Here is a 69082-nt window from a genome sequence, read left to right on the forward strand (position 1 = left end):
CCATCCTAAATACATATTCACTCATTCAGTCACTCACATACTCACACACAGCCAGTCACACACAAACACTCACATAATCACTCACTCACTCATATACTAATACTCACTCAATTACATAAACACACTCACATTCACTCACTCACTCATACCTACTCACATACACACTCAAACATTCATACATAATCACTTGCTCATTCACATACTCACTCACTCACACACACTCATATTCACTCATTCACTCATATACATACACACACACTCCTACATACATATTCTCTATTCAGACACTCACATTCTCACTGACTCCCTTACTCATACATATACATACTCACATTAAGACATACTCCACAAGGGGGTGCTATTACGTCCAAATTTACACTGTTGCTGTGCTGCGACGGGAGGAAAGTTGTAAAGGTTTCAGTTCAGAAATCAACACAAACTTAAATGTAGAAGTTAATGATGTTACCGTACAACATTAAATTCACACTCTCCAAACACACACTGCCCAGATCTGTCACATCAGCATCAGCCTACAGACTCCCGCTCACTAGCGCATCCCACAACTCAGAGAGAGCGAGGCTGTGTTCTCCCGGATCCCTCGTGCAGAGTGCACTACCCACACTAACACTATCCAGACTATACTTGGTACTAATTTTAATAGTGTGAGTTCGGTGGCTAGTTCACACATTATTAACATTAACACTAACACTACACAATCGCTTACTGACAGCACGTGATGAACTGTTGCTATGACAACACACCACACGTTTTTTTAAAAACCATGAAACTCAAATATCTCGCCCCACACTGCGTAGCGCACAGAGTAGGTCACGAATAATAAAGTTTCTTCACTAAAATAATGAAGTACGTCTGATAACAGTTTCCCGTCCTAACATTTAGTGCACAGTCTGAGTGTAGTGGTGTTAGTTTTATAATCCGTGAAGTGCACTTTGTAGGGAGTAGGGCACTATTTGTGACAGAGTCGAATTTTACAGACGTAAGAAGCTCCTGCCTTTCCATTTTTATCTGGGTTGTGGGACAGTGTCCATCGTTATCTTCCTCAGAACTAACTAAACTACACACACACACACACACACACACACACACACACACACACTGGTGTTGCTGATGATGAAGTTAATCCTAAATCCTGATTCAGTTAAAGGCCTTACAAAGAAAATGTTTGGATTTAAGGAAATGTACAACAATAACACAACCCTTACACAGGTTTATAAATGGTTTAAAATCTTTATTAATGTTATTAAATAGGATGTAAACACTTTAAAAGACTTTAACAATCAGTTATAACACACCACTGAAAGGGCGACTGAGAAGTTTTTAGCCAAATAATGATTCCACATCCATCTACTGTTAAACCTCATGTCTCGCAAAATACTGACCACAACCTGTGTCCTCCATCAGTCGACGTTAAATCAGCCGTCTCTCAGATCAGTTCATGTTTAACCATTTAACCAATTAGTCACCAACAGTGTTTTTACACATCACTGACAACGTGGTGTACTTTAAATCAACATTACGTCACATATTCACCTTATAATTACAGCCTTAAAATCACTGCGATGCTCCACTGGGAGAACAGGGCTTCTCCGGGCTCAGTGCTGCAGAAACTACACTATGGAACATCTCTCCCTATCCCACTTGATTTCAGCACAGTGCTGTAAAACTGAATTACACTCTGCAACCCTAGGGGTGCCTGGAGCAAAAATACCAAATCTTCCCCGGTGTTGCTTTAACATATGAAATGACATACTTCACGTTCTGTCCAGAAGGTCATGACACTTTCATTGTATTAGTGTCCATTGTTTTACACAGTGTACATTCATTCATTCATTGTCTGTAACCCGGAATCACTGGGCGCAAGGTGGGATCACACCCTGGAGGTCACCTGGAGGAAACCCACGCAGAGTGAAACATGATTTAATAAACTAACATTTGTTGGACTGAGTGACAGGCTGAATGTATCAGTGTTTTCATGGTGTCAGTGTTAACCAGTGGAGTGTGAGCTGATGGCATTAATAAAGTTCAGTTTAAAACTCAATATCAGACAAACATCAATTCGCTGTCTCCCTTTCTGTCTGAGTGAGTGACGAGTGAATGAATGTAATGATTTAGAACACTGCACAGCAGTCATCACACACTTTAAATCATGGCGCTGTGGTCCTCTTCACAAAGCACAGACAGAACGGACAACGTATCACACACAATAAAATATAAACAAGACGACAAACAATAGTAGATTTCCAGACAATTTCCTCTGTATATTACTCTCAACAAGTCCTAGATATCAGTGTTCCACTCGTGTACACGTCACTGGATAACCTTCTTTTAAAAACCCGTTTAAACACTCTGTTAATGTTCTGATGAGCTTCGTTCCAGATCAGAGCCTCAGAACGAGGAAAGGATTTATTCCCCGACTGTGTCCCAAACGTCAATGGAATGTTCCTCGTGGACGGTGAGTGTCTCTAACCACGGAAAAGTCATTTATTAAATACTCAGTGAGCAGCACCTTAAATAAGTGAGTGTGTGGTGCTCTCTGAGCCAGGTCACCTGACTGAAATGAGTAGACTCTAAATGTGGACATGGAGGTCATTTTAAAACAACCCTAAGCAATTTATTTGGAGCTTTCTGTAATGTTTCTGAGCTAAGCCAGTGTACCGTGAATTAAAAGCGCAGTCAGGATGAAGCTGAACATCAGCTCCCACAAATATCCACAAGAAATATCAAGAAGTGCAGCTTTTCTAGTTATAAATTAGATTTAAATTTTTGATTAAATTTAGCCTCTTGGCTCTTGGTTTGTAACCGATTATTATCCATGAATTTTAAGGTATTTACAACTTAGTTTAAAGCAACACTAGGTAATATTTTTACCTCAAAATTCCAGATTCAAAATCACTGTGAAGCTCCATTGAGCTCTAACAGAGGGAACTGAGCCTCTGTTGTTGTTAACCTGGGCTCAGCACTGCAGAAATCGCACTATGTAACTTTCGGAGGAGGGTAGGAAGCCATCCCCCTCCCTCTGTCTCCCCATGATTTCAGGACAGTAAAACTGTAGGGGGAGCCCAGGAGTAAAATACCAGACCTCAACTGGAGTTGCTTTAACGTATGAAATGATTAAAGTCACGTTCTGAAGTCCGAGCGTATCGACATTTTCAGAAACGTATGGCACTGTCACTATTAGACAAACATCAGGTCAGTGTTGCTCTTCCTGCCTGTGATTATTAATGACTTTTAAGGCATTTACAAACTAATAGTTATTTAATGATGATTTTAAACCATTTATAAACCTTTATAAGGGTTGTTTTATTTTAAAACTGTACCGAAATGTTGGGCCTAATCTTACAAAACTAAACCTACATCCCCTGACCTCGCTCGCTGGACACCATCAGACGCTGTGTCACTGTCAATAAATAATTCTTCATTAAGAGCTGAGCCATATTTTTACTCAAAGTAAGGCTCAAATCCGAAGTGTAACGGAACCCCGGAGTCTGTCGTTCACGCCGGAGGCTGTCAGTCTTTAAAAAAAACGCTTTTAGAAGACCGCTACCCCTTCTTAGTGGAACGTCTGGACTTAGAGGGCAGCCAGGCGAACTGGTAGCGCTCCTTCGCTGAGGTCAGGTCCGAGTCTAGCTGCCTCTGTTCTGCTTCGCTTTCCACCGGACGGTAGCCCAGCAGGGACATGGCCGCTTTACACACGTTCTGTATTTGTTTGACTTTTTCATACGGTAGAGAAGTCCTCCAGGCCAGGGAGACGTCCTCCGCGTTACGGGACGTGATTTTAAAGGCATCCTTCCTGGTTCCTTTGCCCGTGCCGTGCGTGATGCGATAAATCCACTCCTGTAACGTCTCCGTCATCTCCAGCCCCACGAACTCGTACATGCTCTCGATCTCCGACAGAGGGTCCCTCACCAGGTCCTCGTACCGAACCAGCTTGTACCTTCCTCGCAGGAACTCGGGGGGCTTCAACACGCCGGTCTCATGGATCCTCACATGGCTGCGGCACACCTCCTGCATCACCTTGTGCTGGGCATCGGAAGGCAAGGTACCCTCTTGCTCCAGAACCAGAGCGCTGTCCCTCATCAGCGCCTTCTCGGCTTGTTCTCGCGAACGCAGGACCGCGCGGGGGTCCCGCACCAGGTGGATGATCCGCAGGTCCAGCGTGGGGTCCCTCAGCAGCGGGAAGAGCGACTCCAGCTCGAAGAACCGAACCTCCTTCAGCACCACGTGGCTGTAGGAGTGACAGGCCTCCTCCACTCGCCGCAGACCCACGGCGTCACACTTCAGTTTACATTCGGGCTCAACGCTGATCTGGTCCCGCGGAGTCAGGAGACACGCCGGGGGGGAGCACAGAGCCCTGCTGTGACTCCACATAAACACCTGAGAGAGAGAGAGAGAGAGAGAGAGAGAGATAAGCATTTAAGCAAATAAGCATTTTCATCATAGGATCTTATGTAAAACTGTTAGCATCAGACTCTAATGCGTGTCTCTGCTCTCTGTCTGAATGTGAGTGAGTTATTCACACACAGATCACACACCAGCTTCAGTCATCGTCTTATTTCACTGATGTGTTGTTGTAGTGTGTAAGAGACGACAGACACAAGCCCCGTACTCCTCTGTCTCAGTGTTTTCCCCCTGTTTACAGGTAAATAATCTGACCCCGCTGTCCCTGCGCTCTGAGAGTGAACAGACTCTTGGAGGATAATGTTTTATCGCGACTGTCACCTAAACTATTCCTCTGGTTGGGGCTAAAGTTTAATAAAGTATTTCTCCTCATCTGAAAGTGGGAGTGATCACTGAGAGGTTTCTACACCACAGCGAAGCCGAGGCAGAATCCCAAATGTCTCCCTACACCCTCCATAGTGCACAGTGTGGGTCATAAATAGCCGTTTCTGTAGTGCACTGTACTCATTTAGTGTGCTGTGTGTCAACATTATTTTTAGTGAGTAGTAAGATTAACATTGCCCTGTTGAATTAGTGTCTGGGTGCAGTATTATTAGTGGATTATCTGTGATGTGCACTATGTATGGTCTTCTCCTCTACTCAGTCAAATCAAATTTTATTTATATAGTGCTTTTCACAACAAAAAGTCGTCATAAAGCAGCTTTACAGAGATCCGGGTTCAAGCCTCCTATGAACCCATCCTCCTCGGGTCGACACCGGAGACACAACAGACCTAGTATCAGACAGCGTGTTGGTGGTTTCCAGAAAGGGTTAATACAGAACAGTGATAATATGAAAACCAGCTCGAACACCAATAGAGAAGGAGTGACCTGAAAGTGAATGATTAACCACAAGCTTGTTTGAAAAGGTAGGTTTTAATCTAGATTTAAAGATTGAGAGTGTGTCTGAGCCCCGAACAGTAACCGGAGGCTATTCCAGAGTTGAGGAGCTTTGTGAAAAAAGGCTCTTCCTCCTGCTGTGTTTTTCTTAAAGCGAGGAACAAAGAGTAGATGGGCATCCTGTGAACGAAGTGTACGTGACGGGCGATAAGGTATGAGAAGTTCAGTAATTTCAGTTCAGATTTATAAGCTAAGAGGAGTGTTTTATAGTCAATGCGAAATTTTACAGGTAGCCAGTGTAGGGACGAGAGAACTGGGGTGATATGTTCGAATGTTCTAGCTCTAGTGAGCACCCTGGCTGCTGCATTGTGAACTAAAGCTTGTGTAACGCTTTGCACGAGCTCCCTGCGAGGAGACGTGAAGTTATAAAAGCATGCACTAGTTTCTCTGAATCTTTTAAGGATAAGATGTGCTGAATTTTGACAACATTGCGTAGGTGGAAGAAGGCGGTTTTGTCTGTGTTGGATATGTATCAGTATCAAATGTATTTAATGATGGTACTGTGTTTACTGTTGAATTATTAAGATTAATAGCAGCATTTCTGAGTGAATGTTTCTGAGTGTCTGTACCTAGTAACAAGACCTCGGTTTTATCAGAATTTAACATCATCCAGTCTTTAATTTCAGTTAGACATTCTGTTATTTTACGTAGACAAGCAACATCATTGGGTTTGGCTGATATATACAGTTGTGTGTCATCAGCATAACAGTGGAATTGAATCCCATGTTTACGGATTAGTCTACCCAGTGGCAGCATGTAGAGTGTGAACAATACAGGGCCAAGCACTGATCCTTGTGGAACACCATATTTAACTAAAGCATGATTAGAGGATTTATTATTCAGATAAACAAATTGATAACGATCAGATAAATAGGATCTGAACCAAGAGAGGGCAGCTCCTGATAATTCCTACCAGATTTTCCAGTCTATCAAGAAGCATCACATGATCTATGGTGTCAAACGCTGCACTGGGGTCAAGCAGCACCAGAACAGAGATTCAGCCCTTATCATGTGAAATGAGTAAGTGATTAGTTACTGATTGACTAATGTGATTAGTCATTGAGCACTGATCCTTGTGGAACACCATATTTAACTAAAGTATGATTAGAGTATTTATTATTATTCAGATAAACAACTTGATAACAGTCAGATAAACAGGATCTGAACCAAGAGAGGGCACATCCTTTTATTCCTACCAGATTTTCCAGCCTATCAAGAAGCATCACATGATTTATGGTGTCCAACGCTGCACTGGGGTCAAGCAGCACCAGAACAGAGATTCAGCCCTTATCATGTGAAATGAGTAAGTGATTAGTTACTGATTGACACAGAACAGAGCTTCGTTTACAAATGTGACTCGGATAAATGAGTCAGGGATACATCTTCATACTCCCAGCACTGACCTGAGAGACGTTGTAGTTGGGCGGCAGATACGCGTCCATCACTGAGAGGTCACAGTGGAAGACGCTGCGGACGAGGTCCCGCACCGCCATGCGCATGCCTCTGGCCCCGGGACGCCGCAGACTCGTCCACACGTGCCACGCCGGCTCCATCAGGTAAAACACAGAGGGATGTTGACTGAACACCTGGCCCAGAAATGAGGAGCCGGATCGCCATGATGACAGCAACAGCACCTGCACCTTTCCCTGTGACAGAGGCGTGTCCTGAGACACCATGCAGCGATACAGACCCAGGAACACCACAATGGCAACCACCTGCAGCAGCAGCATCAGCACCATCAGCGGCACGGGCACTCGGCAACGCAGCATCCTACCTGCACACACACACACACACACATACATTAAAATATATACACAATGTATCATGACTTGAATTAAACCTGCACAAATCTGTTTTTAATGGAGATTTATTTATTTATTCCTCCGTGTATCTGGTTTAATCTTTATTTATTGTTTTATTGTGATCTGTATTTATTTGTCAGTTAAATAGACACTGAATTCCTAATCAACATTTCCATCAATATCTACAGTTCATTTCAGACAGAGTCGCAGTGCGAGCAGCAGGGGGCGCCAATCACAGCGAAGTTAAGGAGAGACCGTGTGTACTTTGTTGCACCATTATATTTACATGAGTGAGTTAGTGACTGAGTGAGTGAGTGAGTGAATGACTGTGTGACTGAGTGACTGTGTGAGTGTGTGAATAACTGAGTGTGTGCCTGTGAGTGACTGAATGACTGTGTGAGTGTGTGACTGAGTGAGTAAATAACTGTGAGTGAGTGAGTGAGTGAATGACTGTGTGACTGAGTGACTGTGTGAGTGTGTGAATAACTGTGTGAGTGTGCATGTGAGTGACTGAGTGAGTGACTGTGTGAGTGTGTGACTGAGTGAGTGTATGACTGTTAGTGAGTGTGTGACTGAGAGAGTGTATGACTGTGAGTGTGTGACTGACTGTGTGAGTGTGTGAATAACTGTGTGAGTGTATGACTGTTAGTGAGTGTGTGAGTGTGTGACTGAGAGAGTGTATGACTGTTAGTGAGTGTGTGACTGAGAGAGTGTGTGACTGACTGTGTGAGTGTGTGACTGAGTGAGTGTATGACTGTTAGTGAGTGTGTGACTGAGAGAGTGTGTGACTGACTGTGAGTGTGTGACTGAGTGAGTGTATGACTGTTAGTGAGTGTGTGAGTGTGTGACTGAGAGAGTGTGTGACTGACTGTGTGAGTGTGTGAATAACTGTGAGTGTATGACTGATAGTGAGTGTGTGAGTGTGTGACTGAGAGAGTGTATGACTGTTAGTGAGTGTGTGACTGAGAGAGTGTGTGACTGACTGTGTGAGTGTGTGAATAACTGTGTGAGTGTATGACTGTTAGTGAGTGTGTGAGTGAGTGACTGAGTGAGTGAATAACTGTGAGTGAGTGAGTGAGTGAGTAAATAACTGTGAGTGAGTGAATGACTGTGTGACTGAGTGACTGTGTGAGTGTGTGACTGAGTGAGTGTATGACTGTTAGTGAGTGTGTGAGTGTGTGATTGAGAGAGTGTGTGACTGACTGTGTGAGTGTGTGACTGAGTGAGTGTATGACTGTTAGTGAGTGTGTGAGTGTGTGACTGAGTGAGTGTGTTCCTGTCTCGTGTCCAGGGATTCCGAGTCAGCTCTGGACCTGCTGCAGCCCTGATCAGAATGAAGTGCTTACAGGAGATGAATGAATGAATGAATGAATGAATGAATGAATGAATGAATGAATGGTTTAATCATTCAGGTGTAAACCCTGCAGTGTTGTGTGTTTGTGTCTGATCTTATTGACTCAGTGCAGAGGAGTGTGTGACGGCCTGGACGCTCAGTAAATATGATTTAATCTCTAAACATTGCTCCATCTTTCAGAGCAGAAGCCAAATATGTCTGTGACACTCATCACGTCTGGGCGTGTCCTTCTGAGTCCTGGGCCGCTCGGGGATTTACAGAACGCTTAATAATCAACTGGAATGAAAGAGTTTACGAGACGAGTGGCAGGTGGAATAAGTCCCAGCACACGGCTCAGATCGAGGGGACGGTCTCACAGACTCAGAAACGGCGATGTTATAAAAGGTTTATGGGTTTATGAGCAGCTCCTCAGTTCCTGCCCACATCACAGATCTGAATCTGAAGCGTAAAGGTGACAGGAATGAACCTGACTCTCCACCTTCCCCCATAAACCTCGTCCACATCATCACTAAACAAACAGGAGACGGTCAGAGACAGGGACGACTTCCCCCTCCTCCTCAGATCTCAGATCATCAGGGTTTAACTCTCCCTCTGTTTACAGTCCTCCTCAGCCCCCGCCTCAGAGTCACACCGCTGATAATTCACCTTCCAGAACTTTAAAAGTGTCCAGAACTTCAAAAGTGCCCCGCTTTAAAACATTAAAAACACAACGGAGCGCCATCAAAAACCTTGCAAAGAAAAAGCACATATCAGCTATTTCTATTTTTAGTGGCACTGCTCGCTCGTCTGTCTGAGTCTGAGTCACGGTGATACGGAGATTTACAGCACGTTTCTGAATAAAAGACAGAAGAAATGCTTTGGTGACTGATTTATTTTAAACTGAGAGCAGCAGACGATGTCACTTCTGGATTAAGAGGTGTTTATAAATAATGTCAGATATCTGTGCTTCTTTCTTGAATGGGCTCTTTTTTTGTTGATTTTTTTAGCTGCTCCCACAAGGGGTCGCCACTGAAGATCAGCTGCAGCATGGGCTTTTCAAATGAAGAAATAATAATAATGAAATAACTGAAATTCACAGGCACATAAAACAAAATGGAGCCGTACAGGAACAACTCCCTTTACGTTACGCTTCAACACACACTGAAGAGGCCCCCGCCGCCGCTGTCATAACTTTAAGGGTGAATCCCATTTCTAATTTCCACTCCCCCTTTTTTCTGAGTGTCCTCTTCCTCCTTGAGCTGAGTTACAGAGCGCAGTGGTTAAAACCTCCACTGCAAAACAGTACGACCTTCAACACCCTGATACTTCATCAGAACACAAATAAAACAGAGCAGCGCTTCATTCCCAGACGACTAGCGCCGCTCTGTAGCAGCTCTGCACCAGTCTGCAGTGATATCAGAGGAGCTGCTGCACTTTAGTTACATTTAGAGCCTCATTCTCCTTCAGAAGAGTTCCACAATCAGAGATTACCCCCCTCCTCAGCTCAGATTCTCATTCTGCAGAGTTCTGTTCACACTACAGTTCCACCTTAAATGCTGCAGTAGCCTCAGGCGACAGAATGTAATTGATTCAATATTTAATGTGGGAATGGATATTAACTGCTGAGTAACTACTGAGACATCAGTGACATTGTGAAATAAATCAATGGACAAAAGAAATGTTTGAACAAGGTCTCAAGAAGCATTTCTCCACACACAGGATCGCTTTAGTGGTTTTGGACCACTGTCTTTAACCAGAATCCCTGAGGAAACAAATATTACACAATTCATGTTAAACTTCTAGAATCCGAGTTAAAGCTGATCTCATTCTCCTCCTGATCCTCCACCGTCTGAGAGGCCGGAGACCAGTGAGGGTTCGGAACTGAAGTGTAATCAGCTCTGACTCAGACGGCGCACTGGTAACTGGTTAACGCTGCGAACACCTGCGCAGGTAAGACATTAGAATAAACAAACCGCAGAGGTGCGCAGAACATGCCCAGAGGCTGAGGGGCACGGCGGGCCTGAGCCGCACAGTGAACACAGACTAAAGCAAAGTGGGAGGAGGTCAGAGACAGAGAGAAGAATATTTCTGAAGGGTTTCTTCAGCTCTAAAGCTCTTTCTCTCTGGTTTATTTATAACTGCAATAAAATAAAAACATTCTGATAAACCTTTGCTTTCTAAACACGAGAACATAATAAAACACTGCGTCATGTGACATCACAAACCGGACGAGACCAGCGTGGGCCATCTTTCCATTTACAACAGTGAGATATGTTTAAATATCCTCTGTGGCCGATTAAACCCAACAGCACCGTTACAGCAGGAAAACCCTGTCAGAGTCATTTTGGAGCGTTTCTATTGGTCCGTTCATTATTAAACGTTCACACGGTGTGAAGGACAGCTGCTGTCTTCAAATGATGCAGAGACTAAACTTCCACAAACACAGAGACACTGGGTTTTCACTGGACAGAGACGAGATGATAAAAGAGAAATAACTTTCGGTTTGTGGTGTTTAAGAATGACATAAAGGTTCTAGATTTAACAGAGAATTAAACTAAAACGATGATTGGCTGTGGACCGTGGGGACTTCGCTTTGATGAATCTCCAGAATAAAAGAATTAAAGGTTTATAAACTTCAGACATCTCTCAAATTAGAAGGAGATTTTCTTTACTGTTCTGGTAGGTGATGATTATAATAATGATTATTATTATCTTTATTCATTTATTACTGTTCTACTACGCTTCTTTCTTCTGGAACGCTGAAGTGCACAGAGCTGTAAACCTGCCGCTGTCTTTGAAATCAACATAACCTTCTTTTGAAATAAAAAATAATGTTCCTGTGCAGGAATCTAAACCACTAACAAGATTTATACCTTTTATAAATGTTTCATTATCAGTAACAGTCAGGAACACAGCTCCTGTCGGTGAATAAATTAATATAAAACTAAACAGCTAACACATTTTTAATATCAGTTCCTGGAGTCAGAGGTCGAGGATTCTAAAGAAGAGTGAATTAAAAATAAAAACTGATAAACCCCAAAAAACTACAAAGACTCAGACAAAGCTTCACTGAAAATTACACATTTACACACCAGGAGTCACACACACACACACACACAAACAAACAGCCCAGCAAAATAACACACACCATCCCGAGACTTCACAGTACAAACACAAACACAGAGTAAAGGGAAATGCAGTGACCATATGGAAGGTCACTAAAGGCCACCTGGACACAAAGGGGCTTCAGAGGTTCTGAAAACTGAGAATGGATCCCAAAAAAAAAAAAACACAGCAGCAGCAGGTTCAGTTTCACCTGCTTCAGGATCCTGAACACACTCCGGTCAACAAGAGCCCCAACAGTTATAAAAACAAGCACTGTGTGTGTGTGTGGCTCACCTCTGAAAATACTGGGGAACAGGCATTTACTCAGTTTTTGTTTAAAGTCATTTAGGGTGACATTAAACTTATTTGCATTTTATAGCCTTCGTTAACATTTATAAATACACACACACACACACACACACACACACACACGCAGTACAGTCCCTGTGTGATCTGATGGTTTAACCCACAGTCTGGAGAAACTCGAAAACACAAAACAGCCACAAAATACTGGAACTCTCCGCTCCACCTTAAACAGCACTGAAAGTATTAAAGTCCCCGGTTTTAGAGGCGATGAAAAACCCCGAGCAGCGCAGAGGGTCCCCCGGAGGAGCGAGGACTGCGGAGCGGGGTCGGGTCACTACTCACCGCGGCGCTGGAGCTGTGTGTTCGCGGGGAGACGCTGTTCCTGCAGCGGTCAGACGAGCTCCGAGTGTCCGGTGGCTCTCGGCTCCGTCACTGAGACTCGGTCTGAGACGTGGACATTAAAACAGAGGAGTAACAGAAGGAGGAGGAGGGGCCGGGGGGCGGAGGGGGTGGGGGTGGGGGGGTGTGGAGGTATATTTGGTGCAAAACCCTGTACGGTGTACATTTTAGGACATCGTCAGACCTCAGCGTCAGGACTCAGGCATTAAACAGAACGGCATCATTCCTCGTACGAAACGACTTCAAGTCTCAAAAAAACCACTGTCATGTCTCAGAACTCGTGTAAATAAACATCAGACTTCAGACCAAACTCCCTCAGAAAAAAACTTCAGACCAAACTCCCTCAGAAAAAAGCTTCAGACCAAACTCCCTCAGAAAAAAACTTCAGACCAAACTCCCTCAGAAAAAAACTTCAGACCAAACTCCCTCAGAAAAAAACTTCAGACCAAACTCCCTCAGAAAAAAGCTTCAGACCAAACTCCCTCAGAAAAAAACTTCAGACCAAACTCCCTCAGAAAAAAACTTCAGACCAAACACCCTCAGAAAAAAACTTCAGACCAAACTCCCTCAGAAAAAAACTTTAGACCAAACTCCCTCAGAAAAAAAGCTTCAGACCAAACTCCCTCAGAAAAAAACTTCAGACCAAACTCCCTCAGAAAAAAGCTTCAGACCAAACTCCCTCAGAAAAAAAGAGGCTTCAGACCAAACTCCCTCAGAATAACAGAGGCTTCAGACCAAACTCCCTCAGAATAAAAGAGGCTTCAGACCAAACTCCCTCAGAAAAAAACTTCAGACCAAACTCCCTCAGAATAAAAGAGGCTTCAGACCAAACTCCCTCAGAAAAAAACTTCAGACCAAACTCCCTCAGAAAAAAAGAGGCTTCAGACCAAACTCCCTCAGAATAAAAGAGGCTTCAGACCAAACTCCCTCAGAAAAAAACTTCAGACCAAACTCCCTCAGAAAAAAGCCTCAGACCAAACTCCCTCAGAAAAAAACTTCAGACCAAACTCCCTCAGAAAAAAAGCTTCAGACCAAACTCCCTCAGAAAAAAGCCTCAGACCAAACTCCCTCAGAAAAAAACTTCAGACCAAACTCCCTCAGAAAAAAGCCTCAGACCAAACTCCCTCAGAAAAAAGCTTCAGACCAAACTCCCTCAGAAAAAAACTTCAGACCAAACTCCCTCAGATAAAAGCTTCAGACCAAACTCCCCCAGAAGAAAACTTCAGATCAAACTCCCTCAGATAAAAGCTTCAGACCAAACTCCCTCAGAAAAAAACTTCAGACCAAACTCCCTCAGATAAAAGCTTCAGACCAAACTCCCTCAGATAAAAGCTTCAGACCAAACTCCCCCAGAAGAAAAAGCTTCAGACCAAACTCCCTCAGAAAAAAGCTTCAGACCAAACTCCCTCAGAAAAAAGCTTCAGACCAAACTCCCTCAGATAAAAGCTTCAGACCAAACTCCCTCAGATAAAAGCTTCAGACCAAACTCCCTCAGATAAAAACTTCAGACCAAACTCCCTCAGATAAAAGCTTCAGACCAAACTCCCCCAGAAGAAAACTTCAGATCAAACTCCCTCAGATAAAAGCTTCAGACCAAACTCCCTCAGATAAAAGCTTCAGACCAAACTCCCTCAGATAAAAGCTTCAGACCAAACTCCCTCAGATAAAAGCTTCAGGCCAAACTCCCCCAGAAGAAAAAGCTTCAGACCAAACTCCCTCAGAAAAAAGCTTCAGACCAAACTCCCTCAGAAAAAAGCTTCAGACCAAACTCCCTCAGATAAAAGCTTCAGACCAAACTCCCTCAGAAAAAAACTTCAGACCAAACTCCCTCAGAAAAAAGCTTCAGACCAAACTCCCTCAGAAAAAAGCTTCAGACCAAACTCCCTCAGAAAAAAGCTTCAGACCAAACTCCCTCAGAAAAAAGCTTCAGACCAAACTCCCTCAGATAAAAGCTTCAGACCAAACTCCCTCAGAAAAAAGCTTCAGACCAAACTCCCTCAGAAAAAAGCTTCAGACCAAACTCCCTCAGAAAAAAGCTTCAGACCAAACTCCCTCAGAAAAAAGCTTTAGACCAAACTCCCTCAGAAAAAAAGCTTCAGACCAAACTCCCTCAGAAAAAAGCTTCAGACCAAACTCCCTCAGAAAAAAACTTCAGACCAAACTCCATCAGAAAAAAACTTCAGACCAAACTCCCTCAGAAAAAAGCTTCAGACCAAACTCCCTCAGAAAAAAAGCTTAAGACCAAACTCCCTTAGAAAAAAGCTTCAGACCAAACTCCCTCAGAAAAAAACTTCAGACCAAACTCCCTCAGAAAAAAACTTCAGACCAAACTCCCTCAGAAAAAAACTTCAGACCAAACTCCCTCAGAAAAAAACTTTAGACCAAACTCCCTCAGAAAAAAAGCTTCAGACCAAACTCCCTCAGAAAAAAACTTCAGACCAAACTCCCTCAGAAAAAAACTTCAGACCAAACTCCCTCAGAAAAAAAGAGGCTTCAGACCAAACTCCCTCAGAATAAAAGAGGCTTCAGACCAAACTCCCTCAGAATAAGAGGCTTCAGACCAAACTCCCTCAGAAAAAAACTTCAGACCAAACTCCCTCAGAATAAAAGAGGCTTCAGACCAAACTCCCTCAGAAAAAAACTTCAGACCAAACTCCCTCAGAATAAAAGAGGCTTCAGACCAAACTCCCTCAGAATAAAAGAGGCTTCAGACCAAACTCCCTCAGAAAAAAACTTCAGACCAAACTCCCAGAATAAAAGAGGCTTCAGACCAAACTCCCTCAGAAAAAAACTTCAGACAAAACTCCCTCAGAAAAAAAGAGGCTTCAGACCAAACTCCCTCAGAAAAAAACTTCAGACCAAACTCCCTCAGAAAAAAACTTCAGACCAAACTCCCTCAGAAAAAAAGAGGCTTCAGACCAAACTCCCTCAGAAAAAAGCTTCAGACCAAACTCCCTCAGAAAAAAACTTCAGACCAAACTCCCTCAGAATAAAAGAGGCTTCAGACCAAACTCCCTCAGAAAAAAACTTCAGACCAAACTCCCTCAGAAAAAAAGAGGCTTCAGACCAAACTCCCTCAGAATAAAAGAGGCTTCAGACCAAACTCCCTCAGAAAAAAACTTCAGACCAAACTCCCTCAGAAAAAAGCCTCAGACCAAACTCCCTCAGAAAAAAACTTCAGACCAAACTCCCTCAGAAAAAAAGCTTCAGACCAAACTCCCTCAGAAAAAAGCCTCAGACCAAACTCCCTCAGAAAAAAACTTCAGACCAAACTCCCTCAGAAAAAAGCCTCAGACCAAACTCCCTCAGAAAAAAGCTTCAGACCAAACTCCCTCAGAAAAAAACTTCAGACCAAACTCCCTCAGATAAAAGCTTCAGACCAAACTCCCCCAGAAGAAAACTTCAGATCAAACTCCCTCAGATAAAAGCTTCAGACCAAACTCCCTCAGAAAAAAACTTCAGACCAAACTCCCTCAGATAAAAGCTTCAGACCAAACTCCCTCAGATAAAAGCTTCAGACCAAACTCCCCCAGAAGAAAAAGCTTCAGACCAAACTCCCTCAGAAAAAAGCTTCAGACCAAACTCCCTCAGAAAAAAGCTTCAGACCAAACTCCCTCAGATAAAAGCTTCAGACCAAACTCCCTCAGATAAAAGCTTCAGACCAAACTCCCTCAGATAAAAACTTCAGACCAAACTCCCTCAGATAAAAGCTTCAGACCAAACTCCCCCAGAAGAAAACTTCAGATCAAACTCCCTCAGATAAAAGCTTCAGACCAAACTCCCTCAGATAAAAGCTTCAGACCAAACTCCCTCAGATAAAAGCTTCAGACCAAACTCCCTCAGATAAAAGCTTCAGGCCAAACTCCCCCAGAAGAAAAAGCTTCAGACCAAACTCCCTCAGAAAAAAGCTTCAGACCAAACTCCCTCAGAAAAAAGCTTCAGACCAAACTCCCTCAGATAAAAGCTTCAGACCAAACTCCCTCAGAAAAAAACTTCAGACCAAACTCCCTCAGAAAAAAGCTTCAGACCAAACTCCCTCAGAAAAAAGCTTCAGACCAAACTCCCTCAGAAAAAAGCTTCAGACCAAACTCCCTCAGAAAAAAGCTTCAGACCAAACTCCCTCAGATAAAAGCTTCAGACCAAACTCCCTCAGAAAAAAGCTTCAGACCAAACTCCCTCAGAAAAAAGCTTCAGACCAAACTCCCTCAGAAAAAAGCTTCAGACCAAACTCCCTCAGAAAAAAGCTTTAGACCAAACTCCCTCAGAAAAAAAGCTTCAGACCAAACTCCCTCAGAAAAAAGCTTCAGACCAAACTCCCTCAGAAAAAAACTTCAGACCAAACTCCATCAGAAAAAAACTTCAGACCAAACTCCCTCAGAAAAAAGCTTCAGACCAAACTCCCTCAGAAAAAAAGCTTAAGACCAAACTCCCTTAGAAAAAAGCTTCAGACCAAACTCCCTCAGAAAAAAACTTCAGACCAAACTCCCTCAGAAAAAAAGAGGCTTCAGACCAAACTCCCTCAGAAAAAAGCTTCAGACCAAACTCCCTCAGAAAAAAACTTCAGACCAAACTCCCTCAGAATAAAAGAGGCTTCAGACCAAACTCCCTCAGAAAAAAACTTCAGACCAAACTCCCTCAGAAAAAAAGAGGCTTCAGACCAAACTCCCTCAGAATAAAAGAGGCTTCAGACCAAACTCCCTCAGAAAAAAACTTCAGACCAAACTCCCTCAGAAAAAAGCCTCAGACCAAACTCCCTCAGAAAAAAACTTCAGACCAAACTCCCTCAGAAAAAAAGCTTCAGACCAAACTCCCTCAGAAAAAAGCCTCAGACCAAACTCCCTCAGAAAAAAACTTCAGACCAAACTCCCTCAGAAAAAAGCTTCAGACCAAACTCCCTCAGAAAAAAAGAGGCTTCAGACCAAACTCCCTCAGAATAACAGAGGCTTCAGACCAAACTCCCTCAGAATAAAAGAGGCTTCAGACCAAACTCCCTCAGAAAAAAACTTCAGACCAAACTCCCTCAGAATAAAAGAGGCTTCAGACCAAACTCCCTCAGAAAAAAACTTCAGACCAAACTCCCTCAGAAAAAAAGAGGCTTCAGACCAAACTCCCTCAGAATAAAAGAGGCTTCAGACCAAACTCCCTCAGAAAAAAACTTCAGACCAAACTCCCTCAGAAAAAAGCCTCAGACCAAACTCCCTCAGAAAAAAACTTCAGACCAAACTCCCTCAGAAAAAAAGCTTCAGACCAAACTCCCTCAGAAAAAAGCCTCAGACCAAACTCCCTCAGAAAAAAACTTCAGACCAAACTCCCTCAGAAAAAAGCCTCAGACCAAACTCCCTCAGAAAAAAGCTTCAGACCAAACTCCCTCAGAAAAAAACTTCAGACCAAACTCCCTCAGATAAAAGCTTCAGACCAAACTCCCCCAGAAGAAAACTTCAGATCAAACTCCCTCAGATAAAAGCTTCAGACCAAACTCCCTCAGAAAAAAACTTCAGACCAAACTCCCTCAGATAAAAGCTTCAGACCAAACTCCCTCAGATAAAAGCTTCAGACCAAACTCCCCCAGAAGAAAAAGCTTCAGACCAAACTCCCTCAGAAAAAAGCTTCAGACCAAACTCCCTCAGAAAAAAGCTTCAGACCAAACTCCCTCAGATAAAAGCTTCAGACCAAACTCCCTCAGATAAAAGCTTCAGACCAAACTCCCTCAGATAAAAACTTCAGACCAAACTCCCTCAGATAAAAGCTTCAGACCAAACTCCCCCAGAAGAAAACTTCAGATCAAACTCCCTCAGATAAAAGCTTCAGACCAAACTCCCTCAGATAAAAGCTTCAGACCAAACTCCCTCAGATAAAAGCTTCAGACCAAACTCCCTCAGATAAAAGCTTCAGGCCAAACTCCCCCAGAAGAAAAAGCTTCAGACCAAACTCCCTCAGAAAAAAGCTTCAGACCAAACTCCCTCAGAAAAAAGCTTCAGACCAAACTCCCTCAGATAAAAGCTTCAGACCAAACTCCCTCAGAAAAAAACTTCAGACCAAACTCCCTCAGAAAAAAGCTTCAGACCAAACTCCCTCAGAAAAAAGCTTCAGACCAAACTCCCTCAGAAAAAAGCTTCAGACCAAACTCCCTCAGAAAAAAGCTTCAGACCAAACTCCCTCAGATAAAAGCTTCAGACCAAACTCCCTCAGAAAAAAGCTTCAGACCAAACTCCCTCAGAAAAAAGCTTCAGACCAAACTCCCTCAGAAAAAAGCTTCAGACCAAACTCCCTCAGAAAAAAGCTTTAGACCAAACTCCCTCAGAAAAAAAGCTTCAGACCAAACTCCCTCAGAAAAAAGCTTCAGACCAAACTCCCTCAGAAAAAAACTTCAGACCAAACTCCATCAGAAAAAAACTTCAGACCAAACTCCCTCAGAAAAAAGCTTCAGACCAAACTCCCTCAGAAAAAAAGCTTAAGACCAAACTCCCTTAGAAAAAAGCTTCAGACCAAACTCCCTCAGAAAAAAACTTCAGACCAAACTCCCTCAGAAAAAAACTTCAGACCAAACTCCCTCAGAAAAAAACTTCAGACCAAACTCCCTCAGAAAAAAACTTTAGACCAAACTCCCTCAGAAAAAAAGCTTCAGACCAAACTCCCTCAGAAAAAAACTTCAGACCAAACTCCCTCAGAAAAAAAGAGGCTTCAGACCAAACTCCCTCAGAATAAAAGAGGCTTCAGACCAAACTCCCTCAGAATAAGAGGCTTCAGACCAAACTCCCTCAGAAAAAAACTTCAGACCAAACTCCCTCAGAATAAAAGAGGCTTCAGACCAAACTCCCTCAGAAAAAAACTTCAGACCAAACTCCCTCAGAATAAAAGAGGCTTCAGACCAAACTCCCTCAGAATAAAAGAGGCTTCAGACCAAACTCCCTCAGAAAAAAACTTCAGACCAAACTCCCAGAATAAAAGAGGCTTCAGACCAAACTCCCTCAGAAAAAAACTTCAGACAAAACTCCCTCAGAAAAAAAGAGGCTTCAGACCAAACTCCCTCAGAAAAAAACTTCAGACCAAACTCCCTCAGAAAAAAACTTCAGACCAAACTCCCTCAGAAAAAAAGAGGCTTCAGACCAAACTCCCTCAGAAAAAAGCTTCAGACCAAACTCCCTCAGAAAAAAACTTCAGACCAAACTCCCTCAGAATAAAAGAGGCTTCAGACCAAACTCCCTCAGAAAAAAACTTCAGACCAAACTCCCTCAGAAAAAAAGAGGCTTCAGACCAAACTCCCTCAGAATAAAAGAGGCTTCAGACCAAACTCCCTCAGAAAAAAACTTCAGACCAAACTCCCTCAGAAAAAAGCCTCAGACCAAACTCCCTCAGAAAAAAACTTCAGACCAAACTCCCTCAGAAAAAAAGCTTCAGACCAAACTCCCTCAGAAAAAAGCCTCAGACCAAACTCCCTCAGAAAAAAACTTCAGACCAAACTCCCTCAGAAAAAAGCCTCAGACCAAACTCCCTCAGAAAAAAGCTTCAGACCAAACTCCCTCAGAAAAAAACTTCAGACCAAACTCCCTCAGATAAAAGCTTCAGACCAAACTCCCCCAGAAGAAAACTTCAGATCAAACTCCCTCAGATAAAAGCTTCAGACCAAACTCCCTCAGAAAAAAACTTCAGACCAAACTCCCTCAGATAAAAGCTTCAGACCAAACTCCCTCAGATAAAAGCTTCAGACCAAACTCCCCCAGAAGAAAAAGCTTCAGACCAAACTCCCTCAGAAAAAAGCTTCAGACCAAACTCCCTCAGAAAAAAGCTTCAGACCAAACTCCCTCAGATAAAAGCTTCAGACCAAACTCCCTCAGATAAAAGCTTCAGACCAAACTCCCTCAGATAAAAACTTCAGACCAAACTCCCTCAGATAAAAGCTTCAGACCAAACTCCCCCAGAAGAAAACTTCAGATCAAACTCCCTCAGATAAAAGCTTCAGACCAAACTCCCTCAGATAAAAGCTTCAGACCAAACTCCCTCAGATAAAAGCTTCAGACCAAACTCCCTCAGATAAAAGCTTCAGGCCAAACTCCCCCAGAAGAAAAAGCTTCAGACCAAACTCCCTCAGAAAAAAGCTTCAGACCAAACTCCCTCAGAAAAAAGCTTCAGACCAAACTCCCTCAGATAAAAGCTTCAGACCAAACTCCCTCAGAAAAAAACTTCAGACCAAACTCCCTCAGAAAAAAGCTTCAGACCAAACTCCCTCAGAAAAAAGCTTCAGACCAAACTCCCTCAGAAAAAAGCTTCAGACCAAACTCCCTCAGAAAAAAGCTTCAGACCAAACTCCCTCAGATAAAAGCTTCAGACCAAACTCCCTCAGAAAAAAGCTTCAGACCAAACTCCCTCAGAAAAAAGCTTCAGACCAAACTCCCTCAGAAAAAAGCTTCAGACCAAACTCCCTCAGAAAAAAGCTTTAGACCAAACTCCCTCAGAAAAAAAGCTTCAGACCAAACTCCCTCAGAAAAAAGCTTCAGACCAAACTCCCTCAGAAAAAAACTTCAGACCAAACTCCATCAGAAAAAAACTTCAGACCAAACTCCCTCAGAAAAAAGCTTCAGACCAAACTCCCTCAGAAAAAAAGCTTAAGACCAAACTCCCTTAGAAAAAAGCTTCAGACCAAACTCCCTCAGAAAAAAACTTCAGACCAAACTCCCTCAGAAAAAAACTTCAGACCAAACTCCCTCAGAAAAAAACTTCAGACCAAACTCCCTCAGAAAAAAACTTTAGACCAAACTCCCTCAGAAAAAAAGCTTCAGACCAAACTCCCTCAGAAAAAAACTTCAGACCAAACTCCCTCAGAAAAAAAGAGGCTTCAGACCAAACTCCCTCAGAATAAAAGAGGCTTCAGACCAAACTCCCTCAGAATAAAAGAGGCTTCAGACCAAACTCCCTCAGAAAAAAACTTCAGACCAAACTCCCTCAGAATAAAAGAGGCTTCAGACCAAACTCCCTCAGAAAAAAACTTCAGACCAAACTCCCTCAGAATAAAAGAGGCTTCAGACCAAACTCCCTCAGAATAAAAGAGGCTTCAGACCAAACTCCCTCAGAAAAAAACTTCAGACCAAACTCCCAGAATAAAAGAGGCTTCAGACCAAACTCCCTCAGAAAAAAACTTCAGACAAAACTCCCTCAGAAAAAAAGAGGCTTCAGACCAAACTCCCTCAGAAAAAAACTTCAGACCAAACTCCCTCAGAAAAAAACTTCAGACCAAACTCCCTCAGAAAAAAAGAGGCTTCAGACCAAACTCCCTCAGAAAAAAGCTTCAGACCAAACTCCCTCAGAAAAAAACTTCAGACCAAACTCCCTCAGAAAAAAGCCTCAGACCAAACTCCCTCAGAAAAAAACTTCAGACCAAACTCCCTCAGAAAAAAACTTCAGACCAAACTCCCTCAGAAAAGAGCCTCAGACCAAACTCCCTCAGAAAAAAACTTCAGACCAAACTCCCTCAGAAAAAAACTTCAGACCAAACTCCCTCAGAAAAAAACTTCAGACCAAACTCCCTCAGATAAAAGCTTCAGACCAAACTCCCCCAGAAGAAAACTTCAGATCAAACTCCCTCAGATAAAAGCTTCAGACCAAACTCCCTCAGAAAAAAGCTTCAGACCAAACTCCCTCAGATAAAAGCTTCAGACCAAACTCCCTCAGATAAAAGCTTCAGACCAAACTCCCCCAGAAGAAAAAGCTTCAGACCAAACTCCCTCAGAAAAAAGCTTCAGACCAAACTCCCTCAGAAAAAAACTTTAGACCAAACTCCCTCAGAAAAAAAGCTTCAGACCAAACTCCCTCAGAAAAAAGCTTCAGACCAAACTCCCTCAGAAAAAAACTTCAGACCAAACTCCATCAGAAAAAAACTTCAGACCAAACTCCCTCAGAAAAAAGCTTCAGACCAAACTCCCTCAGAAAAAAAGCTTCAGACCAAACTCCCTCAGAAAAAAGCTTCAGACCAAACTCCCTCAGAAAAAAACTTCAGACCAAACTCCCTCAGAAAAAAACTTCAGACCAAACTCCCTCAGAAAAAAACTTTAGACCAAACTCCCTCAGAAAAAAAGCTTCAGACCAAACTCCCTCAGAAAAAAACTTCAGACCAAACTCCCTCAGAAAAAAGCTTCAGACCAAACTCCCTCAGAAAAAAAGAGGCTTCAGACCAAACTCCCTCAGAATAAAAGAGGCTTCAGACCAAACTCCCTCAGAATAAAAGAGGCTTCAGACCAAACTCCCTCAGAAAAAAACTTCAGACCAAACTCCCTCAGAATAAAAGAGGCTTCAGACCAAACTCCCTCAGAAAAAAACTTCAGACCAAACTCCCTCAGAATAAAAGAGGCTTCAGACCAAACTCCCTCAGAATAAAAGAGGCTTCAGACCAAACTCCCTCAGAAAAAAACTTCAGACCAAACTCCCTCAGAATAAAAGAGGCTTCAGACCAAACTCCCTCAGAAAAAAACTTCAGACAAAACTCCCTCAGAAAAAAAGAGGCTTCAGACCAAACTCCCTCAGAAAAAAACTTCAGACCAAACTCCCTCAGAAAAAAACTTCAGACCAAACTCCCTCAGAAAAAAAGAGGCTTCAGACCAAACTCCCTCAGAAAAAAGCTTCAGACCAAACTCCCTCAGAAAAAAACTTCAGACCAAACTCCCTCAGATAAAAGCTTCAGACCAAACTCCCTCAGAAAAAAGCTTCAGACCAAACTCCCTCAGAAAAAAGCTTCAGACCAAACTCCCTCAGATAAGAGCTTCAGACCAAACTCCCTCAGAAAAAAGCTTCAGAAACAAACTCCCTCAGAAAAAAGCTTCAGACCAAACTCCCTCAGATAAAAGCTTCAGACCAAACTCCCTCAGAAAAAAGCTTCAGACCAAACTCCCTCAGATAAAAGCTTCAGACCAAACTCCCCCAGAAGAAAAAGCTTCAGACCAAACTCCCTCAGAAAAAAGCTTCAGACCAAACTCCCTCAGAAAAGAGCTTCAGACCAAACTCCCTCAGAAAAAAGCTTCAGACCAAACTCCCTCAGATAAAAGCTTCAGACCAAACTCCCCCAGAAGAAAAAGCTTCAGACCAAACTCCCTCAGAAAAAAGCTTCAGACCAAACTCCCTCAGAAAAAAACTTCAGACCAAACTCCCTCAGAAAAAAACTTCAGACCAAACTCCCTCAGAAAAAAACTTCAGACCAAACTCCCTCAGAAAAAAACTTTAGACCAAACTCCCTCAGAAAAAAAGCTTCAGACCAAACTCCCTCAGAAAAAAACTTCAGACCAAACTCCCTCAGAAAAAAGCTTCAGACCAAACTCCCTCAGAAAAAAAGAGGCTTCAGACCAAACTCCCTCAGAATAAAAGAGGCTTCAGACCAAACTCCCTCAGAATAAAAGAGGCTTCAGACCAAACTCCCTCAGAAAAAAACTTCAGACCAAACTCCCTCAGAATAAAAGAGGCTTCAGACCAAACTCCCTCAGAAAAAAACTTCAGACCAAACTCCCTCAGAATAAAAGAGGCTTCAGACCAAACTCCCTCAGAATAAAAGAGGCTTCAGACCAAACTCCCTCAGAAAAAAACTTCAGACCAAACTCCCTCAGAATAAAAGAGGCTTCAGACCAAACTCCCTCAGAAAAAAACTTCAGACAAAACTCCCTCAGAAAAAAAGAGGCTTCAGACCAAACTCCCTCAGAAAAAAACTTCAGACCAAACTCCCTCAGAAAAAAAGAGGCTTCAGACCAAACTCCCTCAGAAAAAAGCTTCAGACCAAACTCCCTCAGAAAAAAACTTCAGACCAAACTCCCTCAGATAAAAGCTTCAGACCAAACTCCCTCAGAAAAAAGCTTCAGACCAAACTCCCTCAGAAAAAAGCTTCAGACCAAACTCCCTCAGATAAAAGCTTCAGACCAAACTCCCTCAGAAAAAAGCTTCAGACCAAACTCCCTCAGAAAAAAGCTTCAGACCAAACTCCCTCAGATAAAAGCTTCAGACCAAACTCCCTCAGAAAAAAGCTTCAGACCAAACTCCCTCAGATAAAAGCTTCAGACCAAACTCCCCCAGAAGAAAAAGCTTCAGACCAAACTCCCTCAGAAAAAAGCTTCAGACCAAACTCCCTCAGAAAAAAGCTTCAGACCAAACTCCCTCAGAAAAAAGCTTCAGACCAAACTCCCTCAGATAAAAGCTTCAGACCAAACTCCCCCAGAAGAAAAAGCTTCAGACCAAACTCCCTCAGAAAAAAGCTTCAGACCAAACTCCCTCAGAAAAAAGCTTCAGACCAAACTCCCTCAGAAAAAAGCTTCAGACCAAACTCCCTCAGAAAAAAGCTTCAGACCAAACTCCCTCAGATAAAAGCTTCAGACCAAACTCCCTCAGATAAAAGCTTCAGACCAAACTCCCTCAGAAAAAAGCTTCAGACCAAACTCCCTCAGAAAAAAGCTTCAGACCAAACTCCCTCAGAAAAAAGCTTCAGACCAAACTCCCTCAGATAAAAGCTTCTGACCAAACTCCCTCAGATAAAAGCTTCAGACCAAACTCCCTCAGATAAAAGCTTCAGACCAAACTCCCTCAGATAAAAGCTTCTGACCAAACTCCCTCAGATAAAAGCTTCAGACCAAACTCCCTCAGATAAAAGCTTCAGACCAAACTCCCTCAGATAAAAGCTTCAGAATATCGAACACCAGCAGCGTGTCCATGCCCCTGACGACACCGCCTCTCGTTTTTATAGTCAATATCAGACACACATTAGCATTTCCGATGTTAATGTTGTTAAAATGGAGCTCATGACAAGTTTTACACTTTTATTCGTTCTGCAGGGAACACAGGCTCAAGAAAAACACGTTCGTTTTATTCTTATTGTTCGTTTAAAGAAAGTCAGAACAGTTTTCCGAAGTGAATGGTGAACTAAGCGGGTCTTTAGGCGCCAATGTAAGGGACCGTCGTCAAAGTGCTGACAGCTACGACAGAGTTTTAGGGCCACGGCATTGAAAAAAAATAAGATTCCGAGAATAAAGTCAGAATTCTCAGAATATTCTCGCAATTATTGAGTAAAAAATGTCTGTATCATTCCGAGAATATAGTCAAAATAATTAGAGAAACACAGTTTTGGGTTATTATTATTTATAACACATAGACAGACCCACAGTCTGCGCCGTAGAGCGAGTTGTGACAGAAGCACTCAGTGAAGTGTACAGAATTATTTATTAAATGCTTTAAAGGCTCTGTATTAAAGGCTTTAGTTTATTGTACGAGTCTGAGCCGTGACACGACGTGGACCCGCCGGAGTTCCTCTCGCTCTGGATCCATCATTTTCGTGATCATTAACTGTATCCTGTGACACTACATTCCCTCTTCTGAATGAACGGGTTCGTGCACCGATTCAGGGTTAAATACTAATCACAGTCTGGTTCTGATGTGGAGAGAACTGAGTGTTGCGGGGTGTTTCCCTTTAATCATCCCTTTAATGGGTTTGTGCCAAAAGTGGTTTTTACTGTATCACACTTTAGTTCCTCCATTTCTTATCAAACGTCTGCTTTCTGCACTTCTGGCCCCTGTTTGCACGTTGTGCTGTGGGGCTTCTAAGGACCGTTCACACTTTCTTTGCCCCGTGGTCATTTGGTTTCTAGTTTCCATTTCCTTTTTAGATGGAGTTGCCTCTGCACTTTCTTCACTCCACATCTTTTTACCTTATTAATGCTGGTAAACACAGACTCTTAATCTACTATCATTTGCAAGCTTTTGAATCTAATTTTTATTACTGCCGCAGTGCTACTAATCATTAATGCAAGCTATGAATACATCCTTAATTACTGCTGGCGTGATGCTGATTATTAATACGAACTTTTCTAACAGTGTTTATTCCTGAAATCTATACCATAGTATGACATCAGCAACACACTGCATTCCTCAGTTACACTGTGTGCACTACGTTTCTCGGAATTCTGACTTTATTCTCAGAATCTTATTGTTTGTTCTACTATTCACCCGCTCACAGTCTACACACTATTCACCGGCTCACATTCAACACACTATTCACCCGCTCACAGTCTACACACTATTCACCCGCTCACATTCAACACACTATTCACCCGCTCACAGTCTACACACTATTCACCCGATCACATTCAACACACTATTCACCCGCTCACAGTCTACACACTATTCAGCCGCTCACATTCAACACACTATTCACCCGCTCACATTCAACACACTATTCACCCGCTCACATTCAACACACTATTCACCCGCTCACAGTCTACACACTATTCACCGGCTCACATTCAACACACTATTCACCCGCTCACAGTCTACACACTATTCACCCGCTCACATTCAACACACTATTCACCCGCTCACAGTCTACACACTATTCACCCGATCACATTCAACACACTATTCACCCGCTCACAGTCTACACACTATTCAGCCGCTCACATTCAACACACTATTCACCCGCTCACATTCAACACACTATTCACCCGCTCACATTCAACACACTATTCACCCGCTCACAGTCTACACACTATTCACCGGCTCACATTCAACACACTATTCACCCGCTCACAGTCTACACACTATTCACCCGCTCACATTCAACACACTATTCACCCGCTCACAGTCTACACACTATTCACCCGATCACATTCAACACACTATTCACCCGCTCACAGTCTACACACTATTCAGCCGCTCACATTCAACACACTATTCACCCGCTCACATTCAACACACTATTCACCCGCTCACATTCAACACACTATTCACCCGCTCACAGTCTACACACTATTCACCGGCTCACATTCAACACACTATTCACCCGCTCACAGTCTACACACTATTCACCCGCTCACATTCAACACACTATTCACCCGCTCACAGTCTACACACTATTCACCCGATCACATTCAACACACTATTCACCCGCTCACAGTCTACACACTATTCAGCCGCTCACATTCAACACACTATTCACCCGCTCACATTCAACACACTATTCACCCGCTCACATTCAACACACTATTCACCTGCTCACATTCAACACACTATTCACCTGCTCACATTCAACACACTATTCACCCGCTCACATTCAACACACTATTCACCCGCTCACAGTCTACACACTATTCACCCGCTCACAGTCTACACACTATTCACCCGCTCACAGTCTACACACTATTCACCCGCTCACATTCAACACACTATTCACCCGCTCACATTCAACACACTATTCACCCGCTCACATTCAACACACTATTCACCCGCTCACATTCAACACACTATTCACCCGCTCACAGTCTACACACTATTCACCCGCTCACAGTCTACACACTATTCACCCGCTCACAGTCTACACACTATTCACCCGCTCACATTCAACACACTATTCACCCGCTCACATTCAACACACTATTCACCCGCTCACATTCAACACATTATTCACCGCTCACATTCAACACACTATTCACCCGCTCACATTCAACACACTATTCACCCGCTCACATTCAACACATTATTCACCGCTCACATTCAACACACTATTCACCGCTCACATTCAACACACTATTCACCCGCTCACATTCAACACACTATTCACCCGCTCACAGTCTACACACTATTCACCCGCTCACTTTCAACACACTATTCACCCGCTCACATTCAACACACTATTCACCTGCTCACATTCAACACACTATTCACCTGCTCACATTCAACACACTATTCACCCGCTCACATTCAACACATTATTCACCCGCTCACATTCAACACACTATTCACCCGCTCACATTCAACACACTATTCACCCGCTCACATTCAACACACTATTCACCCGCTCACATTCAACACATTATTCACCGCTCACATTCAACACACTATTCACCCGCTCACATTCAACACACTATTCACCCGCTCACATTCAACACACTATTCACCCGCTCACAGTCTACACACTATTCACCCGCTCACAGTCTACACACTATTCACCCGCTCACATTCAACACACTATTCACCCGCTCACATTCAACACACTATTCACCGCTCACATTCTATACACTATTCTCCCTCTCACATTCTACACACTCTTCACTCACTCACAGTCTACACACTATTCACCCGCTCACATTCAACACTCTCTACTCACTCTACAATATTCATACACTCACTTAATGCATTTTACACTGTGTTTGTCCACTCAATCTTCTCACTTTACTCATCCTGCAATTTACTGCAATGATGTGGAGACGGCAAATGTCAATATTTTATTCGTAATAGAACATAGATGACAGATCAAAAGTTTAATCTGAGTAAATGTAACATTTTAAAGAAAAAATATGTTGATTCAAAATTTCACAGTGTCAACAAATCCCAAAAAAGTTGGGACAAGTAGCAATAAGGGTCAAGGCCGTAAAACTCTACTGGATGCTCGTGATCTATAGGGCCTTAAACGTCACTGCACCTCAAACAGGAACGCCACTGTCAAGGAAATAACAGAATGGGCTCAGGAATACTTCCAGAAAGCATTGTCAGTGAACACAATCCACTGTGCCGTCCGCCGTCGCCAGCTGAAACTCTACAGTGCAAAGAGGAAGCCATTTCTAAGCAAGCTCCACAAGCTCAGACGTTTGCACTGGGCCAGGGGTCTTTTAAAATGGAGTGTGGCAAAATGGAAGACTGTTCTGTGGTCAGATGAGTCACTATTTGAAGTTCTTTATGGAACACTGGGACGCCATGTCATCCGGACCAGAGAGGACAAGGATAACCCGAGTTGTTATCGACGCTCCGTTCAGAAGCCTGCATCACTGATGGTATGGGGTTGCATGAGTGCTTGTGGCATGGGCAGCTTGCATGTCTGGAAAGGCACCATTAATGCAGAGAACTATGTTCAGGTTCTAGAACAACATATGCTCCCATCTAGACGTCATCTCTTTCAGGGAAGACCCTGCATTTTTCAACAAGATAATGCCAGACCACGTTCTGCAGCAATCACAACATCATGGCTCCGTAGGAGAAGGATCCGGGGACTGAAATGGCAGCCTGCAGTCCAGATCTTTCACCTGTAGAGAACATTTGGTGCATCATAAAGAGGAAGGTGCGACAAAGAAGGCCCAAGACGATTGAACAGTTAGAGGCCTGTATTAGACATGAATGGGAGAGCATTCCTATTTCTAAACTTGAGAAACTGGTCTCCTCTGTCCCCAGATGTCTGTTGAGTGTTGTAAGAAGAAGGGGGGAAGCCACACAGTGGTAAAAAATGGCCTTGTCCCAACTTTTTTGGGATTTGTTGACGCCATGAAATGATAACCATTTGTGTTCTATTCTGAATAAAATATTAGATGTTGGCACCTCCACATCATTGCAATCTGTTTTTATTCATTATTTGTTTAGTGTCCCAACTTTTTTGGAATCTGGTTTGTACTCACTCTACACTATTCACTCACTCTAATCTTACTCTGTGCAGAGAGCAACATCAATAAGCCCTTACCCCCAGGACATTGCCTTTTTCAGTTAATCCTCACAGGACGTCACTATAGCCACATTAGAGTTAAACTATATCAAATATCAATGGCTTGAGAGACAAAGCCAAGTTAAAAATACAAAACAAACAATAAGAACAATATACAAAGAAAATATTTAACATTGGAGACAAAGCCAATCTGTGATTCATTTTCTATAAATATCCTTTAGTGTTTTTGAGGAACTTTTAGAGACACATTTACTTGGCAGGTTAGTGATAGTGAAGTGAGGCGTTAGTGATAGTGTAGTGAGGCATTAGTTATAGTGTAGTGAGACATTAGTGATAGTGTAGTAAGTTGTAGTGATTTTTTAGTGATAGTGTAATAAGTTGTTAGTGGTAGTGTAGTGAGGAGTTAGTGATAGTGTAGTGAGGCATTAGTGATAGTGTAATAAGATGTTAGTGGTAGTGTAGTGAGGAGTTAGTGATAGTGTAGTGAGGCATTAGTGATAGTGTAATAAGATGTTAGTGGTAGTGTAGTGAGGAGTTAGTGGTAGTGTAGTGAGGCATTAGTGATAGTGTAATAAGTTGTTAGTGGTAGTGTAGTGAGGAGTTAGTGATAGTGTAGTGAGGCGTTAGTGGTAGTGTAGTGAGACATTAGTGATAGTGTAGTAAGTTGGAGTGATTTTTTAGTGATAGTGTAATAAGTTGTTAGTGGTAGTGTAGTGAGGAGTTAGTGATAGTGTAGTGAGGCGTTAGTGGTAGTGTAGTGAGACATTAGTGATAGTGTAGTAAGTTGGAGTGATTTTTTAGTGATAGTGTAATAAGTTGTTAGTGGTAGTGTACTGAGGCGTTAGTGATAGTGTAGTGAGGTGTTAGTGATAGTGTAGTGAGGCATTAGTGATAGTGTAGTGAGGTTTTAGTGATAGTGTAGTGAGGCATTAGTGATAGTGTAGTGAGGCGTTAGTGATAGTGTAGTGAGGTTTTAGTGATAGTGTAGTGAGGCATAAGTGATAGTGTAGTGAGGCGTTAGTGATAGTGTAGTGAGGCATTAGTGATAGTGTAGTGAGACGTTAATGATAGTGTAGTGAGACGTTAGTGATAGTGTAGTGAGGTGTTAGTGATAGTGTAGTGAGGCATTAGTGTAGTGAGACGTTAATGATAGTGTAGTGAAGTGTTAGTGATAGTGTAGTGAGGCGTTAGTGATAATGTAGTGAGGTGTTAGTGATAGTGTAGTGAGGTGTTAGTGATAGTGTAGTGAGGCATTAGTGATAATGTAGTGAGGCGTTAGTGATAGAGTAGTGAGGTGTTAGTGTAATGAGGTGTTAGTGACAGAGTAGTGAGCTGTTAGTGATAGTGTAGTGAGTTGTAGTTATGTGCTGGTGATTGTGTAATGAGTTGTTAGTGATAGTGTAGTGAGCAGGAAGATGGTGGTTGAACAGCTCATGTTGTTCATAGTGGAACACAAAGCATAAAGAACAACAACAAACTGAGAAGAGAACTAAACTGCTGCGGTTAAAGGAAATATATCCATTATTTATCCTACCTCCAAATCAGGTTATTGTCTTCAGTCAGTGTCCCATTGTCTCATGTATCAGTGAGCTGCTGGTATCGTATGTCCTGCACTTGTCTTCTGTTGTCCTGCACTTGTCTTCTGTTTGTTCGCTTTCATATAATTATATACTTAGCTTAGTTGGATTTAGTCTATTTTTGTTGAATGTTACTGCAGCTTGGAGAGGAGAGTAACGTAATTTCAATCCTTTGTACGTCCTGTACATGTGCAGAATTGACAATAAAACTCTCTTGACTCTTGACTTGAAATATAACACTTTCACTGAGAGGAGCAACACGCAGAAGCAGAGCCTCACACTCCCCCAGTGAGCCTCAGAGACACTGCTGAACACCCGCGTTGTTCTGGACACTGGGGCGGGTTCAGACTGTGTTTAGCTGCAGTTCCTACTCATTAAATCCATTTATTCTTCCTCTTCCAGCATCTTCCCCCTGATTTCAGAGCAGAGACAGAAAACTCGCCGGATGCTGTGAGAAAGTTCCACTACGTTAAAAATCTGTGCGGAAAAAAATTGTACTCAGTGTGAAAAAGCCTTAATTCTAATAATGTTTCATTTCCTTCAGCGTCGTTAAGCATCTCTGAAGGGGCATGTCCTGTGGGGTGTTCTCTGTGTGCTGAGGTTAGAACCTACCAAAGTGAAGACAGCGGTGTCCTCTCTCAGCAGAACCCAGACACCACAAACTCTGCTCAGGAAGAGGACGAAGCTCCAGGTGTCGACTCGGCTCCGGATTCCTCAGGTCTCAGTCCGGTCCGGAGTCTGTGGGACGTCCCGCTGACAGCTTGGGCTCGGTTTGATGGTTTTGTGGTTGGTCAGAGCCAGTCACTTTAGAATGTCCATGTCTTAAAGGCACAGTGAACCAAACCCCTCTCTCTGAACCAATGGGAAAAAACTACTTTCATAAAACCACACGAGCAAATGTAAATGAACCAAACAGAGAAGGAGCTGGAGCAGAGCTGGGGTAAGGCCCGGTCGAAGGGTTGGGGATAAACAGGGGGAGGTGGATGTTAGTGATTGTCCTGCACTAAACCGGACACAAAACACTGGTCAGAATGAGTGAGACATCTGCTTCCTTTCCACTGACACACACTCTTTCCTGTTAGAGTGAACAGCGTCTACACAACACACACTGAGAGAGAGAGAGAGAGAGAGAGAGAGAGAGAGGGAAAGAGAGAGGGGGGAAGAGAGGGGGGAGAGAGAGAGAGAGAGAGAGGGGGAAGAGAGGGGACAGAGAGAGAGAGAAAGAGAGAGAGATAGTGGAGAGAGAGAGAGAGAGTGAGAGATAGTGGAGAGAGAGAGGGGGGAGAGAGAGAGGGGGGGGAGATATTAAATATTAGTGTGTGTTTGTGATTGTGTTTTGATTAAATTAAGAGAATTTATTAAAGGATTTAAGTGCCTACAGTCCATCCTGAGGCTCACTGGCCACCCCCCCCCCCTCCCATGTGAGCTCATGTCTGGTGTGTGTGTGTGTATGTGTGTGTGTGAGAGAGAGAGAGGAGTGTGTAATGGAAAGATGCAGTAACTCCCACAAATTTACACCAAAAATTAATGTTATTACTCTGTTCCAGCATAAGCTCACATTCACACACACACACACACACAATCCCCACCACCTAATACTTTTAGAAAAATTTAGGTCCCCTTTCGGTAAAAGCCCTGAGTGTCATCTAAACTCCCCTGCTGCACAGCACCCCCTTGTGGCACAGGTCTTTTGAAGAATGTTTTGCGTCGTTGTTTATATTTTCACAGTGATGCAGCGCAGCTGTCGGGCTGCAGTCGTCCGGAGTCAGAGCCTGATATATCTGTGTATCATCTGCGTAACTTTGGGGATGAATATTGTCCTGTAGAGTTTGGGCCAAAGAGAGCGTATAGAGAGTGAACAGAAGTGGTCCGAGGACTGAGCTCTGAGGGACACCACCAATTCATTTAGATTCTCACCTGCCCACGGTGACAGAGTGACTCAGACGTTCCAGATACGACCTGAACCTGTTAAGGACAGTTCTGAAAACTGAAATTTGTTGGTAGGGAGTTGGGTTTAAACGGAAGATTTGACACCGCTCTGTAGTTGGTTGATACACAGAGCTCTGTTCTGAGTGATTTTGGGGAAACGCTCGAGGCCAGTGAACCATTAATTATTTCATGGAAATACTGATAATAAATTCCTACAGCAGTTTGTCAGGAGTGTGTTGTTGATTTAAGGCGTCCAACCTGTTCTTAGAGTGTTCTTTGTCACGGTACAGTATTAAATAGTGAATTCATATTTATTTATTATTATTAGCCTTTCCACTAAAGAAGCAAATTCACTCTATTTCCTTGTGGACTAGGAGTTCTAGAAGGGTGTGTGTGTGTGTTTATCTGGCCATGACAAATTGTGTGTATTGTTTACATTTCTGTCAGTCGTGTTAGAGATGTGTAACTCTGGCCTTGAGAATTTATTTTTGTTGTTTGTAGAAGTCAGAGGTTTGAAGGTTTTCTTCTTTTCGCTTCAGGGTTTTTACTTTCGTGGTGTTTACTGTTTGTTCACAGTTTTCTTTTTTTTTCCTGGTGCTGCAGCATTGATGACATTACACATGTTAATAATAATAATAATAATAATAATAATAATAATTTGTATTTATATAGCGCTTATCAGGAGCCCTAAGACACTTACAGTTACAGTAAGACTTGATGAAAAGGGGGTGACTCTTTTTCAAAAAGCGACTAGCGACAAATCTAGCAATTTTTCCTGGTTTTATTGGAAACTTTTGGAAACTCAGACAAGAAAAAAAACACATCGCTCTGTGTTTACTGTCCTCAGTGCCGCCGTGAGCCCCTCCTTGTCCCAAAGCACTCACGGGCGGTCAGTCTCAGCAGCTGTGGTCAGAGCAGTGAGGAGAACCACAACTTCTCCACGTCCAAACTGCAGATGAACCTACTCTAGACCTACTCTCCACATACTCTCTCGACCTACTCTCCGCCTACTCTCCACCTACTCTTGACCTACTCTCCACCTATTCTTCACCTACTCTCGACTGACTCTCGATCTTCTCTCCACCTATTCTCAACCTACTCTCCACCTATTCTCCACCTACTCTCCACCTATTCTCAACCTACTCTCCACCTATTCTCCACCTACTCTCCACCTATTCTCAACCTACTCTCCACCTATTCTCAACCTACTCTCCACCTATTCTCAACATACTCTCCACATATTCTCGACCTACTCTCCACCTATTCTCGACCTACTCTCCACATATTCTCCACCTACTCTCCACCTATTCTCCACCTACTCTTGACCTACTCTCTGCCTACTCTCGGCCTACTCTCGGCCTACTCTTGACCTACTCTCCACCTATTCTCAACATACTCTCCACATATTCTCGACCTACTCTCCACCTATTCTCGACCTACTCTCCACATATTCTCCACCTACTCTCCACCTATTCTCCACCTACTCTCCATCTATTCTCCACCTACTCTCCACCTACTCTTGACCTACTCTCAACCTGCTCTTGGCCTACTCTCCGCCTACTCTCGAACTTCTCTCCACCTACTCTTGACCTACTCTCCACCTACTCTCAACCTACTCTCTGCCTGCTCTTGGCCGACTCTCCGCCTACTCTCGAACTTCTCTCCACCTACTCTTGACCTACTCTCGACCTACTCTGCACCTATTCTTGATCTACTCTCCACCTACTCTTGACATTCTCTGCACCTACTCTCGACCTACTCTCCGCTACTCTCTGCCTACTCTCGGCCTACTCTCGACCTACTCTCAACATTCTCTCCACCTACTCTCGACATTCTCTCCACCTACTCTCGGCCTACTCTCCACCTACTCTCGACCTACTCTCCACATACTCTCGGCCTACTCTCCACCTACTCTCGACCTACTCTCCACATACTCTCGACCTACTCTCCGCCTACTCTTGACCCACTCTCCACCTACTCTTCACCTACTCTCCACCTATTCTCAACCTACTCTCCACCTACTCTTAACCTACATTCCACCTACTCTCCACCTATTCTCAACCTACTCTCCACCTATTCTCCACCTACTCTCCACCTATTCTCAACATACTCTCCACCTATTCTCGACCTACTCTCCACATATTCTCCACCTACTCTCGACCTACTCTTCACCTAGTCTCGACCTACATTCCACCTACTCTCGACCTATTCTGAACCTACTCTCCACCTATTCTCAACCTACTCTCCACCTACTTTCCACCAACTCTCCACCTATTATCGACCTACTCTCCACATATTCTCCACCTACTCTTGACCTACTCTCCACATATTCTCCACATACTCTCCACCTACTCTCCACATATTCTCCACCTATTCTCCACCTACTCTCGCCATATTCTCAACATACTCTCCACATATTCTCGACCTACTCTCCACCTACTCTCGTCTTACTCTCACCCTACTCTCCACCTACATTCTGTGAGCGAGCACCATATGTACATTAGGTTTGAAACTAGACCAAATTTAAGAATAATTAACAAACAAATAAACATTAATTGAATAAAGAATTTTTAAAGCCTTAGGTCACTCTTCCAGAGTGTCCCTTTTAATGTCACTGTGCTGGTCCCAAGCCCAGATAAAGTAGGAGAGTTGGACGAAGATTTAGCAATTCCACCCAAGCCTTTGCTTAAAAGTATTGTGAGTCTAACATTAAACAACACAGAGCACAGCCGATGACTGTAATGTGGGTCTAGACCAAGCGTTAAAGTCATGGAAAGTGTGGCCTATTTCAACAGAATCAACAGAAGAAAGTTCTAAACATATTTAGGCTGTTTTTTACTCACTTTTTGTCTCCCCCATGACATTATTCCTGTCTTCTACAGCATCAATCATAAACAGACAATTATGCAAATTAGGCAATGACATTATTTAGTGACTTTTACCACAATAGCCACAAGCTACTTTCCTCACTGAGGAGTTGGTGACGCTGGGGGTGGGGTGCAGCCAGAGGAGCAGTAAACACAGTGAGCTTATGATCAGAAAGTGGGAACAGTGGAGCATGTGGATGAAGAACCAAGCTTTGTCGTGAGGGTGGGGGGGGGGGGGGGGGGGGTTACGGTCACTGACTAGCAGCCAGCGTGAGGATCATTCAGAAAGGAATGACATACTGGGGTTTGGTGAACAATAGACAGAGCCTGGTCATTTCAGAGAAAGATATACCTCTGTAATGTTGACACTGCTGTTAAAGATTACTGCCGAACCACCTCCTCCTCCAGAAGATGTTCTGAAAGATGGGAGGAGCCTGGTTTAAAGCATTAGTCCAGTTGTCCTGTACGTACCCGTGCAGCACTTTGTTAGTAAGAGAGCGGACATTCAGCATTAACAGGGGAGGCAAGAAGAAGAGGGCGTAGGTTACACAGGTCAGCAGCACGACACACACGAGCATTTATTAATACCATCAGAGCAGTGGACATCTCTGCTGCAATGCTGTGTCAAACCCCGATATCCACAGTGGAATAATATATGACCTCTGCTGGCTTTTCAGGCAGTGGCTTTGTGGGTAGGGAAGTGAAATCCGCTTGTTACGTGCATCACTGTCTGATCAATGTGTCAGAGGGTGCAGAAAGGTCTTTGTCATTGTCAAGTGTAACCTCTGTGCGCCGTAGTTCCCCCTGCATTTTCACATGTTCCACACACATCGCTGGAGACGGTAGGAGACGCTGGGGCGGTCTGAGGTTGCAGTGACACAGAAAAGACATTACATTGGTTTATCTCATGTACAGAGAGCCCTGGTTCTTTTTCTAATCAGAAAGTGTAGAAGGACAGTCTTATCCAGAACAGAAAACACTTACTAAAGCACACTCAGCGCGTCTGGCCTCGCCGACTGATTCAATGCCATTATTCCCATTACCCAGGGGTTCAGGGACAGAGGGGAGACACTGGTGCTGTCGTCCCACTGCTCACACACCATCACTCGGGTTTGCTGACAGTGGAGCGAGGGGATGGGGGGTGGAGAGGTGTGTGTTACCTGCTGGTTCTCTCCTTCTCTCCTTTTAGTTCGTCTGTTGTGGTTAGATCTGCTAGAGTCACTCGCCACACTCTGATCCCCCAGGTTTCCACCAGTTTTAAAGGGAACAGAGATATGTCACCAGTGGGGGGCACTGATGGATGGAGATGGAGCACTTTCCTGGGTTTATTTCCCTTCATAAGGAGAAGCTTCACAGCTGCGTCTGGTTCTCTGGTCTTTATCTAGAACCCCACTGAGGATCACTCTGTAAAAGACCCTCCAGCTTCACTGCGCCATGACCATTTATTTCAGTTCTGTCTCTAGAGGAGACTCACTGAACACATCACACAGAGTTATCAGTGTTGTGAACCCTGCCGTTCTTATCGCTGACTGAACACTCTGTGCTCTGTGGCACAGGAGAGGATAAGGGACAGAGCTGGTACTGACAGCAGTGGCCTAAGAGATTGGAGGGAGGCCCTCAGACCCAGAGGGGTAATAAAAGAATTCCAAGAATAAATCAGAACCGAGGTATGGGTTTAGAGTTTTTGAAAGTGGGTCTGTATTGTTATGAAACACATTGCACCAGTACAATACCCAGAGAGGCTCCATCACAGGGCGGGGAGTAGCTGTAGGTGAGGGGAATATTTACTGAAAAACACCGGCGTAAACAAAGCAAGAATCTCACAACTTGTCCCAGTCATTTTCCTCAGGGAGCGTCCACTCCGTCAGACACAGCCTGTGGAGTCACTAAACAGGTAATAAACAATTATAAAACATAATCCATAAATAAATCATAAACACTGAGAAATTATTTACTTATTTATCTAACTTAGCTAAATGCTGCTTCTCCCAGTTTATTCTCCACCTGAGTCAGGACTAACTCTAGTTCCTAAAGATCTGAGAGCTCTGCTCGGCTCTGATCTGACACTGGTCCCACACCATAGCAGTAACAGCACTCTGTTTGACTCTGTTCTGTATCTGTCTCCAGACCGATGTGAATTCACAAAATGAATGAACATGTGTAATTCATTATAACAAATGTGGCTTTATCATATTTACCCTCACAAACATAACATGGAGTTTTTAAAACACAGGACACTGGGTAATTAATTCATAGTCTGTAACCCTTATCCAGTTCAGGGCGGCGGTGGGTCAGGAGTCTACCCGGAATCAGTGGGCACAAGGCGGGAACACACTCTGGAGGGGGCGCCAGTCCTTCACAGGGTGACAAACACTCACATATTCACTCACACACTCACACCTACAGACACTTTTGAGTCTCCAATCCACCTACCAACGAGTGTTTTTGTAGCGTGGGAGGAAACCGGAGCACCCGGAGGAAACCCACGCAGACACAGAGAGAACACACCACACTCCTCACAGACAGTCACCCGGAGGAAACCCACGCAGACACAGGGAGAACACACCACACTCCTCACAGACAGTCACCCGGAGGAAACCCACACAGACACAGGGAGAACACACCACACTCCTCACAGACGGTCACCCGGAGGAAACCCACACAGACACAGGGAGAACACACCACACTCCTCACAGACAGTCACCCGGAGGAAACCCACACAGACACAGAGAGAACACACCACACTCCTCACAGACAGTCACCCGGAGGAAACCCACACAGACACAGAGAGAACACACCACACTCCTCACAGACAGTCACCCGGAGGAAACCCACGCAGACACAGGGAGAACACACCACACTCCTCACAGACAGTCACCCGGAGGAAACCCACACAGACACAGGGAGAACACACCACACTCCTCACAGACAGTCACCCGGAGGAAACCCACACAGACACAGAGAGAACACACCACACTCCTCACAGACGGTCACCCGGAGGAAACCCACACAGACACAGAGAGAACACACCACACTCCTCACAGACAGTCACCCGGAGGAAACCCACACAGACACAGAGAGAACACACCACACTCCTCACAGACAGTCACCCGGAGGAAACCTACACAGACACAGAGAGAACACACCACACTCCTCACAGACAGTCACCCGGAGGAAACCCACGCAGACACAGGGAGAACACACCACACTCCTCACAGACAGTCACCCGGAGGAAACCCACACAGACACAGAGAGAACACACCACACTCCTCACAGACGGTCACCCGGAGGAAACCCACACAGACACAGAGAGAACACACCACACTCCTCACAGACAGTCACCCGGAGGAAACCCACACAGACACAGAGAGAACACACCACACTCCTCACAGACAGTCACCCGGAGGAAACCCACACAGACACAGAGAGAACACACCACACTCCTCACAGACAGTCACCCGGAGGAAACCCACGCAGACACAGGGAGAACACACCACACTCCTCACAGACAGTCACCCGGAGGAAACCCACACAGACACAGGGAGAACACACCACACTCCTCACAGACAGTCACCCGGAGGAAACCCACACAGACACAGAGAGAACACACCACACTCCTCACAGACGGTCACCCGGAGGAAACCCACGCAGACACAGAGAGAACACACCACACTCCTCACAGACAGTCACCCGGAGGAAACCCACACAGACACAGAGAGAACACACCACACTCCTCACAGACAGTCACCCGGAGGAAACCCACACAGACACAGAGAGAACACACCACACTCCTCACAGACAGTCACCCGGAGGAAACCCACACAGACACAGAGAGAACACACCACACTCCTCACAGACAGTCACCCGGAGGAAACCTACACAGACACAGAGAGAACACACCACACTCCTCACAGACAGTCACCCGGAGGAAACCTACACAGACACAGAGAGAACACACCACACTCCTCACAGACAGTCACCCGGAGGAAACCCACACAGACACAGGGAGAACACACCACACTCCTCACAGACAGTCACCCGGAGGAAACCCACACAGACACAGGGAGAACACACCACACTCCTCACAGACAGTCACCCGTAGGAAACCCACACAGACACAGGGAGAACACACCACACTCCTCACAGACAGTCACCTGGAGCAGGACTCGAACCCACAACCTCCAGGACTCTGGAGCTGTGAGAGAGACCATGGTGTAAATTTGGTATTAGAAAAGACTCAAAGCTAATGAAAAACAGTCCAGGGCTATAGCCCTATAGTCAGGGCCTAGACACACCCCTAAGCTAATGTAGCCTCACCGGACATTTCAACACACCAGGGGAGAGCAAAGAGGAGCGACCAGATCCATCACATCAGCCAAGGACAAGGGATAGTGTGCTCTCTGTGACTGTCTTCAGATAAACAGTAACAGAAGATGAATGAATGAATGAATGAATATGACCAGTTTAATCCAAAGGTGGATGAGAAGAGTGTTTCTGAGTGAGGACTAGCAGTAAAATGGGTCAGAAGTAGAGGCCAGTAAGATGATCTGCATCAGTCACCATCACTCACTCATTCTGCCCCGCCCCCACATACAGACAGACACACACACACACACACACACACACCACCATGAGTTCCGCACTGATATTTACACTGAACACAACAGCACACTCACGACACTCAGGTCATGCTCCGCCTCAAAGAACAATCATAATTATAATACAATATTTGCAGAACTTCTTTCAATAACGCAAAGACATTTCCAACTGCTTGGAACAACAGAAGAGGACATGAAGGACTGCGTGATTAACAGAAAATAAACAGCCAGAGTGACAGAGTAAACTTGTCAGCGCTGGAGTGACTCCAGAGCTGTTCTGCTGAAGGGCTCTCAGTCTGGGAGTGTAAATAAAGGCCCATATGGAGGCGTGGATGGACTGTAAATAAGAGCCTCGGCCTCAAACCACACAACACCTCACACACAGTAAAGAGGTCTTTAATATCCCTCTGATCCACAGCGGACCCCAGTTCCTGACCCACATTAACCCCTCGTCAGATCACATCACTTCTGGGAAAAGGTGAATTTGAAGCTATTTTGGAGCCCCATTTGTACTAAATCACTGCTAATGTGTAATTTACATTAGAACCAGTTACACCTGAGTTCTTTAGTCAAAGATTCATTTCACTGTTCTTCTACAAATAAAGCAGAGCTGGACGATACGCTCAGAATTTATATCGCAATATATTTCTTAATTCCAGTCGATACGATGCGCTGTGGCCGTGAGCCAAACTTACGCTGATAAAGAAACCACAGAGAGGTGGCCTTCCTGTGAACAAAGGCAGTGGTCTGTTTAAGTGCCGTCACTCGGTGGTAAATGGACCATGAAAAACCTCGTGTTTAATGGAGTAAAATAAACTTAGCACAAAACGTAAGGAGGTGTGTGTTTGTGGATTTTTTTCTCTGTTGTGTCAAAGCTTCTTGGCAGTAAATCTTTCACCTGTTAATTTCTCTTTAAAATGGTGCCACGTTTGTAAGGAACATGTGTTTGTGGGAGGAGCAGTGGAGCTGAATGTGTGGGTTGTGCCCATGAAAAATGAGCCAAATCCTCTCTGACAATTGCTCTACAGCCACAAAAAAAACCTTCCTGTCCTGGGGCCAGTGAAAACAGCCCAATGGACCGTGGAGTAAAACCAGGAACTTTAAAAATAAGGGAATGATTACAGGTTAAAATTCTCACGACGCTGAACACGGATCTGTTTACGGATAAAGTCCCGCCCTCCAGCAGTAACAGCCAATCAGAAGTCATTAGGGACTTTATTTAAACACGTGATTCTTTTTCAAAATCATTGTTTTATTTGTAAATTTTAATTGAAATGAGAAAAGTTAAAAGTACATTTTATTTACAGCGTGTGTTATTTATAATTATTTCTAAATCGTAGTGAAATATTTTGAAATGTAATTGAAAGCATATTTTACATGAATTTGTTAAATCCACAGCACACTTTATTTAAAATCATTATTTATTCACCACTAAAACCAGGCACTGGATGATCACCTCAAACAGTACAGTGCTGTATATATTTTTGACACCTCCCCAGCAGCCCTTAGTTCTATGTATTACATACACTCTATATTTACACTGGTTACACGCTGACTGCCTTTTATTGGCTTTACACCTGCGCTCTGATCAATGACAATGTTAATCTGATCCGATCTAATTATTCATAGAAGCGTGTGTTCTTTCCTGACAAAGAGAATTGTTTTATTTAGACTTTATTATCACCATAAACAAGGAAAATAACTCGTTATCACAATGAAAGACGAGCCCTTCGAGGCCCTGTGAAGCGCTGCACTACTGTGGTGTGGAGCTGAAGGTGCAGAGGGACAGATATCAGAGCTCTGGGTGCCCACCGTTGAGGGAGGGGTGATAGAGGGGCAGGGGGTGGGTCGTGTTATAGTTGAGTGGTCACTGATAAGAGGAGTCAGTGGCTTCAGAAATAACAGCAAACCTACAACGTGTCAGAAATCAGTCTGAAAAACAAGGCGCGGTGTATGGGGCTAGGCCAGTACACTAAGGGTTAAGGTAACGGTGGTTGTGGTCGGGGTTGGGTTTAGTCAGTGGTTATGTTTTAAGTTAAAGGACTTGTTTGAGGTAAATCTCCACAAAATTAATGTGTTATTGTTATGTACTCACACTGTGTGTGTGTGTGTGTTTGTGTGTGTCTTGTCTCTTTGATGTATGCTGTTTTTTTCCAGGTTGGGGGTATTTCTACATCCAGATTGTTTGGGACCCCCCAAGGTGAAAATTCCTTACATTGCGGCTGCAGGAGGAGGAAAATGTGTCTTTACTGGACTCTTAAAGAGACCGTCTACTCTCTGGTTGTTTACATTCCGAGGATAGGCCCCATTTAATGTAGAAAGGTGTGTTTGAGGAAATAACAACTGTATCTTGTTGGTGTCTGAAGTGTAACTCATCTGTAAGTGTTTATTCACTGTTTGAATTCCCACAGAAACTCATGTGTAACTCGAGCTGTTTAGTTTTGTAGCACTTTCCCTCTGCGTTTACTTTCATGCAGTTAGCGCTCTCCTGAATTTAGAGTCAGTTCCACCTTAAGTAATGTAACTGTAACAGCAGAAATAAGTCAGTGTGACCCCCCTATGGAGCAGGAATAGAGCAACATCCTCATCTCGGTTGGTGCTTTTCAGCGTTTGGAGTCTCTCCGTTGTCTAAAAACCTCCAGATGGTGTTTCTCTGTCGTGAGCAGAGAGAGAGAAAGCCTAGCTCCGGACCCAGACACTTCAGAGCAGCAAATATGGAGGAAACATCTGAATTTTATAAAAAATTGTTTTTATTACATTTGTGAACTACGCCTTTAAAGCCAGCCCTTATTTAGGTTTAAAAAGAGGTAACTTTCTTTAAAAAAGAGGTAACACTGTGCTACACTGTGTTAAAAACCACATAATCAAGTCCAGAGATTACTGACCAACATTAAATGCTAAAAAACTGGACATTAGCGTAGCTGGTGCTTTGCTAAGTTAAGAACTGTATCACGTTCATATTCATATAGAATCACAACTCACATGGCTAGCATATAAAAACAAGATAGCATTAGCGTAATGCTATTGCTTAAAAGAAAAACAGATGCTGCCAGCTGTATTTATTATTAAGTAGAATGTAGCATAATTAGCTTCTTGCTAAAAGAAAAAATCAGCGTAATCTGTTATTGGCTGTTCATCACATAAACTACTACTACTAATAATAATAATAGTTCGGGACACTCAAAGTTGTTTTACGTGCATAAAAACAGAGAAGCAAAAGTGCAGAGGAAGACTAAATGCAATAAAATGCTATTTTAATGTAACATTTGTTTAATAATTATAATGTACTGCTGTTCTGTTTTCATCCCAGCGTTGTACTCACATCACAGACGACGAATGCTCTCAGCTCATTACGAGTTTAATTCCTTAAACCCCAGTCCATCCGACACAGCCGTGTGGGTCCATACAAGCCGCCCAGCTGGGGCCCGGCCAGTTCTGTTCACGGGTTAAACACGGGCCCCACGTGCAGAGGCCCTCCAGGGTCAGTGAAGGAACGAGGAAAGGACAAACTCTCTCTCAGTTCAGACAGTAACCCCCTGTGGACTCCACACACAGAAAGGTACCAGGCTGCTGATGTTTACCTGAGACAGGCAGCCCACCCGGGTCACACCAACAGCCCGTGTCCATCTCGTGTGCGCCTCTGTAAGGTGTGCTGTGAGTGACTACATCTCCAGCTGTGGTGACTGTGTTGTACATAAAGGGTTAAACATGTAACGCTCTGTAAGCGCTGTCCCACGGTCACTCGGGGTCAGTGTATGTCACATCAGTGCGCTCAGCTCTGCAGGACACAGACCACACGGCCTCAGCACGAACAGGACATCAGCACTGAGCTGAAGCCTCGGCTTTATCCGTGAGAACGTCCAGGACACCCCCCCTCACTCGGTCCATGTTTGTTAATATTATTACTGAGACACAGGGCTGTCCAGAGGTAAGGAGACACACAGATGAAGCCGTGGAAGCAGGGGAACCAGGGACTAACAGGTTTGGCTCTCCTCTGGCGTCTAAAAGTAGATCACCAGATTTATATAAAGGAGTGTGTCCTTATTTTAGAGAAAAGTAAACTAAACTAAATCTGTGGACAGTTTCACACCCTCACTTCATCTAACAACATGTGTGTGCTTGGACTGTGGGAGGAAACCTACACAGACACAGAGAGAACACCGAGGACCCGAGACCCTGCAGCGCCCCCTGTGTCTCAACGGATCAACAGCAATTAAATTAAATAAAAATGAAGAAGTGTTTAAAGCAAATTACAACCCACAGACGCTTCTGATCAACAGAGGATTTATTTCTGTTCAAAACAGAACAACAGCCCAGTGTCAAAAAACCTCACACACACACACACACTCCCTCACACACACACTCCCTCACACACACACACACTCCCTCACTCACTAAATCACACTCTCACTCACTCACACTCCCTCACACACACACACTCTCTCTCTCACACTCTAAATTACACTCTCACTCACACACACACACACACTCCCTCACACACACACACACTCTCTCTCACACTCTAAATTACACTCTCACTCACACACACACACACACTCCCTCACACACACACACTCCCTCACACACACACACACTCTCTCTCACACTCTAAATTACACTCTCACTCACACACACACACACACACTCCCTCACACACTAAATCACACTCTCACTCACTCACACACACACACTCCCTCACACACTAAATCACACTCTCACTCACACACACACACACTCCCTCACACACACACACACTCCCTCACACACACACACACTCCCTCACACACTAAATCACACTCTCACTCACACACACACACACACTCCCTCACACACACACACACTCCCTCACTCACACACACACTCCCTCACTCACACACACACTCCCTCACTCACACACACACTCTCACTCACACACACACGCTCCCTCCCTCACACACTAAATCACACTCTCACTCACACACACACTCCCTCACACACACACACACACACACTCCCTCACACACACACACACTCCCTCACACACTAAATCACACACACACTCTCTCTCACACTCTAAATTACACTCTCACTCACACACACACACACTCCCTCACACACTAAATCACACTCTCACTCACTCACACACACACACTCCCTCACACACACACACTCTCTCTCACACTCTAAATTACACTCTCACTCACACACACACACACTCCCTCACACACACACTCTCTCTCACACTCTAAATTACACTCTCACTCACACACACACACTCTCTCACACACTAAATCACACTCTCACTCACACACACTCCCTCACACACACACACACACTCCCTCACACACTAAATTACACTCTCACTCACATTCTCTCACACACTCTCACACACAGCAGTGTGTGTCAGGATGAGTGTGGTTTGTGGAGGGAGACTGGTACCGTGGGCAGAACTTGGTTCTGAAAGACGAACAGCTGAATGCGGTTAAAGATCCACAGGAACACCAGCAGAACGCTGACGTACTGGATCCAGGCAAATTTAATCACCTCCCAGAACCCCGGCCGATAGGTACTGCAGGTCAAGGAGAGACAACAGAACACACGCACACACATGCGCGCACACACACAGACACATACACACACACACACACCCATATTCATTCATTGTCTGTGGCCCTTATCCAGTTGGTGCTTTTCCACTGCATGGTGCCACCAATGGACTCTACTCTCTGATTGGTCCCTGGTTGGTTTCCCACAGCTCCCCCCTGAAATGTATCTGGTGTCGTCTCTAACCCCGTCTCTAAGGAGAACAGTGGGCTTTGGAGACCACAACAACGGCGGTGGTAACGTTAAGCGGTGTTTACTCATGGTGTATCGGCGTGTTGTTGTTGTTTGGGACTGAACACAGCTCCGTCATCAGTTCAGACAGATCAGTAGAGTTTGTTCCTTCCTTGTTGCAGCGTCCAGCTCTCGCTGGATTCTTTCGTCGGCCACCGATCCGAGGAGCGTTTGAACCTCTTCAAAAGACCACGGCGTCATTTTACGAGCTGCCGTCGTGAGTCGGATAAAAACAAACGTGATCTCTGCTGCAGCTGGAGATTTTACAGATGGAGAGTTGGTGCTGGTCGTCTGCGTTGCGTGGCGTAGAGTGACGACTCTCTCTGGACGATCAGCGCTCTGCAAGGTTTACACGCCACGGTTTAGTCCCTACTCGACTCGCTCTGAACCACGAGAGAACAGCCACTAAACAAGAACCCGCTTCCAGAACCAGGACCTGATTCACCTGGAGGAGGAGGAGGAGAAGAGTACAGTCCAGGAGGGACCCTGCAGAGGAAAAACAATGTTTGTGAATCTGCTGTTAAAAACCTACTCAGGAACCGCTGGGTGTTGGTCTTAAATTTATGTGTCAGTTGTTTTCTTAGGAATGCTCCTGTGAATCTGGCCCCAGAGTCTGACACACACCGCCCCGTACACACCCACACACACCCACACACTATCAGCACCCCACACACAGCACTCAGCACAAAGGATATCTGATGGTCTCCACTGGGTAACGGATTTCTGCATTAATCTGGAAGGGAGCGTCCACAGCTCGACCAATGATCCACACAGGAGCCGGGCAAGAGAGGTGCGTAGTCACTGAGAGAGAGAGAGAAAGAGACAGAGAGAGAGAGAGAGAGAGAGAGAGACAGAGACAGAGACAGAGAGAGACAGAGACAGAGAGAGAGACAGAGACAGAGAGAGACAGAGACAGAGACAGAGAGAGAGAGTCAGAGACAGAGAGAGAGTCAGAGTCAGAGACAGAGAGAGACAGAGACAGAGACAGAGAGAGAGTCAGAGACAGAGAGAGAGTCAGAGAGTATATCTGAGATAGTCTGAGACACTAAATCATCCTGAAGATAGGTTCCTCTTACAGTTTCTCTCCTGGTAGCTCCTGATGATGTTAGTGAGGTCATAGGTGGAAACAAACGGACTCGCTCCATCCACCACCGACACCTGCAGAGGAGACACAGCAGGTACATTACACACCAAAGCTCCAGGCTCCTGACAAAATCACATTAAAAACCTATTTATTTCATCAGTTACAGTTTATACAAAGAATACAAAGAAACAAATATCCCAACCCCATTATTCCAGTGTGTGTGTAATAGTGTTTGTGAGTGTTTGATAGTGTGTGTGTGTGTGATAGTGTGTGTGTGTGTGGTTTAACCCTTTCCACATCTCTCCTGGTGACAGTCCAGTGTTATTTGAGGTGATCGTCCAGTGCCTAGTGTCAGAGGTTAATAAATACTCCATTGTGTTAAATGAAGTGTGCTGTAGATTTAACAAATCCATACGATCAGGAGAAACATCTGGAAACACACCGTTCTTCACTCGCTCACAACACAGCGTCTACTTTTAGAAAAAAAATAAATCCTTGTACTTGTGTTTCTGTGTTTATTGTGATTATAAATAGGCAGCACGTTGGAGCAGCAGTCTCTCAGTCTCTGTCACAGCTCCAGGGTCCTGGAGGTTGTGGGTTTGAGTCCTGCTCCGGCTGACTGTCTGTCAGGAGTGTGGTGTTTTCTCCCTGTGTCTGCGTGGGTTTCCTCCGGGTGACTGTCTGTCAGGAGTGTGGTGTTTTCTCCCTGTGTCTGCGTGGGTTTCCTCCGGGTGACTGTCTGTGAGGAGTGTGGTGTGTTCTCTCTGTGTCTGCGTGGGTTTCCTCCGGGTGACTGTCTGTGAGGAGTGTGGTGTGTTCTCTCTGTGTCTGCGTGGGTTTCCTCCGGGTGGTCCAGTTTCCTTCCACGCTCGAAAAACACACGTTGGTAGGTGGATTGGAGACTCAAAAGTGTCCGTAGGTGTGAGTGTATGAGTGAATGTGTGAGTGTATGTCGCCCTGTGAAGGACTGGTGCCCCCTCCAGGGTATGTTCCTGCCTTGCTCCCAGTGATTCCGGGTAGACCCCACACACTCACAAACACACCCTTCCACTCTGAGCCTGCACCACATCCACTGCCCATTTGATTGCACACGGAACTAATCACACCGAGATATCGTGGGAGTTTGTGAGTGTGATGTCTCCGGCGGACGATGAGGTGCGTATGGAGGTGGACGTGTGTGAACACACTCACATTGTACTGCGTGTGTAGTCCCCGGTGAGGGAGTGGGGTTCTCTGCTGGAGTCTCAGGTCTCCGCTGATGAAGAGCTGTGATCCGGGGACGGAAGACGAGTGCTGGATGAAGGCTAGACTCTGCATCACCACAGTGGACATCCGCTATGGACAGGGGACAGAGATACACTCAACACACACCTTCATTCAGGAGTTACATCACTGCAAGTGATCCAGCGTGAATGAATCACTGTGAATGAAACAGTATGAAAGAATCAATCAATATGATTGAATGTAAATGAATCTGTGTGAATGATCCGGTATGAATGAATCAGTGAGCTGATTCAGTGTCATTTGTGTGTATGAAAATATTGCTCTGACACAAACAGCTGTAGTTCCTGTAGGCGCGAGTCAAGGAGGACAATAAAACTGTACTCTACTATTCTCACGATCAAAGGAATGATCTCTAGCGCCCTCTATATGTCTTTGCTGCAGTTTTCACAGAGGACTGCAGACACTAGACACTGCATCATGCGCTACAGTTCTACATCCAATACCACATCACCCAAGGTCTGGTGGACGTGGGACTGGGCCAGAGGGATAAAGGGGTAATGCTCACAAACAGCTGATAGGAGAAAAAGAGAAGGAGCTGGATGCTGTAAATCTGTTCTCCTGCTTTCAGAGGAAGGGCCAGCTGCACACTCAGACGATCAGATTTCCCATCCTGGTTACTGTCCACCTCCTGGACCTGTGTGAGAAGGAGCAATGCAGCGATTAAAGTCACGCTCCTAAAAAACCCTCCAATCAGAAAACGCAGGTGGAAAACAAATATCTATTGTTTTAACTCTAAATTTGGGTTTTTTCTTTCCCTAGAATAAGAGAGTATTTCTATTTTGATTTTTACTACAATTCCAAAAGGATCTGGGACAGATTTGGAAACTTTACACTTTTTGTAAAGTTGCCATTCCTTTTTTATTTATTCATTCGTTCATTTATATGTAGTTTACAAGTCGTGGTTGTTTCTGAGAAATTACTGCTCTCTGATTTTATTCCCGTTCTCCACAGCCTCCCGACTGAGGATAAGATGTAAATTTAGCTCATATACTGTGGACGCAGATGTATAATTTGTAATTGTAAAACAGACACTTTCAGCACCTGTTCCTTTAAATGATAATGAGCCGCTCGCTGTTCACCCCGACCCCGAGCGCACAGCAGTGAGGAGCGAGGAGCAGAAGCTCTGGTTTTTAGCCGTTTTCACTCTGTTCTCTTTCTTCTCCGTTTTTACTCAGTGCTCTTATTTCTCCGCGCTCGTTGTGTCTGTTTTGCTGAGTTTAACCTCGTCTTTGCGCTCTCACATAAACACGGGTCCAGCGCTGTGATTGGACAGACTCAGACGAGGGGGCGGGGCCATTCTAAAGTCTCTGCACTTGACGTCAGAAGCAGAGCAGAATCAGAACGACTCGTTTTATCCCGTGTTTCTGACTCAGGCAGCGCACTGACGATCTTTCTTACGATATATATGTTGTATACTCTCGTACACTGCCCCCTGCCTGCAGTACTTACCGACACAGTGGGGATGCGAAGGTTGTTTCCCAACAGACGGTTGAAGTTTGGAAATGTGCTCCATGCCACAAACTCTCCAGCTGTCCCTGTGGCTCCGATCATTAACATCCGGTACTGGAACTGTACGACCGGCTGCTCCTCGTACACACTCTGCTTCAGCCAGAACCCTGCTCGGACAAATCACCAGCCACAGGTTAACAAGGGTCCCTGGGTCTGAGGAGAGAGACAGTGCCCTGCAAACTGTGGCAGGTAATGATTATACATTATATACTGACTGATAATCTATTGTGTATCAATTGCACTAAAGTCTGTAAACAGTCAGCACTGAAGCAGAGGGTACTCCACATTGTCCAGAGTCAAGCCTAACCAACAGAAAGAGTGGGAAGAAACGATCCTATTGGACGACTAACACTTTGGGCTTAAGTTAAGTGGCTAACTCTGAAATCCTGACAGGACTTGGGAGGGCTGGCTGTCCCGGATAAATGTGAGCACCTCCAGTAACTCTCTATATGAGGTCTACGTGGGTCCAGAGTGGGCTGGGTCCAGCTTTAACCCGTCCTGGTCCTGTCACTCACCCTGGAGCAGGTCCATCTATGGGTCAGCATGCATCCTCTGAACATAACTCACAGTGTGGAACCCAGCTGGGCTGATTATACGGGTGTGCACACATTAAATATCTCGCTCCCACGCCTTAATCTGTCTCTGACGAGCGGGGCTGTGTTACAGGACCTACCCTGGCTCCTGTAGGTGATGAGGAGCGGGGGGATGTAGGTGAGACACAGGACCACCAGCAGGAACAAAGTGGCGCGGGTGCAGACGCTGGTTTTATAGCGGATTAGAGCCGGATGGGAGTAGACTTCATAAAAGGCCATCTCTGTGATTCTCTAATAAACACACAGTTAGGAACAGAGTCAGAATCAGTAGCAGTGCCCACTAACACAATAAGAGTTAGAAACACAGTCACACAGCAGCACAGACAGAGCAGTAACCCAGTGACAGAGCAGCAACCCAGTGACAGAGCAGTAACCCAGTGACAGAGCAGTAACCCAGTGACAGAGCAGTAACCCAGTGACAGAGCAGTAACCCAGTGACAGAGCAGCAACCCAGTGACAGAGCAGCAACCCAGTGACAGAGCAGTAACCCAGTGACAGAGCAGTAACCCAGTGACAGAGCAGTAACCCAGTCAGTACCAGACCCAGTGCCCCAGCTCCGCACGGGGAGCAGAGGGACGCTGTTAGCCGGGGAGCTAAGGGAGAAAGCCCGGGTTTTGTGGCCGAGAGGCCGTGTAGAGCGGCTGGAGCCTCGTGGCGGTGGCTCTGCTTTTTTTCCCCGCGGTTAAATGACAGATATTTAAAGCTGGGTGTGAATAAATGGTCGGTTCTGCTCACTTTACCCACCCGCGCCGTTAGCTCGGTCCCTCCGTCCGAGCTGCAGCGTCCTCAGGTTGCCATGACCCCCAGAAACACGCACATCCGGGAACTCTGACTGGCAACCTGTCCAGCCAATCAGCTTCGCCATACACCGGCCAGCCATAACATTATAAATACACCCACTCTGTCAGCTCCACTGTTCACTCCGGTCACTCTGTAGCTCTACACTTACACACTGTAGCTCTGCAAACTTTATTACCCCCTCTCCCCCTGTTCCTCAGCGCTCAGGACCCCCACAGAGCAGGTGTGATGTGGTGGTGGATCATTCTCAGCGCTGCAGTGACACTGACGTGGTGGTGGTGTGTTAGTGTGTGTTGTGCTGGTGTAGAGTGGATCAGACACAGCAGTGCTGCTGGAGTTTTTAAACCCCTCAGTGTCTGGACCGAGAACAGTCCACCGACCAAAAACATCCAGCCGACAGCGTCCTGTGTCACTGATGAAGGACTAGAGGACGAGCGACACACACTGTGCAGCGACAGATGAGCTACTGTCTCTGACTCTACATCTACAAGGTGGACCAACGAGGGAGGAGTGTCTCACAGAGTGGACAGAGAGTGGACACAGGGTTTAAAAACTCCAGCAGCACTGCTGTGTCTGATCCACTCTACACCAGCACAACACACACTAACACACCACCACCACGTCAGTGTCACTGCAGCGCTGAGAATGATCCACCACCACATCACACCTGCTCTGTGGGGGTCCTGAGCGCTGAGGGACAGGGGGGAAGAGACTAATAAAGTATGCAGAGCCACAGATGGACTACACAGTGTAAGTGTAGAGCTACAGAGTGAGCGGAGTGGACAGTGGAGCTGAGAGAGTGGGCAGTAAATTTAAGCCGTAAGTCAATCCCCTCCAACACGGGACAGTCTTCAACTCTAGGCTTAAGTTATCCGGCTAAATCATAAATCCTGACCACACGTTTTGGACCCAACCATTTCAGAGCAGGGAGGTCTACGGCCCCGCCCCCGCACCCCCCCACACACCGCACTAGATGGTACGCTCCATATGACGTCACCTATGTTCTAAGGCTAAGGCCGGCGCTGGCGGACTGTTGACGTTTCGCTGGGACATCGCTGTTGTTGTTGTTTTTCTTTGCTGTTGTTTGTTGTTTATTGTTGTTGTTGTTGTTGACAGACAGGTGGCTCGGTGTTTATCTGACGGCCCGTGTTTGATCTTTATCCTCCGCCTCGCTCCAGCCGCTCTTTCTGCGCCAGTATGAAATGGATGTTCAAGGAAGACCATTCTCTGGGTGAGAGACGAGTCCGGCTCCGGTCCGAGCCGCACACAGCTCAGAGAGAACCACAACCAGAACCAGAACAGGGGCCGGGGCCGGGGCCGGGTCAGTGTGGGCCCGGGGGAGTTACAGCGCAGGTTCGGGCTGGTTCTGGTTGTGTTTACATTGTTAGGCCGTGTGCGTCCGCACACCAGGTTTTACTTACGTCGCGGGGACCGGAGTGTGTTTACACGCTGGCATTGTGGGGACTTGTGTGTCTTATGTGTTCTCCTCACCACAGAAATCACTAGAGTTTAAACTGAACGCCTGTTAGGATTAAGGTTAGGGTTAAACTAGTAGGAATTAAGCTTGTATTGTTGCAATTATATTTAGCAAAAGGCTTATACTTAGTAGTTAGGCTTAGAGTTAAGTTCTCTGTCCACAACTTTAATGACCTCACAGTGCACGACAGCAAACGTTGTGAGTGAATGAATTGTGTGTGTGTGTGTGTGTGTGTGTGTGTGTGTGTGTTTATAGTATCAGTACCATAACTCCTTATCACGCCCTCTACAGGTGAGTGGGGGTCTTCCTATCACTGCACACTTTCTACAAAAAGAAATACAATTAACAGTAAGTAAGTAACATCTAGTAAAATCTAATAAAGAATCAAATATTTAGTTTCGACTAAATCACCTTTCCATCGCCATCACGATATCAACGTGTGCAATAAACACGTCCCGGACGACCACATCAACAACGGTTCGTCTACAACCCTGAGCTGTTTATTATACGAGTGATATATAGACTTTTATATTCACCCTAGGGCTGGACAATAAGGTTAAAATGTATATCACGATATATTTCTTAATTTTGGTCGATACGATATAATTCCGATATCAACGTGAACAGTGTAAAAGCCACAGAAAATCTGCCAAAAACAAACAGGAAACAAGACATCACCCTCTTGGCTTTGTCTATATTAATATTTTAAAACCGAGGACAGCGCCATCTAATGACGGTCAGACAGTGACACGCTGTAAATAATGCGTACTGAAATATTAAAATGTGTTTAATAATCCCCGCATTGTTATGTGTTGTGTGCGCTAAAGTCTCTGAGCCCTAACCCCCATTTAACCGTTTCTGCATTATACTCCTTTCCCTCAGGCACCGTCCAACGGATCCGTTTTTATTAAGAAATGGAGATTTTTCTCGCTCTGATTTTGAAAATATCCTCATACAGACGAATAGAAAAACAGCTGCATTCTCACGCCAGTCCTGTAGGGGGCCATAGTACTTCTTAAGAGAGACATCAAAACATCACAAAGCCTGAGAGAAACTGGATTTATCCCAAATCACTCCATCCTCCCTCTGTAGTGCACTACACACGTCCTGAAACGACAGTATATATTTCTAACACACATCATTTCTGTTTATTCATCTGTGTGAATCTGAACTCTAGTGCTGTCTGTGTGTGTACAGTGTAGTTTATGACTGATGTAGTTCACTGTAGAGGGAGTGAGGAGCTGTGTGTGTACAGTGTAGTTTATGATTGATGTAGTTCACTGTAGAGGGAGTGAGGAGCTGTGTCTGTACAGTGTAGTTTGTGACTGATGTAGTTCACTGTAGAGGGAGCGAGGAGCTGTGTGTGTACAGTGTAGTTTGTGACTGATGTAGTTCACTGTAAAGAGAGCGAGGAGCTGTGTGTGTACAGTGTAGTTTATGACTGATGTAGTTCACTGTAGAGGGAGAGAGGAGCTGTGTGTGTACAGTGTAGTTTATGACTGATGTAGTTCACTGTAGAGGGAGCGAGGAGCTGTGTGTGTACAGTGTAGTTTATGACTGATGTAGTTCACTGTAGAGGGAGCGAGGAGCTGTGTGTGAACAGTGTAGTTTGTGACTGATGTAGTTCACTGTAGAGGGAGTGAGGAGCTGTGTGTATACAGTGTAGTTTATTACTGATGTAGTTCACTGTAGAGGGAGCGAGGAGCTGTGTGTGAACAGTGTAGTTTGTGACTGATGTAGTTCACTGTAGAGGGAGCGAGGAGCTGTGTGTGTACAGTGTAGTTTGTGACTGATATAGTTCACTGTAGAGGGAGTGAGGAGCTGTGTGTGTACAGTGTAGTTTATGATTGATGTAGTTCACTGTAGAGGGAGTGAGGAGCTGTGTGTGTACAGTGTAGTTTATGATTGATGTAGTTCACTGTAGAGGGAGTGAGGAGCTGTGTCTGTACAGTGTAGTTTGTGACTGATGTAGTTCACTGTAGAGGGAGCGAGGAGCTGTGTCTGTACAGTGTAGTTTGTGACTGATGTAGTTCACTGTAAAGAGAGCGAGGAGCTGTGTGTGTACAGTGTAGTTTATGACTGATGTAGTTCACTGTAGAGGGAGAGAGGAGCTGTGTGTGTACAGTGTAGTTTGTGACTGATGTAGTTCACTGTAGAGGGAGCGAGGAGCTGTGTGTGTACAGTGTAGTTTGTGACTGATGTAGTTGACTGTAAAGAGAGCGAGGAGCTGTGTGTGTACAATGTAGTTTATGACTGATGTAGTTCACTGTAGAGGGAGCGAGGAGCTGTGTGTGTACAGTGTAGTTTATGACTGATGTAGTTCACTGTAGAGGGAGAGAGGAGCTGTGTGTGTACAGTGTAGTTTGTGACTGATGTAGTTCACTGTAGAGGGAGCGAGGAGCTGTGTGTGTACAGTGTAGTTTGTGACTGATGTAGTTCACTGTAGAGGGAGCGAGGAGCCGTGTGTATGTACAGTGTAGTTTATGACTGATGTAGTTGACTGTAAAGAGAGCGAGGAGCTGTGTGTGTACAGTGTAGTTTATGACTGATGTAGTTCACTGTAGAGGGAGAGAGGAGCTGTGTGTGTACAGTGTAGTTTGTGACTGATGTAGTTCACTGTAGAGGGAGTGAGGAGCTGTGTGTGTACAGTGTAGTTTGTGACTGATGTAGTTCACTGTAGAGGGAGTGAGGAGCTGTGTGTGTACAGTGTAGTTTATGACTGATGTAGTTCACTGTAGAGGGAGTGAGGAGCTGTGTGTGTACAGTGTAGTTTGTGACTGATGTAGTTCACTGTAGAGGGAGTGAGGAGCTGTGTGTGTACAGTGTAGTTTGTGACTGATGTAGTTCACTGTAGAGGGAGTGAGGAGCTGTGTGTGTACAGTGTAGTTAGTGACTGATGTAGTTCACTGTAGAGGGAGCGAGGAGCTGTGTGTGTACAGTGTAGTTTATGACTGATGTAGTTCACTGTAGAGGGAGTGAGGAGCTGTGTGTACAGTGTAGTTTGTGACTGATGTAGTTCACTGTAGAGGGAGTGAGGAGCTGTGTCTGTACAGTGTAGTTTGTGACTGATGTAGTTCACTGTAGAGGGAGTGAGGAGCTGTGTCTGTACAGTGTAGTTTGTGACTGATGTAGTTCACTGTAGAGGGAGCGAGGAGCTGTGTGTGTACAGTGTAGTTTGTGACTGATGTAGTTCATTGTAGAGGGAGCGAGGAGCTGTGTGTACAGTGTAGTTTGTGACTGATGTAGTTCACTGTAGAGGGAGTGAGGAGCTGTGTGTGTACAGTGTAGTTTGTGACTGATGTAGTTCACTGTAGAGGGAGTGAGGAGCTGTGTGTGTACAGTGTAGTTTGTGACTGATGTAGTTCACTGTAGAGGGAGTGAGGAGCTGTGTGTGTACAGTGTAGTTTGTGACTGATGTAGTTCACTGTAGAGGGAGTGAGGAGCTGTGTGTGTACAGTGTAGTTTGTGACTGATGTAGTTCACTGTAGAGGGAGTGAGGAGCTGTGTGTGTACAGTGTAGTTTGTGACTGATGTAGTTCACTGTAGAGGGAGGGAGGAGCTGTGTGTGTACAGTGTAGTTTGTGACTGATGTAGTTCACTGTAGAGGGAGCGAGGAGCTGTGTGTGTACAGTGTAGTTTGTGACTGATGTAGTTCACTGTAGAGGGAGTGAGGAGCTGTGTGTGTACAGTGTAGTTTGTGACTGATGTAGTTCACTGTAGAGGGAGTGAGGAGCTGTGTGTGTACAGTGTAGTTTGTGACTGATGTAGTTCACTGTAGATGGAGAGAGGAGCTGTGTGTACAGTGTAGTTTGTGACTGATGTAGTTCACTGTAGAGGGAGTGAGGAGCTGTGTGTGTACAGTGTAGTTTGTGACTGATGTAGTTCACTGTAGAGGGAGCGAGGAGCTGTGTGTGTACAGTGTAGTTTGTGACTGATGTAGTTCACTGTAGAGGGAGTGAGGAGCTGTGTGTGTACAGTGTAGTTTGTGACTGATGTAGTTCACTGTAGAGGGAGTGAGGAGCTGTGTGTGTACAGTGTAGTTTGTGACTGATGTAGTTCACTGTAGAGGGAGTGAGGAGCTGTGTGTGTACAGTGTAGTTAGTGACTGATGTAGTTCACTGTAGAGGGAGCGAGGAGCTGTGTGTGTACAGTGTAGTTTATGACTGATGTAGTTCACTGTAGAGGGAGTGAGGAGCTGTGTGTACAGTGTAGTTTGTGACTGATGTAGTTCACTGTAGAGGGAGTGAGGAGCTGTGTCTGTACAGTGTAGTTTGTGACTGATGTAGTTCATTGTAGAGGGAGCGAGGAGCTGTGTGTACAGTGTAGTTTATGACTGATGTAGTTCACTGTAGAGGGAGTGAGGAGCTGTGTGTACAGTGTAGTTTGTGACTGATGTAGTTCACTGTAGAGGGAGTGAGGAGCTGTGTCTGTACAGTGTAGTTTGTGACTGATGTAGTTCATTGTAGAGGGAGCGAGGAGCTGTGTGTACAGTGTAGTTTGTGACTGATGTAGTTCACTGTAGAGGGAGTGAGGAGCTGTGTGTACAGTGTAGTTTGTGACTGATGTGGACGGGAGGAATAATCACAGACAAACCTCAGTTTTTAATATAAAAGGGTTTGTGTGGACGGGGCTTTAGAGGCTGTGCAGCAGGCTGCAGGACTTTTGTTTTGTTTTATAGCCCATTTTTATTACTATCCCTTTGATGTGGAAAGTTTCTGAGCAGCGGGCTCCAGCTCTGAGAGTCTTTTTCTGGCGGACACTGCGCTGTAGTCTCTGATTGATTTCTGATTTGTTTACTAAGGGGAACGTTAAGAGCCTGCACATTAATATTTAAGTGCTTGTGTTTTCCGCTGCTAAAACATAGCACTTCCTCAAACAGAGAGAACTCTGGATGAACTCTAATGAGCACGTGCCTCTAAAAGACATGAGCTATATTTTATTTATATATATATATATATATACACACACACACACACACCAATCAGCCACAGGATTAAAACCACTGCAGGTGAAGGAAGTATCACTGGTGCTCTGTTACAGCGCCCCCATCGAGGGTGGTGGTAGATTAAGGGTCAGTTCCTGAAGCTGATGTTGAAGCAGCAGTGATGGTCAGCGATGGTTATAATGTTTTGGTCAGTCTCCAGAAATTCAGAAGAGGAACGGTGAGCGGAGACAGGGTCCTGGGCCCGAGTCTCACTGATGTAGGAGGGAGAGAAGGGAGTCCGTTTGGTCCGAACCCACGGAACAGCCACTGCACCCAGGGAACACCCCACAACACCTGAGCTCTGGAGACTGACCAAAACATTATGACCATCACAGTGTGGCCCTTGTCAAAGTGTTTTAAAAGAGACCAGTCTATCAGTCTTTCTCTGTTCTGAGTTGAATTGTTTCCTTCTCTGTCTCCTCTAGAGCACCGGTGTATGGAGTCGGCCAAAATCCGCAACAAATATCCAGACCGGGTTCCGGTGAGTGTCTGCAGCAGGTTTCCATCACTCACACACAGTTTATACCATGAGTCTGGCTTCACCAATACTTTCCTGAGGAAAATGCAGAGGAAGAGATTTAGAATCAACACTGAGAGCTTCCTTAAATGCAGTTCACAAAAACCACGTCAGAATCCCGAAACATTCTCTCACGGCAGTCTTCGTAGTTTTCGGGGGTCGGCCGTTTGTGACGCAGACTTTAACGCTGCAGTTTGCACTCATCAGAAATGTATGGCACACATTTTCATTCACATTTTTATTTGGATCCCACCCTCGTCAGAGTCGACACAGAGCCTACACCACTGTGAGCGTTTGTTCTTCAGCATGGTGTCTGCATCGCTCTGCAGTTACACCACCACAACACTAGGGGCTCAATCTCAAACATCTTCCTCTACACAAAATGCAGTGGTGTAGTAGAGTTACTTTTATTAATTTTTAAGTGAAGGAGTACGGTGGAGCAGGTAGTGTCCTATAGGTTATGGGTTCGAGTCCTGCTCCGGGTGACTGTCTGTGAGGAGTGTGGTGTGTTCTCCCTGTGTCTGCGTGGGTTTCCTCCGGGTGACTGTCTGTGAGGAGTGTGGTGTGTTCTCCCTGTGTCTGTGTGGGTTTCCTCCGGGTGACTGTCTGTGAGGAGTGTGGTGTGTTCTCCCTGTGTCTGCGTGGGTTTCCTCCGGGTGACTGTCTGTGAGGAGTGTGGTGTGTTCTCTGTGTTTGCGTGGGTTTCCGCCGGGTGACTGTCTGTGAGGAGTGTGGTGTGTTCTCCCTGTGTCTGCGTGGGTTTCCTCCGGGTGACTGTCTTTGAGGAGTGTGGTGTGTTCTCCCTGTGTCTGTGTGGGTTTCCTACGGGTGACTGTCTGTGAGGAGTGTGGTGTGTTCTCCCTGTGTCTGCGTGGGTTTCCTCCGGGTGACTGTCTGTGAGGAGTGTGGTGTGTTCTCCCTGTGTCTGCGTGGGTTTCCTCCGGGTGACTGTCTGTGAGGAGTGTGGTATGTTCTCCCTGTGTCTGCGTGGGTTTCCTCCGGGTGACTGTCTGTGAGGAGTGTGGTGTGTTCTCCCTGTGTCTGTGTGGGTTTCCTCCGGGTGACTGTCTGTGAGGAGTGTGGTGTGTTCTCTGTGTTTGCGTGGGTTTCCTCCGGGTGACTGTCTGTGAGGAGTGTGGTGTGTTCTCCCTGTGTCTGCGTGGGTTTCCTCCGGGTGACTGTCTGTGAGGAGTGTGGTGTGTTCTCCCTGTGTCTGTGTGGGTTTCCGCCGGGTGACTGTCTGTGAGGAGTGTGGTGTGTTCTCCCTGTGTCTGCGTGGGTTTCCTCCGGGTGACTGTCTGTGAGGAGTGTGGTGTGTTCTCCCTGTGTCTGTGTGGGTTTCCTTCGGGTGACTGTCTGTGAGGAGTGTGGTGTGTTCTCTGTGTTTGCGTGGGTTTCCTCCGGGTGACTGTCTGTGAGGAGTGTGGTGTGTTCTCCCTGTGTCTGCGTGGGTTTCCTCCGGGTGACTGTCTGTGAGGAGTGTGGTGTGTTCTCCCTGTGTCTGCGTGGGTTTCCTCCGGGTGACTGTCTGTGAGGAGTGTGGTGTGTTCTCCCTGTGTCTGTGTGGGTTTCCTCCGGGTGACTGTCTGTGAGGAGTGTGGTGTGTTCTCTCTGTGTCTGCGTGGGTTTCCTCTGGGTGACTGTCTGTGAGGAGTGTGGTGTGTTCTCCCTGTGTCTGTGTGGGTTTCCTCCGGGTGACTGTCTGTGAGGAGTGTGGTGTGTTCTCCCTGTGTCTGTGTGGGTTTCCTCCGGGTGACTGTCTGTGAGGAGTGTGGTGTGTTCTCCCTGTGTCCGCACCTCTGGGTGCTCTGGTTTCCTCACACGCTCCAAAAAAACACGTTAGTAGGTGGATTGGCGACCCCTGGGTTTGTAGCTGTTGTGTGTTTGGGAGAGGAGTCATGATCATTGATAGTGAACTAAACACACATCTACTGTCTATATTTCCCAGTTCAGTATCCTGTTAACACACATTAACCTGCTTATTGTAGCCTGTGGAAACTTTACACATTTCAAATGAATAATAAATATTACTTAATTGTTAATCATGTGAACTTAGGGCCCTTGAAATATAGGATTATTGGCAAAGGGACCCTTATGAATAGAGATCCTTGGAATGAAGGCACATTTGAAGGCTGTGCTTTAGGTGAGTGAACTAACTCAGGCCTTTATACAAGAACCTATGCTCCACTACTGTCTCACTGAGCGTTCGGAGATGAGCAGGTACCCAGTAAGAGCAGAAAGGCTTGTTGTTGTCTTCTGCAGGTTCATTAGTCTGTAGATGAGTGGCGTGGGGTTTGTGAAGTGTTTGCATGCTGGACTTAATCAAGCATGAAGTGCGTGCAGAAGCAAGTGCCCCTGCAGCTACAACAAAAAGGCCCCGAGAGACTGAGCTGCTCCCTATCCAGCCTCCGTCTGAAAACTGACACCTGAAAGTTCAGTTTAGAACTCTCCTCCATCTCTTCCCAGCTCTCTGTGTTGTCTCCGAAGGGAAAACAGAGTCGGAAAAGAGAGATGCTCAAAGCGAGGAAGCAACTAGGTTGCAGAAAGCCCTATGGACTGTGGGACCCTGGCTCAGGCTGCGGACAAAACCCAAGGAGAGTGTGGTGAGAGCTTCTCCTCGCTGTCTTCAGCCTGAACTGGGCTCCTGTGGTCTGCAGGCCTCTCCATGTCCGGCGCTGAAGAGGGAGCAGGTCATCAGGTCCTGCAGCAGCAGGGTCCCTACTGGACTCTACTCGTCTGTTCTCCTCCTCCACCAAGTGAATCAGGTCCTGGTTCTGGAGGCGGGTTCTAGTTTAGTGGCTGTTCTCTCGTGGTTCAGAGCGAGGCGAGTAGGGACTAAACCGTGGCGTGTAAACCTTGCAGAGCGCTGATCGTCCAGAGAGAGTCGTCACTCTACGCCACGCAACGCAGACGACCAGCACCAACTCTCCATCTGTAAAATCTCCAGCTGCAGCAGAGATCACGTTTGTTTTTATCCGACTCACGACGGCAGCTTGTAAAATGACGCCGCGGTCTTTTGAAGAGGTTCAAACGCTCCTTGGATCGGTGGCCGACGAAAGAATCCAGCGAGAGCTGGACGCTGCAACAAGGAAGGAACAAACTCTACTGATCTGTCTGAACTGATGACGGAGCTGTGTTCAGTCCCAAACAACAACAACACGCCGATACACCATGAGTAAACACCGCTTAACGTTACCACCGCCGTTGTTGTGGTTTCCAAAGACCACTGTTCCCCTTAGAGACGGGGGTTAGAGACGACACTGATACATTTCAGGGGGGAGCTGTGGGAAACCAACCAGGGACCAATCAGAGAGTAGAGTCCAGTACTATGCAGTGGAAATGCACCAATTGACACAGCTCACTTTTTCAAACACCCAGTGAAGGTGGGGACTCCACAAATCAAAGGTTTACACACACCTTAACAAAGCAAAACCTGGATAAAGTATCAGTACTCAGTGAAATTCAGTGCAGCTGTGTTCTCTACCTCTGTGTTTTTCAACATTTTAGTGCCCTCCCTGCTCTGAAAGGGACTTGTTCATTAAGAGATTAGTTAAATCTGGAGAAGGGCAAGCAGTAAGTGTCAGGGCAGGGTTCCTCCAGAAACACTACTTTGACTGAAGTTTTCCTGGCAGTTTCTTAAAGTGACAGTGCAGCACCTTTTGTCCAGAGTGATACTTGTTAATTGCGATGTGTTTTCCGTTGTGTCTTTGTGTTTGAGCAGGTCATTGTAGAGAAGGTGTCCGGCTCTCAGATAGTAGACATTGATAAGAGGAAGTATCTGGTCCCCTCGGACATCACGGTGGCTCAGTTCATGTGGATCATCAGGAAACGAATCCAGCTTCCCTCGGAGAAAGCCATCTTCCTCTTCGTCGACAAAACCGTCCCTCAGTCGAGGTGAGACTCGTATTACAGACACGGTGCCTCGGGTTACAGGACAGAGGAGGAACAGAACAGCACCACAGATAAAACGGAGCAGGATTATTTTTAACCGTTTCACACTGTGACCCCTTTCTGAGATTAAAAACAGTCTGAAACATCTACAGCCAATCAGACAAACTCCTGATTTAGGAACCGCCCACTGACTCCTCCCATAACGTCCAGAGGTGTGTAAACTATAACTGATACAGATTGATCCACACAAACCCTCCTGGGTTAATGGAGTACAGAGCACGTGCAGCAATGGGAACCAGCAGCGCCCCCTACAGTTTAATTCCACTGAGTTCTGTCTCCCCCTGCTGGAGAAACAGGTGGAGACAGTGGGTTTAGTGAGGGATGATGATTCTGTTTGCCTGTATGAAATGGCAGTGAGGTAAAACTGACCTGTTGTATATTAAAGTAACCTGCAGTAACCTCAGACAGATCTTCCTCCACCTCGACCTTTCATCATCGTCACATTCTTCAAACTCAAAGTAAAGCACACAATAAAACACACAGCTCAGAATAACCATTCAATACATGGGAAGATTATCCCATTGTTTACACACCCACACACACACACACACCCACGTCAGAGTGCTTCAATACAAACCCGATAATCCTCAAGAAACTAAATGTAATCAAACCAACTCTGGTCTTAAGCCGATGTAAAAATAGTACAACTTTACAAAGCACCAAACGTGGAGAAACATTCCCAGCTGTGTGCTTTATTTAAAAAGAAAAGGAACAAAGTAAAACCCAAAGAACTGACTCCAGAGCTGTCCCTGAACTGGACTGTACTCTGTAAATGTAAACACACTTAGAACCTGACGCCTGAGAAAAGTGGAGACGGAGCAGAAATAAGAGCAAATGGTTTATAGAATGTTCCACTTCCTCCGTTTAGAAGAGTCCACTGTAAACAGGAGAATATCAAAGGAGCATCCACCAAAGGGTCAGTCTCTGCAGCAGAGAGGGGGCGTGGTCTCCACTCAGAGAGGGTGTGGTCACCATTTTGGGTCAAACTTTGTGAGAGAATCAAACAGTTGAAAAAGAACACTTCTCAGGGTGAGATCTCACAGAGTTTACTAGAAGACTCAGGAACTCCAGAGAAATCTCAGTCCGTGTTGGACAAGGTCGGACAACACTGCTGAATAAGCCTGACCTTCCAGCCCTCAGACGGCTCTGCAGGACGTCAGAAAACCTGTCACTGAACTCAGCTCACCGCTGCATTACGAAACAAAACCTGAGATTCCTTTATTCAAGGAGAATGCCATTCCTCAGTGTAGTGTTGTGTAATGTTGGGGTGTGTGTGTTTCTGTGTGTGTAGCTGTACACTGACTGTGTGTGAAATGTGTGTTGTGTTATTTCAGCCTGACCATGGGGCAGCTGTACGAGAAAGAGAAGGACGAGGACGGCTTCCTGTACGTGGCCTACAGCGGAGAAAACACCTTCGGATTTTAAAGCCTTTGGATCCCTGGCCACACCCCTGACACCATTAGCCCCTCCCACTCCGCACCCTGCCCACACCCACCTCCGCCCTTTATCTCCAGATCGAGCACGACCCTGGCGTTGGGAAGTGTGGATGAATCAGGTCTGCGTCTGTTCCGCCTGCGTCCCTCTACGTCTCGTACGGCGTCGTCTCCTGAAACACAGTAGCGTTAGCTCCACCCCCTCAGCTGTGTTTTTGTGAATGGTATTGCAGTATTATTAGAGGTGCTTAATGTTGTTTTAAGCGATAATAAACAGTAATCATAAAATGTTCTGTTTTAATTGATCTTTTTCCCTGTATAAAAGTGTATTTAAGATTATTTGAAAGGTAAGGTAGCTGGAAGACCTACCCAATAAAAACAAAAAGGAAGATCAGACTCCGGGGTGTTTATTTCACTGAGATCAGACTCTTTAAAGACATCTGGAGCCTGCGAGGGCCCCGGGCTCAGGTCGGTGCCGTGGATGAGGACTGACCGCTGCTAAAACACGAGCGACAGCGGGTGCAGACTTTACACTGAATGTTGTTAGGTTTAAAAGTAAATGTTTAGTCTAAAGCTTAATAAATTCTGGTGAAATCTGATTCCTGCACAAAGTGATAACAGCAGTGTTTTATGGTGGTAGTTATTTCAGCTGATGAAGGGATTCCGTTCCGTTTGAGGACGTCCAGGCCCCAGGAGCCAAAGCCTATTTTGACGCAGTGAAAGTCAATATTTGTTCAAAGGAAAGTTAGTTTTTGTCTAAAGCTTAAAACACAGCCTGAGACAAATGTATTAAGAATACAGCAGAGGCACATTCAGAAGAGCTCACTGCCAACAACCTGAGAGTCAAACTGCATCAGTGCGACTCCAGCCCTGAGCTCGTGGTTCTCTCCAGGTGGTGGTGGTGGTGGGGGGCGGAGTTTAAACCCGAGTGGAGTTTAGTTTCTCAGTGGAGCGATGGACAAAGACGTGAAGCATATGGCGTTAACGGAAAACAGTGACCTGGACCTTCGCGGTCTGTCGGACAGCTGCAGTTCAGACAGGAATCAGAACCGGTGCCAGGCCCTAATTCTGTTACAATACAAACACACACACACTCTCTCTCTCCCGTGGGTTAAAAGCCAGTTTAACACCTCTCCACTAACAGAAGCTGGGGTCTGATCTTTCTGCTGACCTCTGTGTCTCTAACACAGCGAATAATCCCCATTAACCCTTTCACGTCTCAGTCAACATCATCACGCTGTGATTTTACACCAATCGTTTCTGACTGCGGTTCACTGGACTTTACAAACACCCACAAGCTACAAATAAAACTCTGAATCTGAGGTTCTTTGGATCCAGTGACAGAATAAACTCAAACTGTCCACAGTTAAATAACATTAAAGAAGTTTTATGATCCTTTTATGTGTTAAATTCTTTTTTTAATCGGAGTGACGCCGATCACTAAACCGCGCCAACGTTCTTTATTCTTCACTGAGACCTCGGTGTGAGGCAGGGGCAGGGCGTCCAGGTCAGCGTTTATGAAAAACCACAAATACCTCCACAAAGCCTTGTCCTCCGGTTACCTTTGCTGCAGCTGTGGCCTCAAGGTTAAGGAAGTGGACTCTGGACCGGAATGTGTTCGGTTCCGAAAAAATACAGTCAGAGGAGTGGAGGAAATTCATTGTTTTTATTGTGAAGAAATCTGAGAGAGAGCGAGAGAATGAAAGTGTTATTTTAAAGGAACACTAAGTAAGATTTGAGGTCTTTGCTCCTGGGGCTCCCCCTAGTGTACAGCACTGTACTGAAATCACTGGGGGGAGGAGGGAGTGGGGGTCCAGTGGAAAAGCGACAAGCTTTAAGCGCGCCGAGTCGTGTCGAGCCGAACTCATGCGGTGGAAAAGCAACATTAGTAAAGCATCACAATGTCATTTTTCACCTAGTGTTCCTTTAATGTTGATTTGTAGAAAGTGGAGCACAGACGCAGCTCTGAGGGATTCATCAGGACATCCAGAGAAAACGTCCTGAACGTCCTAGACTCTGGGGTTCTCGGTTCCACTGCGAGAGTCAGTCTTGGCAGCGACTGTGTGGACGCTGACTTTAGGACTTTAGTATTTGGAGATTGTAGATGTGTATTTTGACGAGGTGCTGGTCGTGAACTCTACCTTCGTTCACTAAACGCTGCTAAACATCGGACTGTGTCCGCAGTCGGAGTAAAGTTTTAAAAGAGAGTTCAGCTTTTACACAGTTCAGTTCCAAACGGGTACTGGGTGATTTACAGCCTCCGCTGCACAGAATAAACTTAGCTTCCTGTTCCCAGCTCCTCGTCTGTGCGGGAGACGCCTCCGGCCCCACAGCGGCGTTCAGTCTGCAGACACAGGTCTGTGTGGTCAGGGCCGACTGTGTGTTGCTGAAGATGGGTCCGGCCTATTGGGGGCGCTGTGGGAGTCTGAGCAGAACAGCAGAAGCTCGCGAGGGCTTCGGGGCCAAAGGGGGAAAACCTGAGACCGAAGCACATCCCAGGCCTGCTGGTAACCCTCCGCTGCCTGTTTATAGTCCCAGTACGAGCTCAGCTTCTTACACCTGCAACACACACACACACACACAGTTACACATACACTTACAGCAGGTCCAAACTAGAGCAAGGGTAAAGAGGACTGTTGAAGCTAAAAACGACCTGTTCACACTTCTTCACTGAGACGAGAGGAAAACTGAGTTTTACATTTTACATCCACCGCACGCTCTGGTCCAGACAGACGTACGGTTCTGATCTCGCCACAGAGACGGCAGCTGGAGCGTTAGGAGTCCTGCCCAAGGACAGGGATCTGACCCCTGGTACAAGTCAGTGGTGTTAACCCCAGGAGGGTTCACAGGGAAGGAGCGGATCAATCTGATCATCAGTCAGTCGTAGAGGCACAACTCTGCATCCAGTGTGTGCTGTTTATATCATTCATCCATTCATTCATTGTCTGTAGCCCTTATCCAGTTCAGGGCGGCGGTGGGTCCGGAGTCTACCCAGAATCACTGGGCGCAAGGAGGGAACACACCCTGGAGGGGGCGCCAGTCCTTCACAGGGCGACACACACTCACTCACACCTACGGACACTTTTGAGTCGCTGATATCACGCTACACTTCGTTCAGTCGGTTATTCGTTATTAAACTGAGGAGGAGGACCTTCCACGTCTCAACTGTGTCTGAGTCTGAATAATAAAAGCGAAATATGGAAACAACACTTTAAGCAGCGGCTGAGAGAGAGGCCTTTGTGAGAGGTTTGGAGAATGTGTGTGTGTGTGTGTGTGTGTGTGTGTGTGTGTGTACACTCTGGCGCCTCTTTATCTCTTTTTCCTCTCCGAATCTCTCTTTCATTTCCTCAGCCCAGGGTTCAAACAACCTGCAGATGCTGCTGCACTCAATAACAACATGGTCCTGATTTTTAGTTCAAACAGCCCACTATAAAACCCCACCCCCTCACGGTCTCCTCTGTCTCACTCTCTGAACCGGAGAGTCCCTCACCATCTCCTCTGTCTCATGCTCTGAACCGGAGAGTCCCTCACCATCTCCTCTGTCTCATTCACCGTCTCCTGTCTCATGCTCTGAACCAGAGAGTCCCTCACGGTCTCCTCTGTCTCACTCTCTGAACTGGAGAGTCCCTCACAGTCTCCTCTGTCTCACTCTCTGAACTGGAGAGTCCCTCTCCATCTCCTGTCTCACTCACTGTCTCTTCTGTCTCACACCCCATCTCCTCTGTCTCACCCACCATCTCCTCTGTCTCATTCTCTGAACCGGAGAGTTGCTAACTGTCTCACTCACCGTCTCCTCTCTCTCACTCACTGTCTCCTCTGTCACACTCACCGTCTCCTCTGTTTCACTCTCTAAACCGGAGAGTCCCTCACTGTCTCCTCTGTCTCACTCATAGTCTCCTCTGTCTCACTCTCTGAACCGGAGAGTCCCTCACCGTCTCCTCTGTCTCACGCTCTGAACCAGAGAGTCCCTCACCGTCTCCTCTGTCTCACTCACCATCTCTTCTGTCTCACTCTCTAAACCAGAGAGTCCCTCACCGTCTCCTTTGTCTCACACCCTGTCTACTCTGTCTCACTCACCGTCTCTTCTGTCTCACTCTCTAAACCGGATAGTCCCTCACCGTCTCCTTTGTCTCACACCCCGTCTACTCTGTCTCACTCACTGTCTCCTCTGTCTCACTCTCTGAACTGAAAAGTCCCTCACCGTCCCCTCTGTCTCACTCTCTGAAACGGAGAGTCCCTCACAGTCTCCTCTGTCTCACTCTCTGAACCGAAAAGTCCCTCACCGTCCCCTCTGTCTCACTCTCTGAACCAGAGAGTCCCTCACCGTCTCCTCTGTCTCACTCACTGTCTCCTCTGTCTCACTCTCTGAACCAGAGAGTCCCTCACTGTCTCCTCTGTCTCACTCTCTGAACCGGAGAGTCCCTCACAGTCTCCTCTGTGACCACTGTTTTTCTCTTCTCAGGACTCAGCTCTGATGGTGGCTTTGTGTTTCACTGAAGTTTACTGTGTATTTGATACTGACACTAATTCTGTAAAAGCTACTTTGTGCCGTCAGCTGTAAAAAGGTGGTTGTATTTCTCTGTAGGGTTCAGCAGTGACTCCTGTATCTCACAGAGTGTTTGTTGAGTGGTGTGTGGAGTCTGACCCTGCAGCTCTGTGTGGCATGTGACAGTGTTAATGCTGAGTGCAGCATGTACAGAGCTCAGTTTTACAGAATAATGATGCTTTTCCACTGCCTGGATACGGCTCGACTCGGCTCCGCTCGCTTTTAGCTGGTCTCTTTTCCACTGGCACATCTCCTCGGCGAAATGGAGCCGGTGACGACACAAAACCCCGTCTCTAACAGGAACCGTGGGCTCTGAAAACCACAACATGGCGGCGGTAAAGTTAGGGGCTGTTTACTCGTTGTGTGGAGATTTTCC

The 69082-nt window shown here is 45.5% G+C and overlaps 4 protein-coding genes across 7 annotated transcripts in view; 1 reads left to right on the forward strand and 3 right to left on the reverse strand.

The window, feature by feature from the left end:
* Window positions 1–1274: 1274 nt before the first annotated feature.
* chst6 (carbohydrate sulfotransferase 6) lies at window positions 1275–12330 on the reverse strand. Its single transcript, XM_066649630.1, has 3 exons — window positions 12246–12330; window positions 6761–7131; window positions 1275–4395 (listed from the first exon to the last, which is right to left on the reverse strand). Exons 2-3 carry the CDS (start codon window positions 7124–7126, stop codon window positions 3562–3564), a joined length of 1200 nt encoding a protein of 399 aa, XP_066505727.1. The 5' UTR covers window positions 7127–7131; window positions 12246–12330; the 3' UTR covers window positions 1275–3561.
* Window positions 12331–45768: 33438 nt separating this feature from the next.
* tmem231 (transmembrane protein 231) lies at window positions 45769–51848 on the reverse strand. 2 transcript variants are annotated; one of them, XM_066649903.1, is made up of 8 exons: window positions 51736–51846; window positions 51081–51231; window positions 50348–50514; window positions 49404–49532; window positions 48806–48949; window positions 47607–47688; window positions 47226–47331; window positions 45769–46261 (listed from the first exon to the last, which is right to left on the reverse strand). In XM_066649903.1, exons 2-8 carry the CDS (start codon window positions 51217–51219, stop codon window positions 46099–46101), a joined length of 930 nt encoding a protein of 309 aa, XP_066506000.1. In that variant the 5' UTR covers window positions 51220–51231; window positions 51736–51846; the 3' UTR covers window positions 45769–46098. The 2 variants fall into 2 exon arrangements, with proteins under 2 accessions (XP_066506000.1, XP_066505999.1); XM_066649902.1 differs by having other exon boundaries at window positions 45770–46261; window positions 51745–51848.
* A 1094-nt stretch (window positions 51849–52942) lies between these two features.
* gabarapl2 (GABA(A) receptor-associated protein like 2) lies at window positions 52943–64557 on the forward strand. Its single transcript, XM_066648934.1, has 4 exons — window positions 52943–53029; window positions 58685–58740; window positions 62498–62670; window positions 64062–64557. Exons 1-4 carry the CDS (start codon window positions 52996–52998, stop codon window positions 64150–64152), a joined length of 354 nt encoding a protein of 117 aa, XP_066505031.1. The 5' UTR covers window positions 52943–52995; the 3' UTR covers window positions 64153–64557.
* A 1159-nt stretch (window positions 64558–65716) lies between these two features.
* adat1 (adenosine deaminase tRNA specific 1) overlaps window positions 65717–69082 on the reverse strand; it is an 18166-nt gene continuing 14800 nt past the window's right edge. For 2 of the 3 annotated variants that reach the window (XM_066650099.1, XM_066650100.1), the window contains exon 10: window positions 65719–66719. In XM_066650099.1, coding sequence (XP_066506196.1) covers window positions 66527–66719 — 193 coding nt within the window. In that variant the 3' untranslated portion in view covers window positions 65719–66526. Of the gene's footprint in view, window positions 66720–69082 lie in introns of all 3 variants that reach the window. The other variant, XM_066650101.1, reaches the window with a different exon arrangement.

Source organism: Hoplias malabaricus, chromosome 17, assembly GCF_029633855.1.
Source record: "Hoplias malabaricus isolate fHopMal1 chromosome 17, fHopMal1.hap1, whole genome shotgun sequence".
NCBI classification, from domain to species: Eukaryota; Metazoa; Chordata; class Actinopteri; order Characiformes; family Erythrinidae; genus Hoplias; species Hoplias malabaricus.

Bases quoted from the DNA above. Each gene is read 5' to 3' on its own strand.
- chst6 (XM_066649630.1), bottom strand. From the start codon at position 7,126: ATGCTGCGTTGCCGAGTGCCCGTGCCGCTGATGGTGCTGATGCTGCTG. The intron at 4,396-6,760 runs GTCAGTGCTGGG...TCTCTCTCTCAG, and splicing joins CCAACTACAACGTCTCTCAG to GTGTTTATGTGGAGTCACAG.
- tmem231 (XM_066649903.1), bottom strand. From the start codon at position 51,219: ATGGCCTTTTATGAAGTCTACTCCCATCCGGCTCTAATCCGCTATAAA. The intron at 48,950-49,403 runs GTGAGCATTACC...CCCTGTCCATAG, and splicing joins TTTTCTCCTATCAGCTGTTT to CGGATGTCCACTGTGGTGAT. The intron at 47,689-48,805 runs GTGAGTGTGTTC...TCTCCTCTGCAG, and splicing joins GACTACACACGCAGTACAAT to GTGTCGGTGGTGGATGGAGC.
- gabarapl2 (XM_066648934.1), top strand. From the start codon at position 52,996: ATGAAATGGATGTTCAAGGAAGACCATTCTCTGG. The intron at 53,030-58,684 runs GTGAGAGACGAG...TGTCTCCTCTAG, and splicing joins CAAGGAAGACCATTCTCTGG to AGCACCGGTGTATGGAGTCG. The intron at 58,741-62,497 runs GTGAGTGTCTGC...GTGTTTGAGCAG, and splicing joins AATATCCAGACCGGGTTCCG to GTCATTGTAGAGAAGGTGTC.